General features: G+C 43.6%; 2 protein-coding genes across 2 annotated transcripts; both read right to left on the reverse strand.

The window, feature by feature from the left end:
• Positions 1-29,582: 29,582 nt before the first annotated feature.
• Positions 29,583-34,643, reverse strand: LOC118557443. Its single transcript, XM_036127470.1, has 3 exons — positions 32,773-34,643; positions 30,879-32,693; positions 29,583-29,608 (listed from the first exon to the last, which is right to left on the reverse strand). The coding sequence occupies exons 2-3, from the start codon at positions 32,683-32,685 to the stop codon at positions 29,583-29,585; spliced, it is 1,833 nt and encodes a 610-aa protein (XP_035983363.1). The 5' UTR covers positions 32,686-32,693; positions 32,773-34,643.
• A 1,854-nt stretch (positions 34,644-36,497) lies between these two features.
• gask1a (golgi associated kinase 1A) lies at positions 36,498-60,733 on the reverse strand. The gene is made up of 6 exons (XM_036128997.1): positions 59,864-60,733; positions 56,937-57,368; positions 55,139-55,165; positions 45,690-45,812; positions 40,772-40,875; positions 36,498-37,301 (listed from the first exon to the last, which is right to left on the reverse strand). The coding sequence occupies exons 1-6, from the start codon at positions 60,317-60,319 to the stop codon at positions 37,097-37,099; spliced, it is 1,347 nt and encodes a 448-aa protein (XP_035984890.1). The 5' UTR covers positions 60,320-60,733; the 3' UTR covers positions 36,498-37,096.
• Positions 60,734-60,948: the final 215 nt, after the last annotated feature.

The raw sequence follows: 60,948 nt of genomic DNA on the forward strand, positions 1-60,948 counted from the left end.
TCCTGTGGTAAGGTGCTACAAACCTGGAAGAGCCTATCTCTCAAAGACCTTCCATCTGTTAGTTGTTTTTGGACCGGTTATTAGGTTTGACGGCACAGCACGGCTTTCTCTCGGCCCCTGGGGCAGATAGGGACCCCAAATGACCAGGGCCTGCTCTACTCACACCCTAGAACCCGTGCGGTTTGATATCTCCAAGTTAAGTAGAATCTTTACTGGTGTCTCTTTGGGCCTGGTGGGGCTCCATGAAGCCTAAATCCTTGAGCTAGGGTTGGGATCTTTGGTCAGGCTCATCCCAGAGGGCTGATTTTCACAAATGTCATTCAGGGGGTGACAATGAGTGGATTCTGTGAGTTTGGTGTCGCTGGAGCGTTTCGTCTTGGCATGACAGGGGCAGGAAGGGGTGGAAAAATGAGCAAAAATGAAACTTTGACACCTCATAACTCTGAGACGTTTGGTTTAATCTGGCCCAAATTTGCTGTGCAGCTTCCTGTGGTAAGGTGCTACAAACCTGGAAGAGCCTATCTCTCAAAGACCTTCCATCTGTTAGTTGTTTTTGGACCGGTTATTAGGTTTGACGGCACAGCACGGCTTTCTCTCGGCCCCTGGGGCAGATAGGGACCCCAAATGACCAGGGCCTGCTCTACTCACACCCTAGAACCCGTGCGGTTTGATATCTCCAAGTTAAGTAGAATCTTTACTGGTGTCTCTTTGGGCCTGGTGGGGCTCCATGAAGCCTAAATCCTTGAGCTAGGGTTGGGATCTTTGGTCAGGCTCATCCCAGAGGGCTGATTTTCACAAATGTCATTCAGGGGGTGACAATGAGTGGATTCTGTGAGTTTGGTGTCGCTGGAGCGTTTCGTCTTGGCATGACAGGGGCAGGAAGGGGTGGAAAAATGAGCAAAAATGAAACTTTGACACCTCATAACTCTGAGACGTTTGGTTTAATCTGGCCCAAATTTGCTGTGCAGCTTCCTGTGGTAAGGTGCTACAAACCTGGAAGAGCCTATCTCTCAAAGACCTTCCATCTGTTAGTTGTTTTTGGACCGGTTATTAGGTTTGACGGCACAGCACGGCTTTCTCTCGGCCCCTGGGGCAGATAGGGACCCCAAATGACCAGGGCCTGCTCTACTCACACCCTAGAACCCGTGCGGTTTGATATCTCCAAGTTAAGTAGAATCTTTACTGGTGTCTCTTTGGGCCTGGTGGGGCTCCATGAAGCCTAAATCCTTGAGCTAGGGTTGGGATCTTTGGTCAGGCTCATCCCAGAGGGCTGATTTTCACAAATGTCATTCAGGGGGTGACAATGAGTGGATTCTGTGAGTTTGGTGTCGCTGGAGCGTTTCGTCTTGGCATGACAGGGGCAGGAAGGGGTGGAAAAATGAGCAAAAATGAAACTTTGACACCTCATAACTCTGAGACGTTTGGTTTAATCTGGCCCAAATTTGCTGTGCAGCTTCCTGTGGTAAGGTGCTACAAACCTGGAAGAGCCTATCTCTCAAAGACCTTCCATCTGTTAGTTGTTTTTGGACCGGTTATTAGGTTTGACGGCACAGCACGGCTTTCTCTCGGCCCCTGGGGCAGATAGGGACCCCAAATGACCAGGGCCTGCTCTACTCACACCCTAGAACCCGTGCGGTTTGATATCTCCAAGTTAAGTAGAATCTTTACTGGTGTCTCTTTGGGCCTGGTGGGGCTCCATGAAGCCTAAATCCTTGAGCTAGGGTTGGGATCTTTGGTCAGGCTCATCCCAGAGGGCTGATTTTCACAAATGTCATTCAGGGGGTGACAATGAGTGGATTCTGTGAGTTTGGTGTCGCTGGAGCGTTTCGTCTTGGCATGACAGGGGCAGGAAGGGGTGGAAAAATGAGCAAAAATGAAACTTTGACACCTCATAACTCTGAGACGTTTGGTTTAATCTGGCCCAAATTTGCTGTGCAGCTTCCTGTGGTAAGGTGCTACAAACCTGGAAGAGCCTATCTCTCAAAGACCTTCCATCTGTTAGTTGTTTTTGGACCGGTTATTAGGTTTGACGGCACAGCACGGCTTTCTCTCGGCCCCTGGGGCAGATAGGGACCCCAAATGACCAGGGCCTGCTCTACTCACACCCTAGAACCCGTGCGGTTTGATATCTCCAAGTTAAGTAGAATCTTTACTGGTGTCTCTTTGGGCCTGGTGGGGCTCCATGAAGCCTAAATCCTTGAGCTAGGGTTGGGATCTTTGGTCAGGCTCATCCCAGAGGGCTGATTTTCACAAATGTCATTCAGGGGGTGACAATGAGTGGATTCTGTGAGTTTGGTGTCGCTGGAGCGTTTCGTCTTGGCATGACAGGGGCAGGAAGGGGTGGAAAAATGAGCAAAAATGAAACTTTGACACCTCATAACTCTGAGACGTTTGGTTTAATCTGGCCCAAATTTGCTGTGCAGCTTCCTGTGGTAAGGTGCTACAAACCTGGAAGAGCCTATCTCTCAAAGACCTTCCATCTGTTAGTTGTTTTTGGACCGGTTATTAGGTTTGACGGCACAGCACGGCTTTCTCTCGGCCCCTGGGGCAGATAGGGACCCCAAATGACCAGGGCCTGCTCTACTCACACCCTAGAACCCGTGCGGTTTGATATCTCCAAGTTAAGTAGAATCTTTACTGGTGTCTCTTTGGGCCTGGTGGGGCTCCATGAAGCCTAAATCCTTGAGCTAGGGTTGGGATCTTTGGTCAGGCTCATCCCAGAGGGCTGATTTTCACAAATGTCATTCAGGGGGTGACAATGAGTGGATTCTGTGAGTTTGGTGTCGCTGGAGCGTTTCGTCTTGGCATGACAGGGGCAGGAAGGGGTGGAAAAATGAGCAAAAATGAAACTTTGACACCTCATAACTCTGAGACGTTTGGTTTAATCTGGCCCAAATTTGCTGTGCAGCTTCCTGTGGTAAGGTGCTACAAACCTGGAAGAGCCTATCTCTCAAAGACCTTCCATCTGTTAGTTGTTTTTGGACCGGTTATTAGGTTTGACGGCACAGCACGGCTTTCTCTCGGCCCCTGGGGCAGATAGGGACCCCAAATGACCAGGGCCTGCTCTACTCACACCCTAGAACCCGTGCGGTTTGATATCTCCAAGTTAAGTAGAATCTTTACTGGTGTCTCTTTGGGCCTGGTGGGGCTCCATGAAGCCTAAATCCTTGAGCTAGGGTTGGGATCTTTGGTCAGGCTCATCCCAGAGGGCTGATTTTCACAAATGTCATTCAGGGGGTGACAATGAGTGGATTCTGTGAGTTTGGTGTCGCTGGAGCGTTTCGTCTTGGCATGACAGGGGCAGGAAGGGGTGGAAAAATGAGCAAAAATGAAACTTTGACACCTCATAACTCTGAGACGTTTGGTTTAATCTGGCCCAAATTTGCTGTGCAGCTTCCTGTGGTAAGGTGCTACAAACCTGGAAGAGCCTATCTCTCAAAGACCTTCCATCTGTTAGTTGTTTTTGGACCGGTTATTAGGTTTGACGGCACAGCACGGCTTTCTCTCGGCCCCTGGGGCAGATAGGGACCCCAAATGACCAGGGCCTGCTCTACTCACACCCTAGAACCCGTGCGGTTTGATATCTCCAAGTTAAGTAGAATCTTTACTGGTGTCTCTTTGGGCCTGGTGGGGCTCCATGAAGCCTAAATCCTTGAGCTAGGGTTGGGATCTTTGGTCAGGCTCATCCCAGAGGGCTGATTTTCACAAATGTCATTCAGGGGGTGACAATGAGTGGATTCTGTGAGTTTGGTGTCGCTGGAGCGTTTCGTCTTGGCATGACAGGGGCAGGAAGGGGTGGAAAAATGAGCAAAAATGAAACTTTGACACCTCATAACTCTGAGACGTTTGGTTTAATCTGGCCCAAATTTGCTGTGCAGCTTCCTGTGGTAAGGTGCTACAAACCTGGAAGAGCCTATCTCTCAAAGACCTTCCATCTGTTAGTTGTTTTTGGACCGGTTATTAGGTTTGACGGCACAGCACGGCTTTCTCTCGGCCCCTGGGGCAGATAGGGACCCCAAATGACCAGGGCCTGCTCTACTCACACCCTAGAACCCGTGCGGTTTGATATCTCCAAGTTAAGTAGAATCTTTACTGGTGTCTCTTTGGGCCTGGTGGGGCTCCATGAAGCCTAAATCCTTGAGCTAGGGTTGGGATCTTTGGTCAGGCTCATCCCAGAGGGCTGATTTTCACAAATGTCATTCAGGGGGTGACAATGAGTGGATTCTGTGAGTTTGGTGTCGCTGGAGCGTTTCGTCTTGGCATGACAGGGGCAGGAAGGGGTGGAAAAATGAGCAAAAATGAAACTTTGACACCTCATAACTCTGAGACGTTTGGTTTAATCTGGCCCAAATTTGCTGTGCAGCTTCCTGTGGTAAGGTGCTACAAACCTGGAAGAGCCTATCTCTCAAAGACCTTCCATCTGTTAGTTGTTTTTGGACCGGTTATTAGGTTTGACGGCACAGCACGGCTTTCTCTCGGCCCCTGGGGCAGATAGGGACCCCAAATGACCAGGGCCTGCTCTACTCACACCCTAGAACCCGTGCGGTTTGATATCTCCAAGTTAAGTAGAATCTTTACTGGTGTCTCTTTGGGCCTGGTGGGGCTCCATGAAGCCTAAATCCTTGAGCTAGGGTTGGGATCTTTGGTCAGGCTCATCCCAGAGGGCTGATTTTCACAAATGTCATTCAGGGGGTGACAATGAGTGGATTCTGTGAGTTTGGTGTCGCTGGAGCGTTTCGTCTTGGCATGACAGGGGCAGGAAGGGGTGGAAAAATGAGCAAAAATGAAACTTTGACACCTCATAACTCTGAGACGTTTGGTTTAATCTGGCCCAAATTTGCTGTGCAGCTTCCTGTGGTAAGGTGCTACAAACCTGGAAGAGCCTATCTCTCAAAGACCTTCCATCTGTTAGTTGTTTTTGGACCGGTTATTAGGTTTGACGGCACAGCACGGCTTTCTCTCGGCCCCTGGGGCAGATAGGGACCCCAAATGACCAGGGCCTGCTCTACTCACACCCTAGAAACCCGTGCGGTTTGATATCTCCAAGTTAAGTAGAATCTTTACTGGTGTCTCTTTGGGCCTGGTGGGGCTCCATGAAGCCTAAATCCTTGAGCTAGGGTTGGGATCTTTGGTCAGGCTCATCCCAGAGGGCTGATTTTCACAAATGTCATTCAGGGGGTGACAATGAGTGGATTCTGTGAGTTTGGTGTCGCTGGAGCGTTTCGTCTTGGCATGACAGGGGCAGGAAGGGGTGGAAAAATGAGCAAAAATGAAACTTTGACACCTCATAACTCTGAGACGTTTGGTTTAATCTGGCCCAAATTTGCTGTGCAGCTTCCTGTGGTAAGGTGCTACAAACCTGGAAGAGCCTATCTCTCAAAGACCTTCCATCTGTTAGTTGTTTTTGGACCGGTTATTAGGTTTGACGGCACAGCACGGCTTTCTCTCGGCCCCTGGGGCAGATAGGGACCCCAAATGACCAGGGCCTGCTCTACTCACACCCTAGAACCCGTGCGGTTTGATATCTCCAAGTTAAGTAGAATCTTTACTGGTGTCTCTTTGGGCCTGGTGGGGCTCCATGAAGCCTAAATCCTTGAGCTAGGGTTGGGATCTTTGGTCAGGCTCATCCCAGAGGGCTGATTTTCACAAATGTCATTCAGGGGGTGACAATGAGTGGATTCTGTGAGTTTGGTGTCGCTGGAGCGTTTCGTCTTGGCATGACAGGGGCAGGAAGGGGTGGAAAAATGAGCAAAAATGAAACTTTGACACCTCATAACTCTGAGACGTTTGGTTTAATCTGGCCCAAATTTGCTGTGCAGCTTCCTGTGGTAAGGTGCTACAAACCTGGAAGAGCCTATCTCTCAAAGACCTTCCATCTGTTAGTTGTTTTTGGACCGGTTATTAGGTTTGACGGCACAGCACGGCTTTCTCTCGGCCCCTGGGGCAGATAGGGACCCCAAATGACCAGGGCCTGCTCTACTCACACCCTAGAACCCGTGCGGTTTGATATCTCCAAGTTAAGTAGAATCTTTACTGGTGTCTCTTTGGGCCTGGTGGGGCTCCATGAAGCCTAAATCCTTGAGCTAGGGTTGGGATCTTTGGTCAGGCTCATCCCAGAGGGCTGATTTTCACAAATGTCATTCAGGGGGTGACAATGAGTGGATTCTGTGAGTTTGGTGTCGCTGGAGCGTTTCGTCTTGGCATGACAGGGGCAGGAAGGGGTGGAAAAATGAGCAAAAATGAAACTTTGACACCTCATAACTCTGAGACGTTTGGTTTAATCTGGCCCAAATTTGCTGTGCAGCTTCCTGTGGTAAGGTGCTACAAACCTGGAAGAGCCTATCTCTCAAAGACCTTCCATCTGTTAGTTGTTTTTGGACCGGTTATTAGGTTTGACGGCACAGCACGGCTTTCTCTCGGCCCCTGGGGCAGATAGGGACCCCAAATGACCAGGGCCTGCTCTACTCACACCCTAGAACCCGTGCGGTTTGATATCTCCAAGTTAAGTAGAATCTTTACTGGTGTCTCTTTGGGCCTGGTGGGGCTCCATGAAGCCTAAATCCTTGAGCTAGGGTTGGGATCTTTGGTCAGGCTCATCCCAGAGGGCTGATTTTCACAAATGTCATTCAGGGGGTGACAATGAGTGGATTCTGTGAGTTTGGTGTCGCTGGAGCGTTTCGTCTTGGCATGACAGGGGCAGGAAGGGGTGGAAAAATGAGCAAAAATGAAACTTTGACACCTCATAACTCTGAGACGTTTGGTTTAATCTGGCCCAAATTTGCTGTGCAGCTTCCTGTGGTAAGGTGCTACAAACCTGGAAGAGCCTATCTCTCAAAGACCTTCCATCTGTTAGTTGTTTTTGGACCGGTTATTAGGTTTGACGGCACAGCACGGCTTTCTCTCGGCCCCTGGGGCAGATAGGGACCCCAAATGACCAGGGCCTGCTCTACTCACACCCTAGAAACCCGTGCGGTTTGATATCTCCAAGTTAAGTAGAATCTTTACTGGTGTCTCTTTGGGCCTGGTGGGGCTCCATGAAGCCTAAATCCTTGAGCTAGGGTTGGGATCTTTGGTCAGGCTCATCCCAGAGGGCTGATTTTCACAAATGTCATTCAGGGGGTGACAATGAGTGGATTCTGTGAGTTTGGTGTCGCTGGAGCGTTTCGTCTTGGCATGACAGGGGCAGGAAGGGGTGGAAAAATGAGCAAAAATGAAACTTTGACACCTCATAACTCTGAGACGTTTGGTTTAATCTGGCCCAAATTTGCTGTGCAGCTTCCTGTGGTAAGGTGCTACAAACCTGGAAGAGCCTATCTCTCAAAGACCTTCCATCTGTTAGTTGTTTTTGGACCGGTTATTAGGTTTGACGGCACAGCACGGCTTTCTCTCGGCCCCTGGGGCAGATAGGGACCCCAAATGACCAGGGCCTGCTCTACTCACACCCTAGAACCCGTGCGGTTTGATATCTCCAAGTTAAGTAGAATCTTTACTGGTGTCTCTTTGGGCCTGGTGGGGCTCCATGAAGCCTAAATCCTTGAGCTAGGGTTGGGATCTTTGGTCAGGCTCATCCCAGAGGGCTGATTTTCACAAATGTCATTCAGGGGGTGACAATGAGTGGATTCTGTGAGTTTGGTGTCGCTGGAGCGTTTCGTCTTGGCATGACAGGGGCAGGAAGGGGTGGAAAAATGAGCAAAAATGAAACTTTGACACCTCATAACTCTGAGACGTTTGGTTTAATCTGGCCCAAATTTGCTGTGCAGCTTCCTGTGGTAAGGTGCTACAAACCTGGAAGAGCCTATCTCTCAAAGACCTTCCATCTGTTAGTTGTTTTTGGACCGGTTATTAGGTTTGACGGCACAGCACGGCTTTCTCTCGGCCCCTGGGGCAGATAGGGACCCCAAATGACCAGGGCCTGCTCTACTCACACCCTAGAACCCGTGCGGTTTGATATCTCCAAGTTAAGTAGAATCTTTACTGGTGTCTCTTTGGGCCTGGTGGGGCTCCATGAAGCCTAAATCCTTGAGCTAGGGTTGGGATCTTTGGTCAGGCTCATCCCAGAGGGCTGATTTTCACAAATGTCATTCAGGGGGTGACAATGAGTGGATTCTGTGAGTTTGGTGTCGCTGGAGCGTTTCGTCTTGGCATGACAGGGGCAGGAAGGGGTGGAAAAATGAGCAAAAATGAAACTTTGACACCTCATAACTCTGAGACGTTTGGTTTAATCTGGCCCAAATTTGCTGTGCAGCTTCCTGTGGTAAGGTGCTACAAACCTGGAAGAGCCTATCTCTCAAAGACCTTCCATCTGTTAGTTGTTTTTGGACCGGTTATTAGGTTTGACGGCACAGCACGGCTTTCTCTCGGCCCCTGGGGCAGATAGGGACCCCAAATGACCAGGGCCTGCTCTACTCACACCCTAGAACCCGTGCGGTTTGATATCTCCAAGTTAAGTAGAATCTTTACTGGTGTCTCTTTGGGCCTGGTGGGGCTCCATGAAGCCTAAATCCTTGAGCTAGGGTTGGGATCTTTGGTCAGGCTCATCCCAGAGGGCTGATTTTCACAAATGTCATTCAGGGGGTGACAATGAGTGGATTCTGTGAGTTTGGTGTCGCTGGAGCGTTTCGTCTTGGCATGACAGGGGCAGGAAGGGGTGGAAAAATGAGCAAAAATGAAACTTTGACACCTCATAACTCTGAGACGTTTGGTTTAATCTGGCCCAAATTTGCTGTGCAGCTTCCTGTGGTAAGGTGCTACAAACCTGGAAGAGCCTATCTCTCAAAGACCTTCCATCTGTTAGTTGTTTTTGGACCGGTTATTAGGTTTGACGGCACAGCACGGCTTTCTCTCGGCCCCTGGGGCAGATAGGGACCCCAAATGACCAGGGCCTGCTCTACTCACACCCTAGAACCCGTGCGGTTTGATATCTCCAAGTTAAGTAGAATCTTTACTGGTGTCTCTTTGGGCCTGGTGGGGCTCCATGAAGCCTAAATCCTTGAGCTAGGGTTGGGATCTTTGGTCAGGCTCATCCCAGAGGGCTGATTTTCACAAATGTCATTCAGGGGGTGACAATGAGTGGATTCTGTGAGTTTGGTGTCGCTGGAGCGTTTCGTCTTGGCATGACAGGGGCAGGAAGGGGTGGAAAAATGAGCAAAAATGAAACTTTGACACCTCATAACTCTGAGACGTTTGGTTTAATCTGGCCCAAATTTGCTGTGCAGCTTCCTGTGGTAAGGTGCTACAAACCTGGAAGAGCCTATCTCTCAAAGACCTTCCATCTGTTAGTTGTTTTTGGACCGGTTATTAGGTTTGACGGCACAGCACGGCTTTCTCTCGGCCCCTGGGGCAGATAGGGACCCCAAATGACCAGGGCCTGCTCTACTCACACCCTAGAACCCGTGCGGTTTGATATCTCCAAGTTAAGTAGAATCTTTACTGGTGTCTCTTTGGGCCTGGTGGGGCTCCATGAAGCCTAAATCCTTGAGCTAGGGTTGGGATCTTTGGTCAGGCTCATCCCAGAGGGCTGATTTTCACAAATGTCATTCAGGGGGTGACAATGAGTGGATTCTGTGAGTTTGGTGTCGCTGGAGCGTTTCGTCTTGGCATGACAGGGGCAGGAAGGGGTGGAAAAATGAGCAAAAATGAAACTTTGACACCTCATAACTCTGAGACGTTTGGTTTAATCTGGCCCAAATTTGCTGTGCAGCTTCCTGTGGTAAGGTGCTACAAACCTGGAAGAGCCTATCTCTCAAAGACCTTCCATCTGTTAGTTGTTTTTGGACCGGTTATTAGGTTTGACGGCACAGCACGGCTTTCTCTCGGCCCCTGGGGCAGATAGGGACCCCAAATGACCAGGGCCTGCTCTACTCACACCCTAGAACCCGTGCGGTTTGATATCTCCAAGTTAAGTAGAATCTTTACTGGTGTCTCTTTGGGCCTGGTGGGGCTCCATGAAGCCTAAATCCTTGAGCTAGGGTTGGGATCTTTGGTCAGGCTCATCCCAGAGGGCTGATTTTCACAAATGTCATTCAGGGGGTGACAATGAGTGGATTCTGTGAGTTTGGTGTCGCTGGAGCGTTTCGTCTTGGCATGACAGGGGCAGGAAGGGGTGGAAAAATGAGCAAAAATGAAACTTTGACACCTCATAACTCTGAGACGTTTGGTTTAATCTGGCCCAAATTTGCTGTGCAGCTTCCTGTGGTAAGGTGCTACAAACCTGGAAGAGCCTATCTCTCAAAGACCTTCCATCTGTTAGTTGTTTTTGGACCGGTTATTAGGTTTGACGGCACAGCACGGCTTTCTCTCGGCCCCTGGGGCAGATAGGGACCCCAAATGACCAGGGCCTGCTCTACTCACACCCTAGAACCCGTGCGGTTTGATATCTCCAAGTTAAGTAGAATCTTTACTGGTGTCTCTTTGGGCCTGGTGGGGCTCCATGAAGCCTAAATCCTTGAGCTAGGGTTGGGATCTTTGGTCAGGCTCATCCCAGAGGGCTGATTTTCACAAATGTCATTCAGGGGGTGACAATGAGTGGATTCTGTGAGTTTGGTGTCGCTGGAGCGTTTCGTCTTGGCATGACAGGGGCAGGAAGGGGTGGAAAAATGAGCAAAAATGAAACTTTGACACCTCATAACTCTGAGACGTTTGGTTTAATCTGGCCCAAATTTGCTGTGCAGCTTCCTGTGGTAAGGTGCTACAAACCTGGAAGAGCCTATCTCTCAAAGACCTTCCATCTGTTAGTTGTTTTTGGACCGGTTATTAGGTTTGACGGCACAGCACGGCTTTCTCTCGGCCCCTGGGGCAGATAGGGACCCCAAATGACCAGGGCCTGCTCTACTCACACCCTAGAACCCGTGCGGTTTGATATCTCCAAGTTAAGTAGAATCTTTACTGGTGTCTCTTTGGGCCTGGTGGGGCTCCATGAAGCCTAAATCCTTGAGCTAGGGTTGGGATCTTTGGTCAGGCTCATCCCAGAGGGCTGATTTTCACAAATGTCATTCAGGGGGTGACAATGAGTGGATTCTGTGAGTTTGGTGTCGCTGGAGCGTTTCGTCTTGGCATGACAGGGGCAGGAAGGGGTGGAAAAATGAGCAAAAATGAAACTTTGACACCTCATAACTCTGAGACGTTTGGTTTAATCTGGCCCAAATTTGCTGTGCAGCTTCCTGTGGTAAGGTGCTACAAACCTGGAAGAGCCTATCTCTCAAAGACCTTCCATCTGTTAGTTGTTTTTGGACCGGTTATTAGGTTTGACGGCACAGCACGGCTTTCTCTCGGCCCCTGGGGCAGATAGGGACCCCAAATGACCAGGGCCTGCTCTACTCACACCCTAGAACCCGTGCGGTTTGATATCTCCAAGTTAAGTAGAATCTTTACTGGTGTCTCTTTGGGCCTGGTGGGGCTCCATGAAGCCTAAATCCTTGAGCTAGGGTTGGGATCTTTGGTCAGGCTCATCCCAGAGGGCTGATTTTCACAAATGTCATTCAGGGGGTGACAATGAGTGGATTCTGTGAGTTTGGTGTCGCTGGAGCGTTTCGTCTTGGCATGACAGGGGCAGGAAGGGGTGGAAAAATGAGCAAAAATGAAACTTTGACACCTCATAACTCTGAGACGTTTGGTTTAATCTGGCCCAAATTTGCTGTGCAGCTTCCTGTGGTAAGGTGCTACAAACCTGGAAGAGCCTATCTCTCAAAGACCTTCCATCTGTTAGTTGTTTTTGGACCGGTTATTAGGTTTGACGGCACAGCACGGCTTTCTCTCGGCCCCTGGGGCAGATAGGGACCCCAAATGACCAGGGCCTGCTCTACTCACACCCTAGAACCCGTGCGGTTTGATATCTCCAAGTTAAGTAGAATCTTTACTGGTGTCTCTTTGGGCCTGGTGGGGCTCCATGAAGCCTAAATCCTTGAGCTAGGGTTGGGATCTTTGGTCAGGCTCATCCCAGAGGGCTGATTTTCACAAATGTCATTCAGGGGGTGACAATGAGTGGATTCTGTGAGTTTGGTGTCGCTGGAGCGTTTCGTCTTGGCATGACAGGGGCAGGAAGGGGTGGAAAAATGAGCAAAAATGAAACTTTGACACCTCATAACTCTGAGACGTTTGGTTTAATCTGGCCCAAATTTGCTGTGCAGCTTCCTGTGGTAAGGTGCTACAAACCTGGAAGAGCCTATCTCTCAAAGACCTTCCATCTGTTAGTTGTTTTTGGACCGGTTATTAGGTTTGACGGCACAGCACGGCTTTCTCTCGGCCCCTGGGGCAGATAGGGACCCCAAATGACCAGGGCCTGCTCTACTCACACCCTAGAACCCGTGCGGTTTGATATCTCCAAGTTAAGTAGAATCTTTACTGGTGTCTCTTTGGGCCTGGTGGGGCTCCATGAAGCCTAAATCCTTGAGCTAGGGTTGGGATCTTTGGTCAGGCTCATCCCAGAGGGCTGATTTTCACAAATGTCATTCAGGGGGTGACAATGAGTGGATTCTGTGAGTTTGGTGTCGCTGGAGCGTTTCGTCTTGGCATGACAGGGGCAGGAAGGGGTGGAAAAATGAGCAAAAATGAAACTTTGACACCTCATAACTCTGAGACGTTTGGTTTAATCTGGCCCAAATTTGCTGTGCAGCTTCCTGTGGTAAGGTGCTACAAACCTGGAAGAGCCTATCTCTCAAAGACCTTCCATCTGTTAGTTGTTTTTGGACCGGTTATTAGGTTTGACGGCACAGCACGGCTTTCTCTCGGCCCCTGGGGCAGATAGGGACCCCAAATGACCAGGGCCTGCTCTACTCACACCCTAGAACCCGTGCGGTTTGATATCTCCAAGTTAAGTAGAATCTTTACTGGTGTCTCTTTGGGCCTGGTGGGGCTCCATGAAGCCTAAATCCTTGAGCTAGGGTTGGGATCTTTGGTCAGGCTCATCCCAGAGGGCTGATTTTCACAAATGTCATTCAGGGGGTGACAATGAGTGGATTCTGTGAGTTTGGTGTCGCTGGAGCGTTTCGTCTTGGCATGACAGGGGCAGGAAGGGGTGGAAAAATGAGCAAAAATGAAACTTTGACACCTCATAACTCTGAGACGTTTGGTTTAATCTGGCCCAAATTTGCTGTGCAGCTTCCTGTGGTAAGGTGCTACAAACCTGGAAGAGCCTATCTCTCAAAGACCTTCCATCTGTTAGTTGTTTTTGGACCGGTTATTAGGTTTGACGGCACAGCACGGCTTTCTCTCGGCCCCTGGGGCAGATAGGGACCCCAAATGACCAGGGCCTGCTCTACTCACACCCTAGAACCCGTGCGGTTTGATATCTCCAAGTTAAGTAGAATCTTTACTGGTGTCTCTTTGGGCCTGGTGGGGCTCCATGAAGCCTAAATCCTTGAGCTAGGGTTGGGATCTTTGGTCAGGCTCATCCCAGAGGGCTGATTTTCACAAATGTCATTCAGGGGGTGACAATGAGTGGATTCTGTGAGTTTGGTGTCGCTGGAGCGTTTCGTCTTGGCATGACAGGGGCAGGAAGGGGTGGAAAAATGAGCAAAAATGAAACTTTGACACCTCATAACTCTGAGACGTTTGGTTTAATCTGGCCCAAATTTGCTGTGCAGCTTCCTGTGGTAAGGTGCTACAAACCTGGAAGAGCCTATCTCTCAAAGACCTTCCATCTGTTAGTTGTTTTTGGACCGGTTATTAGGTTTGACGGCACAGCACGGCTTTCTCTCGGCCCCTGGGGCAGATAGGGACCCCAAATGACCAGGGCCTGCTCTACTCACACCCTAGAACCCGTGCGGTTTGATATCTCCAAGTTAAGTAGAATCTTTACTGGTGTCTCTTTGGGCCTGGTGGGGCTCCATGAAGCCTAAATCCTTGAGCTAGGGTTGGGATCTTTGGTCAGGCTCATCCCAGAGGGCTGATTTTCACAAATGTCATTCAGGGGGTGACAATGAGTGGATTCTGTGAGTTTGGTGTCGCTGGAGCGTTTCGTCTTGGCATGACAGGGGCAGGAAGGGGTGGAAAAATGAGCAAAAATGAAACTTTGACACCTCATAACTCTGAGACGTTTGGTTTAATCTGGCCCAAATTTGCTGTGCAGCTTCCTGTGGTAAGGTGCTACAAACCTGGAAGAGCCTATCTCTCAAAGACCTTCCATCTGTTAGTTGTTTTTGGACCGGTTATTAGGTTTGACGGCACAGCACGGCTTTCTCTCGGCCCCTGGGGCAGATAGGGACCCCAAATGACCAGGGCCTGCTCTACTCACACCCTAGAACCCGTGCGGTTTGATATCTCCAAGTTAAGTAGAATCTTTACTGGTGTCTCTTTGGGCCTGGTGGGGCTCCATGAAGCCTAAATCCTTGAGCTAGGGTTGGGATCTTTGGTCAGGCTCATCCCAGAGGGCTGATTTTCACAAATGTCATTCAGGGGGTGACAATGAGTGGATTCTGTGAGTTTGGTGTCGCTGGAGCGTTTCGTCTTGGCATGACAGGGGCAGGAAGGGGTGGAAAAATGAGCAAAAATGAAACTTTGACACCTCATAACTCTGAGACGTTTGGTTTAATCTGGCCCAAATTTGCTGTGCAGCTTCCTGTGGTAAGGTGCTACAAACCTGGAAGAGCCTATCTCTCAAAGACCTTCCATCTGTTAGTTGTTTTTGGACCGGTTATTAGGTTTGACGGCACAGCACGGCTTTCTCTCGGCCCCTGGGGCAGATAGGGACCCCAAATGACCAGGGCCTGCTCTACTCACACCCTAGAACCCGTGCGGTTTGATATCTCCAAGTTAAGTAGAATCTTTACTGGTGTCTCTTTGGGCCTGGTGGGGCTCCATGAAGCCTAAATCCTTGAGCTAGGGTTGGGATCTTTGGTCAGGCTCATCCCAGAGGGCTGATTTTCACAAATGTCATTCAGGGGGTGACAATGAGTGGATTCTGTGAGTTTGGTGTCGCTGGAGCGTTTCGTCTTGGCATGACAGGGGCAGGAAGGGGTGGAAAAATGAGCAAAAATGAAACTTTGACACCTCATAACTCTGAGACGTTTGGTTTAATCTGGCCCAAATTTGCTGTGCAGCTTCCTGTGGTAAGGTGCTACAAACCTGGAAGAGCCTATCTCTCAAAGACCTTCCATCTGTTAGTTGTTTTTGGACCGGTTATTAGGTTTGACGGCACAGCACGGCTTTCTCTCGGCCCCTGGGGCAGATAGGGACCCCAAATGACCAGGGCCTGCTCTACTCACACCCTAGAACCCGTGCGGTTTGATATCTCCAAGTTAAGTAGAATCTTTACTGGTGTCTCTTTGGGCCTGGTGGGGCTCCATGAAGCCTAAATCCTTGAGCTAGGGTTGGGATCTTTGGTCAGGCTCATCCCAGAGGGCTGATTTTCACAAATGTCATTCAGGGGGTGACAATGAGTGGATTCTGTGAGTTTGGTGTCGCTGGAGCGTTTCGTCTTGGCATGACAGGGGCAGGAAGGGGTGGAAAAATGAGCAAAAATGAAACTTTGACACCTCATAACTCTGAGACGTTTGGTTTAATCTGGCCCAAATTTGCTGTGCAGCTTCCTGTGGTAAGGTGCTACAAACCTGGAAGAGCCTATCTCTCAAAGACCTTCCATCTGTTAGTTGTTTTTGGACCGGTTATTAGGTTTGACGGCACAGCACGGCTTTCTCTCGGCCCCTGGGGCAGATAGGGACCCCAAATGACCAGGGCCTGCTCTACTCACACCCTAGAACCCGTGCGGTTTGATATCTCCAAGTTAAGTAGAATCTTTACTGGTGTCTCTTTGGGCCTGGTGGGGCTCCATGAAGCCTAAATCCTTGAGCTAGGGTTGGGATCTTTGGTCAGGCTCATCCCAGAGGGCTGATTTTCACAAATGTCATTCAGGGGGTGACAATGAGTGGATTCTGTGAGTTTGGTGTCGCTGGAGCGTTTCGTCTTGGCATGACAGGGGCAGGAAGGGGTGGAAAAATGAGCAAAAATGAAACTTTGACACCTCATAACTCTGAGACGTTTGGTTTAATCTGGCCCAAATTTGCTGTGCAGCTTCCTGTGGTAAGGTGCTACAAACCTGGAAGAGCCTATCTCTCAAAGACCTTCCATCTGTTAGTTGTTTTTGGACCGGTTATTAGGTTTGACGGCACAGCACGGCTTTCTCTCGGCCCCTGGGGCAGATAGGGACCCCAAATGACCAGGGCCTGCTCTACTCACACCCTAGAACCCGTGCGGTTTGATATCTCCAAGTTAAGTAGAATCTTTACTGGTGTCTCTTTGGGCCTGGTGGGGCTCCATGAAGCCTAAATCCTTGAGCTAGGGTTGGGATCTTTGGTCAGGCTCATCCCAGAGGGCTGATTTTCACAAATGTCATTCAGGGGGTGACAATGAGTGGATTCTGTGAGTTTGGTGTCGCTGGAGCGTTTCGTCTTGGCATGACAGGGGCAGGAAGGGGTGGAAAAATGAGCAAAAATGAAACTTTGACACCTCATAACTCTGAGACGTTTGGTTTAATCTGGCCCAAATTTGCTGTGCAGCTTCCTGTGGTAAGGTGCTACAAACCTGGAAGAGCCTATCTCTCAAAGACCTTCCATCTGTTAGTTGTTTTTGGACCGGTTATTAGGTTTGACGGCACAGCACGGCTTTCTCTCGGCCCCTGGGGCAGATAGGGACCCCAAATGACCAGGGCCTGCTCTACTCACACCCTAGAACCCGTGCGGTTTGATATCTCCAAGTTAAGTAGAATCTTTACTGGTGTCTCTTTGGGCCTGGTGGGGCTCCATGAAGCCTAAATCCTTGAGCTAGGGTTGGGATCTTTGGTCAGGCTCATCCCAGAGGGCTGATTTTCACAAATGTCATTCAGGTGGTGACTATGAGTGGATTCTGTGAGTTTGGTGTCGCTGGAGCGTTTCGTCTTGGCATGACAGGGGCAGGAAGGGGTGGAAAAATGAGCAAAAATGAAACTTTGACACCTCATAACTCTGAGACGTTTGGTTTGATCTGGCCCAAATTTGCTGTGCAGCTTCCTGTGGTAATGTGCTACAAACCTGGAAGAGCCTATCTCTCAAAGACCTTCCATCTGTTAGTTGTTTTTGGACCGGTTATTAGGTTTGACGGCACAGCACGGCTTTCTCTCGGCCCCTGGGGCAGATAGGGACCCCTGTTTCTGACTCTGTCATGAGTCAGAAACAGAGGACCCTGAATTCAGCCAGACAAGCAAAGGTTGAAATAAAAAGGTGATTTATTAACAAAGCAAAAACCAAAAGAGGGCACCAAGCCAAAAGCAAGGAGGCAGTGTCCAAAAAACTTAAACAGTCCACAGCCAACACCCTAAATAAACTGGTCAAGAGTCAGGCTGGTCCATTAACAAAAAGAGCAGAACAGGTCAAATAATCCAGGTAAAAACTAACAGAATCAGGTTGGGTACAGGCAGACAGGCAAAACAGGATCAGACTTACCCCAGGCAGGAAAAAACACAAACACAATGATCGGGCAGAGTGCAAAGGACAGAAGCAGGCATAAGTAGGGGAGTGAGCAGGTGAATGGAATCAAACTAATTAGACTAGGAGGAGCTGATCAGGGAAGTGGCTGGAGGTGGAACTGAACTACTGACATGTGAAAACAGGTTAAACTAAAAAACAGTTCAAGAACCAATCTAGAACACACAATAAATGATAAGGCCCAACCTAAGATGGAACCAAGACTGAAACAGGACACAAGCTAAAATAGAAAAGAACCCAAAAACAGAAACTAAACTAAGGCGGGAACTCAAACTATGACAGCATCGACTACTTTCAGGCTGGAAAGACAATTTTACCCGGTATAACAAAAGTGTTGCTATCCTCTCTCTGCAGGGCATTTATATGAAGAGAAAATAACACGGTTAATAACAAACATCCCTGTGGTTCACCCATATTGACAGTGATTTTATTATACACTGCAGACCTTCTGGGGTCGGGCCATCAAAAAGTCTCTGAACCAGTGGATCAACCCCCTGCAGAAAGCCCCGCCATTGTGATCTGATCTCTTTACCCTCAAACCTCTGCTTTTATGCCTAAACACCACACATAAGCTGCAGATAACTTCCAGATGCACCCTACACTTCCCTTCTCCTTGGGCTCTTTATTGGGTGCCTGACAAGAGGTTGTTTATGAGCATTATATATACTAATATCCTGCAGCTACTCTGAGTAATAAGCATTAATTTTAAAGGAGAGCCTTATTCCCTTCCCCAAGCATTCTCAAACACAACACATAATTTTAGTTCACAAGTTAAGCTAAAAAGACCTTACCTCGGTTGCCATCACACATATAATTATATGACATTACTTTGTGATTAAACAAATCATTTCACACTTTATCATGTTTTATCATATTACATTACATTGATCAGACAACTGTTTAACTTTGTTGATATGCCACTAAACAAAAGTCATTCATAACAAATACCATTTGTGTAATTTAGTATAACATTTTCAAACTTACACACTAAACTATAATTTTCTGAGCAAAACTTTAATCAATTTATTTGTAGAGAATAATAATAATAATAATGAACAAACATTGACATTAGGGCTGGACGATAATTCAATAACAATATATATCAATCGAGAAACGTATATCAATGACAGTAAAAAGTTCAGTAGAATAACAGTTTTCCTTCCTTATGCATTCTAGCCAGGTAGGTTAATATTACGGTTGTTACATCCTCCCAACCAATCACAAACGCAGATCCAGGAATGCTCTCTCACCAAACTCTGCCCCCAAGCCCCGCGCCCTTCAAAGAGTTCAGAGAGTATGTGTTCTTTTTTCTTTTTTACCCTCTTTCACTAGGGAAAGACGTTACGTTATTGGTAGGCCACCGCTTCCAGTGATGATTGTACAGTTGCAGCACGACAAAGACTACCTTCACACTTAATTTAAACGCAGAGACTGCAGCTCTGGAGCGCGGTTGCTCTTTTCTCCAAACTTTGGAATGTCGAGATTAAAGTCGCCACGAAATATCAACTTTATTCTCAAAATGGCGAGTTTAATCTCGTCATGGCAAAAATATTTTTTCTCTTCATGTGTGGCCCTAATACTCCATCGTAGTTTTCCTTTATAATTGCTGGAGCGTTTTATTTTTTTATTTTTTTGTTAGTCTGATGTGCTTCAGTTCTTCATAAGGCTCCATCAAAAGATGTTGCTTGTTTGGTTTAAAGATTGGCACACACATTTCATTCATTGTAGCATCAGTGAATCTGTGATCAACCTCGTGGTCTTGTGTAGACAGCCGGAGACGGCTGAATTACCTGGACTACTTACACCTGGCTTGATATAGTCGCGTTTCCTGAGCGATCGGTGGAAGCACATTGATGTGTGTGATAACAGCATTATAAAAAGACAACTGCACAGTCAAATAGCCATGGTATATATTGTATAATATGTATATACTTTATAATATGTATATAATGTAAAACAGAATCAAAATGAGGAGGTACCCCATGAGATAATGCACAAGTCTTACCTGTTTGAACAACATTTTTATATTTCATCTTCACCTGCTGAGGTGCGCTCCCCCCCCCCCACCCCCCCGTGAGATTTCACCTAAATAAAATACATTAATACGCTACCATCCCCTATTAATGTTTCGTGGTTACAAAAGACTACATATAAATTTACCCATGAACTCGGGCAGCAAACTTCTCCCATGGTTAAATGATGCCCTCCACCACCACCCCCATCCTGATGTTGTGGTTCACCTCCCGGGTCTGGAGGCTGGATACCCCTCTGGGGTGCCGGTACCTGGACCTGGGAGTATAGGATGTGTTGGGTGAGTGCTAGTGTGTGTACCGCGTCCCTTTTTAGTGGGTAAGAGTGCATGCATGTGGGGGCACTATGGTGGTAACTTGAATAAGACTGTGTACCTGGTTATCTGTTTTTCTTTTTGCCAGGTTGGGTTTTGGACTGCCCCCTCTCCTGGGACATCTCAGGTCTCCACTAAGTGTGGAGCCCATTTACCCCGTCCTGCTCCCCTACGTTGGCTGGCGCCTGACCCGCTGGTGCGTTGGTGGTCCTCGATGTCCGGGGCTGGGTGCTCGACTCACTCCTGCCGGCTGCTATGCAGGGCCTTGGCCCCGCCGGTGGGCGGGGTGCCCCTGGGCCTTAGGTCTCTGGGCCCATGGCTGAATCTGCTCCGGCATAGCTGGCTGCAAGCGAAGCCCACGGGCTCGTCATTGCAGCTCCCGGGGGCTTCATCACTGTGGCTGTTGAGGCGTCTGAGGTTCTGGTTTCCCCAGTGTCTGGCTTGGGGTTCTGATGGCAGCTTTTTGGCTCCTTACAACCACTATTGAGCATTTTTCTTATGGAAAAACCTTACATACAAAAGTGCACTCTTGCAAACACTAACAGGTGCTTGGATTCAGGTGCTTACAGATTCACTTCTATACATACAGGAATCCCCCCCTATTATCATCTTCAGCTGACACTTTATACATGTCACTGTTTTTCAGTGATGGTATCGAGGCGTTGGTTGTTTGTACCTTTAATACTCTATGGGTTTGTTTTGCTGTTCTTTTTATATCTCTCTCTGTAGGTGTAGAAGGAAACTCCAAGGATGTTATCTTGTTCTCTCCTTTTCCTCTCCTCAATTTTTGTCACCTTTTCTCCCTTTAATATTTTGTCTCATCTTTTTCTTTTCGTTTTCTTCTCTTCTACCTTCCCGTTTTTATGTCCATTGAATGTGGAACAGTCCCAGAATAAAATCAAATTAAGCTAAAGAAAAATGTGTTCATACAGCATCCCTATATACTGGTGTAAGCCTCAGGAAAGAAAAGGCTCAATTACTTTGTTGTGGTTGATCATCTTAGTGGTTCTCTGTAAGTTGAAACATTGCCACATATAAGGCAGTTTAGCTGAAAAGCAGTTTATAATTAAACAACTTCTTATGTACATGTATTTGACAGTAGCACAAATTGATAAAAATATTCTCATCTCAGATGACATCAGACAGCTGACACTGCAGACTGCCAGCTCCTTCACGTGAAAACTGAACTATATGGTTGTCTGCAAGTTGTCTTTTTACACTTTGATAAACGTATGCCATAACAGTCCTGGGAAGTTTCACTGGTTCTAAGCTTATTTACAAAGGCATACATGTCATACAAGTCATTCATTTTTCAATTCTCCCCTCTGTCTGTCCTAAAGAGGTAGGGGTAAACATCCACAGGTCAGCAGTCCATCGCAGGGTCAAAGACCAACAACCACACACACACACACACACAAACACACACAAACACACACACACACACACACACACACTCATTCACACACAATTTAGAGATACCAAGTAGCTTTACATGCTGTTGGACTATGCATGAAAACCAGAGAATGCTGAGAAAATCCACACCTACGTGCGGAGAACATGCAACAGTCAGGACCTGTTGGATGTAACGTTCCATCCAACAGTGTAAACAGCTGCTAACCACTGAAACATGTGGATGCTTTATTCTATCTAAATAGAGAAATTAAATTAATCATGCCATAAAACTAATTACATCCCTTTGACTGACTGACAGTAAAAATTAAAAAGATGCACAAAATAAAAATTCTATGAATTCAGAAAACAAATTAAATTAGGGTTAGTTTGTTATAAGCATTTAAGAATTAGAATTAACAATCTTAATACTTAATAACTGTAAATCAATATAGTTGAACCTGTGTTATGATTTGAGTAAGGACCTCTAGACAGCAAACACTTTACACAAAATAAGCACAAAACACAACATCCCCCCCCCCCACACACACACACAATCTTCCCGACAAACTTAAGAATACCACGTTTATCAGGATGGCTCTTAAGACAATCTTATGAGGTATTCCTACTGTGGGTGAAGTCAGGACCAAGCCGACATCAAGCCGATATTTACCATGTTAGATTGTCTTGGCGTGTGTGGTGTTCCACCAAGGACAAATGAGTTAATGAATGTGAATACCTAGCCAGTCAGAAAGTGAGGTGACGGGAATGGACAAAAACTCCACAACGACTCATCCCTATATTATAGGGCAGCAAACAGATAGAAAAAGGGTTTCCAGAAACGCCATCCTCCCAATGAATTTGAAGCGTTTTTTCTCAAGCAGTCAGGGTAGCGATGCTGCATTCCTTGCCTTGATTGGCCAGACCAATTATATCAGACCTGACTGTGGATTTCTGGAGGAATAACAAACTCAGAAATGAAGATAAGAACATGAACTTTCATGTGTTCGGATCTCATCCTTGCTGGTGTAGCTGTACGGAGTGTTACATGTGGGGGGCATAAAGGACAAGTAGTACAAGTCTAGATGATAAATTAGGAGTCAATCTGACATTTATCCATCCATCCATTTTCTTACTCTCTTTATCCCTCATGGGGTCGCAAGGGGTGTTGGTGCCTATCTCCAGCTGTCAATGGGCAAGAGGCAGGGTACACCCTGGACAGGTCAGCAGTCTATCGCAGGACAATACAAAGACAAACAGGACAAACAACCATTCACTCACACCTAAGGAGAATTTAGAGAGACCAATTAACCTAACAGTCATGTTTTTGGACTGTGGGAGGAAACCAGATTACCCGGAGAGAACACACACATGCACAGGGAGAACATGCAAACTCCATGCAGAAAGACCCAGGGTTGGGGTTGAACCCAGAACCTTCTTGCTGCAAAGCAACAGGGCTACCCACTATGCAGCCCATTGGACATTTAAAATAAGTTTATTTTCTGCCATATTTAGCTTTCTTTAAAACTGACTTTAGGTTGAGGGTCAACATAACAAACAAAACAACCCTTGAACAAAATAAAACATAACTAACTACAGGAAAACTAAATATACAGTACAAACCTAGAAATAACCTACCTAACATACGCTTAAACAGGAGAAAGCTGGAAGTCAACAAAAAGGCAGATCTCCACTACAAAGCCAATCTGACCAAGGATTTACATTGCTACAAGGGAGTTAGAAAAGGACATTTTTTTCCTTCACAAACAGACATGGCGTTTGGCAGCGAAAAGGCCCAAAAGACCCAGAAGTGCAGCTTCAAAGTCATTCTATATGTCAGTGCTAACTTAACACCTTGGAAGCAGCACCCACAGGAGGAGGATCCAAAAGCAAAGCATAGGACGTGACTTCATACTAAAGCATCCATACTGGGGAGGTAACAAGCTTGTTTCCTTTAGACAAGTCTCCCAGGTTGACACACATACCAGTCTGCCCCTGTTGCAAACATTTCCCAGACTAATAAATAAATGAACCACATTCTACACCAGGTAAATCAACCCTACTAGCACAAAAGGCACAGACACGTAAACTCCTTGTGTGCATTCCATCCTGCTGTTTGAGGTGAGCTTTGTGTCAGGTGGCCTTCAGATGCTGTTGGACAAACATCCGTTTCTCACCTCTGATTGGCCTCTTCACAGGCTCAGTGCAAAAGTATAATGGAGGTCAAATCTTCACTGAACCTTTGAAAACACATATTGATGACGTGAGGTTTCTGCAGAAAGGTTGCATTCATACAATGCTGCTGCTGTAACCCCTCCACCACAGTCCTCTTGGAGTTTTTCTCTTTTTTTCTAACAGACAACTGGGTGCTGGGAGGTTAATCTGCTGGAGTTTGAAGTCAGGGTTTTGCCTCATCGACTCTCACCTCTCATCACTTTCTCCACCCACTATTCGTTCTCTCAGACACACACACACACACACACACACACACACACACACACACACACACACACACACACACACACACACACACACACACACACACACACACACATATGTGCTTTGAACTGTGACTAAAGCCTCCTTGTGTCTCAGTATTTTCCTTTGATCTGTGTTAAAGGTTAGGGTAACTTCAGGGGATTTAGCAGAACATGGGAAGTTGGTGCTGGAAACTTTTAGCCAGTAGCTGGGTTTGCACTGTAAAAGCATAAGGGAACAAACATGCCTGCTGCTTCTAAACAAAGCCCCGGTAATATGAATGGAAAACCCCTTTTACAGCCTTATTCTGCCCACATTAACCTCGTAAATAAACTCCTTGATTGCTTCACAGATGCCAAATATTGGTATGACTCTGTTGTTGGTTTTACTGGGTGGGACTTGGTGACTTTCATTTTCAGAAACACATCCATAATGCTGTAGATCCTAGTGTGTGTTTCATCACCTTAGAAACATATCAAAAGTCACATTATCTCTTTAATGCACTCTTTGCTGGAATATCCTCAGGGTCGTTAAATTAGTTTCAGCTGATATAACTCACTGCTGCTTGGCTTTAACCGAAACTAGAAGGTTTGAACACATTATTTATCTTAAAATCTTCACGCCAGCTTCCAGTTCAGTAGAGAATTGATTTTAAAATCCTGCTGACTTTTTCAAGGATTTAAATGATTTGGCCCCTTCATATGTTCCTGAAGTGCTTCAAGAATATTTTCCGGAAAGGCCTTTAAGATAAACGTCATGCTCAGAATCATCTCAAGATCAGAAAAAAAGATTGTATCTTTTGGTCTTCTTGGTCCAGTTTTCCCACAAGACCTTGGGTCAGTTGACACACTAGGTTGCTTTTAAAGCAAATCCAGGCACAAACCTCATTTCTCCACATTTTAGACCGGCTCCTCTCCTGGTGAACTAACTGTCTTTTTTGTTCCGGGAGACAGACACCCTGTTTAGGGTTAAAACTTTCCTTTTTGACAAAGCTTCTAGTAAGGCTTATGGCCCCCTGAGCTGTCTCTGTAGTTATGTTGCTAAAGGCTTAAGCTACTCTCCATGTGGCAAAGATTTTTTTTCCCACAAACATGGAATTTAACTACAGTCCTGTCTATTAGGGTTTAATCCTGTTTCTTTCCTAGACATAGCTATTGGCTGAGCTTTCACGGCGAATAACCGTACATGCTCTTCTCTCATTCTTTTTCTAGACCTGAAAACTGGTTTGGAGTTTAGCTGTGGATCTCTCCTAAATGAACCCCCTAAAGGAGCTAGTATTGGCATTACTCTTTTAATTTTCTCTCACATAAAAAGTGCTTCTGCATCACAGCTTCTGTTCTTTTTGTGTCTCTGTTCTGTCTGCCAGTGAGTGGTGGCAGATGAGCCTGGTTCTGGTTCTGCTGGCAGTTTCTTCCTGTTAAAGGAGAAGTCCGGTCAAAATCAGAATTCAAACTGCTGAAAGTACTTTAAATATAAAACTACTACATACTGTGCAAAAAATTATACGTTTTTTTTAATTATGAATAATTTTCATTTAATCATGTTTATGTGGAGGAATCCATCTTGGTCAAGAATAGTACTGTCACCTCCCATTTTTTGACGTCACTCAGCGGACCCGCAGTTGAGCAAGTTTCAACGCTCTGTTTATCACACGCACTATTTTCCAAGATGGCGACGACTGGTGTTCTGTACGAAGCAGAGAGTGATGAAGTACTTAGTGACAGTGATGAGAGTTCCGTGGAGCTTTCATCATCTGATAGCGATATGGATTTGTTTTAGAAGAGTTTCTTGACAGAAACCGGACTTTTGACGGAATCCAGCGTACCTATTTCCAGTGCAAACTCAGTCGGGTCCTACAGTATATATGTATACACGCATGTGTGTGTGTGTGTGTGTGTGTGTGTGTGTGTGTGCGCGCTCCGCCGCAGCACGGCTTTTCCAGCGCTGCAGCGGAGCGCGCACACACACAGCGGAGGAGAGATCGCTGAAGTGACTTAAGTTATATATTTTCCCTCTAGTAAATAGGGCAGGTGGTCATTATTGTATTATTGTATCCCTCCGCCCCTCTGCTCGGTGACCATCCCCGCAAATTCTAAATAAAAAATTCTAAAATAAAAAATAACTTACTGAAAATCCTCGCTCTCATGTCATGTTCAAAACATTCTTCTTCAAAATGGTTGCTGCATATGACGTGTTTTCTCTCTGGCCAGAAGTTAGATGGCAAATCCGCTCTGTTCAAGTTGGCAATCCAGCACCGAGCCCGGTGGCTCATGATTTGGGAAGTTGAAATAAGCAATGTTTTTTTCTACTTTTACCAGTTGTGTTGGAACATCCGATGGCCATGCACGTGGGCATTGTTGCTTCAGCAATAGCTCTTGGGAATGTCAGCGGTGAAGTCCTCTGGAAATCCGAAAAAATTGTTGATGATCGCAGCTGTGTAGAACGGCTCCTATTGACTTTGCATGGAAAGCGGAGAGAAATGCTGTCGCCGCTTCCGCTTTTCCACGCCCCAGGATGTGATGTCAGACGGCCCTTACTGCCCAAATATGGGCAGTAATGTCAGCCCCCATACACAGTGATTCAGACCACAATTTATGTTTTTATTTTCTTATTGATTAAAGATAAGTTCATTAAATAACCACAAACGTATTAGTTTTAGTTATAGCTAATGATACCCTGATTTTTCCTTGTTGACCGGAGTTCCCCTTTAAAGGGGAGCTTTCCTCTCCACTTGTGCTAAATGCATGCTCAGCATGAGGTATAGCGGCAACATTAACACCACAATGCCAGCGATTGTCTGCCTGCCGCTCATCCAGGAGGAGAGATTAATGTAAGTCAGTGACTCAATGCAATCTGCTGAGTTTCCAGAGTTAGAAAACCTTTTAACCATTTCAATATCAAACTGAACTTGACTGCATTGGTTTATAACCAGGATCAGTTTGAAATGTATGGAACCGACTTGAATCAGTCTGTATGATTCAACTTAATTGACTTTATTTTGTAAAGTGCCTCAAGACGTCATGTAATGAGAGCTGGCGCTGTAAAGATAAACTGAATTGAATTTAAATAAGGAAATGAAGAAGTAGAGAAGCTGTTGGACCAACCTTAGGCCAACCCATCTGTTAAATGTAGTGTCTTCATATGTAATGGAGAGGACTTCTTTTACTTCTCTGTCAAACCACATGGCTTCCATGTTCAAAATTTCAACATTACTGTCCAGAAATAGGTTCTCCTTGTCACTGAGCCTGAACTGACTCACTGACTGGTTTGTGTTTTGCATGCCTTTGTATAGTTATAGACCCAAAATCAACTGCATACAGCACATCACCCAGCTTTTGTTTGGCTGTTGTTTCCTCTGGATAAAGTATCTGTGTAACAGCGTTATAAGCCTTGAAAGGCATTGGAATGTGCTAGAGCTGGACGATAATTCAATAACAATATATATCTATCGACAGTGTCCGAAATTAACTTCCCGATTCACCGGCCAAGTTGGCCGGTAGATGTAAAAATCAACCGGCCAGGCATATTTTCTACCGGCCAAAATATTAATACTGACCAGACCTTAGCTTTTATAAAAATTAAGTGTGAGAATATGTTAATTTTCGGGGGCATGGCTGACTGGACCCTGGAAGAGAAATCTTTGTTTCCTGACTTTGATAAGAAAATATTGTAGTTGACTATAAAAGACACAATCTGAATTATCAGATTCACGTCCAGGCAATAAAAACACTACAGATTATCATTATTCTATCTGTGTTGGTCTAATTTGAGAATGAGGTGGAGTTTCATTAAGCCTATACATCCAAACATTTTGCCTCAGCTGCAACACTTAAAGCACGCAGGGGTTCATGCTGCGTTTTTATGCATGATCCAGCTGCTGGATTTTACCCTGGTGCGCTGCACGCGAGGGATAAACAGTGGGGAAAATGCATGAATGAAGACCCTAAAGGGCTCCTTTAGGGAGGAGAGAAGGAATAATGGGTCTGAGCTGAAGCCCCTGATGTTACAAGTTCCTTAAAATGACCCTTAAAAGTGCTTACCTAAATTACATGTAATGTAATTTTGTGCACCTGAATTCAAGTGCAAGGCACCATGCCCACCAAAGCATCGCTGGTTCTGTGTAGTTAAAAATAAAACAGCATGAAAAACAGTTACTGACTCTCCTATTGACTTTAACTGGGACATTTTGGTACGGGTGGAAGGACATTAAACGTAGTGATTCACGTTTTGAAGGCTGGCCGCTGATAAAAAGCACCTGTCTCCAAGAGGGCGGGGGAGAGGGGCGCAGTAAGAGCGGCAAAGAACAGAAACACAGCGCACGTAAAAAAACATGCAGAAAAAGTAAGAACGAAACCTATAAACAGACTGTAGCGGCAACTTTGCAGCCACCGCTTCAGAGTAGGAGTATAGGTCAGATCCCAACGCGCGTCTTAGAAAAATAGAGGCATTTATTTGTCTTTAACTTGCATACAAACAAAAACGCTCCCGCATCACGCGGTTGAAAAACTGTTTGTCACTTCCACTCTACCTGTCCGGTAGGTGACGGCACCTATATTACGTCAATCGATCAGCTTGTCAACGTCACGCCCACCATACAGGAAGAGCAGCAAATTGGCACATCAGAATGAAAACATAAACATGTTTCCAACTAAAGATACAAAAATAAATCAGTAGAATTAGAATGCAAATGTGTTCATAATAAATTCAGAAAAACAAAAGAGATGCAAACGGCTCCAACATTCCGGCCCCTAATTGGTCATACTATGGCAATTCAACACATACATTCACAAGGAGCCGTGCATTTCAAAGAGCATTCAATACCGTCCATGCATTCAAATAAAGTCTTTCACATTCTTTTTCTTTTTTGTCCTTTTTTTCACATTAAGTTCCTTTAGGTATTACTAAATCAGAAAATTGTTTTCTGGAAAAAAGTAGTCCTTTCAAAAGAAAAATCAAGGGATTTCCAAAAAAAAAATTCAAGAATTAAGTTCATTTTAGTCCATAAGACAACATACAGTAAGCATAGTCATAGACTGTTCTTAGTCATATTTTCAGATATTCAATAGCGGTTAATTTTTTCCGCATATACAGCCATTCACTCAATCAATACATTTACATATTACATTGAAAACATGAAAGCTTAATTCAATAAACCATTCTATGGTCAGTAAAGTGTATGAGGGTACTGGTCAGTAATGTCAGTCAGTCTGTCAGTCAGGCCATGTCTCTGAGAAGGCAAAGCTTTGTGATTGGCCTTTCTAGAACACCAGTCTTAGTCTTGACTTTAACACGACGTACAAATCCTTTTGCATCAGATAAAGTTTCTATTACACGTCCCATCGGCCAGGAATTTCGGGGTGACGTGTCATCAATGATGAGAACGATGTCATCAGATTTCAGATTTCTTTTTACCTCGTTCCATCTTTGTCTCACCTGCATCAGTGAGAGGTATTCACATGTCCATCTCTTCCAGAAGAGATCTGAGAGAAACTGAACCTGCTTCCATCTTCTCCTAGCATAGCAGTCCTGCTTGTTAAAGAGCCCAGGTGGAAGGATGGGCTTTGCTTTAAGCAGTAGTAGATGGTTCGGAGTAAGAGGTTCAGGATCTGTCGGATCTCCAGATGTTACCGTTATTGGACGTGCATTGAGAATAGCCTCCACTTCACAGAGGGTGGTTTGAAGACATTCGTCGTCCAAGGTCTGTTCTTTGATCACAGAGTAGAGTGCTTTCTTGATGATCCGTATGAGGCGCTCCCACACACCTCCGTGATGAGAGCCGTAAGGTGGGTTGAATGTCCATTTGATTCCTTCTGTACGCACATGATTCTGTATTTTACTATGGTCCAGCTGAGCCAGAGCTTCTCTCAGTTCCCGCTCTGTTCCCACGAAATTGGTTCCATTGTCAGACAGAATCTCTTTTACTTGGCCTCGTCTGCAGACAAATCTGCGGATGACCGAAATACAGGAATCTGTATCAAGGGAGTAGGCCATCTCTAAGTGTACAGCTCTGCTGGCAAGACATGTAAACAGGGCGCCGTACCTCTTCACTCGTCTACGGCCACTCTTAACTTCTATGGGCCCAAAGTAGTCCAAGCCCGTGTGAGTAAAGGGGGGCAGATCTGGTGTTACTCGCACCGAGGGCAAGTCCGCCATTTTCTGCTTCATAGCTGCTCCATGCCATCGTTTGCAGAGTGTGCAGTCACGGGTTATTCTCCTTGCTGCCGAATTGGCTTTTGGGATCCAGTATTTTGTTCTTAGTTTCGAGAGCATTTGATTCTTTCCACAGTGTCCTACTAATTTGTGAGTGTGGCGCAAAAGTAATGTCGACAGGTGGCTGTCATTAGGCAAAATGGCCGGGTGCTTGATCTCTTCAGGCATAGCCAGTCTGCTCAGCCTGCCACCGACTCTCAGAATTCCATCCTGAAGAACGGGATCCAACTTGTAGAGTCGACTGCTTCTCTTCACAGCTTGGCCCTTCTGTAAAGCATATACTTCATCTCCAAAAGAGTGATGTTGAATGAAAGACGTAAGAGCCTCCTCAGCAGCGGTGAGATCTTCTGCTGACAACTGTCGGTCTGCAGGATCTGGTTTTATTGACAGGTTCAATGTGACACTTGTCTTCCTCTTTTGGATCAGATGCTTCTTGAACTTCAGTAGCCAGGCTGCAGATCTGAGGAGTTTGTTCCATTCTGAGAAGTAGTCTATGAAGCGAATTAGAGGACTCTTATAGGCTACTGCGGCAAGAGTTATGGCAGCTTGCTTTACCTCTGGGTCACTGTTAGACAGCTCTAGAGGGTCCATGATGAGCTTCGGCCAGGCAACTTCGGATTCAAACAGAAAGTCTGGGGCTTCTATCCAACTTGTGCCTTTTAGAAAGGTCTCTGCCCACATTCCTCTGGATGCTTTGTCTGCTGGATTAAGATCAGTTCTAATGTGACGCCATTGTGACTTCTGTGTCAGGTCTCTAATGACCGTTACTCTGTTAGCCACAAAGGTCTTGAATCTCTGTGTGTCACTCATGATGTATTTGAGAACAGATGTGCTATCGGTCCAAAACACAGAGTCTATCATCTCAAACTCTAGTTCATTCGTCAGCATTCGATCTATCCGAGCAGCTAGAACTGCTGATGTCAGCTCCAGTCTGGGAATAGTCACTACCTTTAAAGGAGCCACTCTTGCTTTTCCCATTACAAAGGCAATGTGAGGAGGTCCACATCTCCTGGTCAGTCGTAGGTAACTTACTGTCCCATAGCCACCCTCACTAGCATCGCAAAAATGGTGCAGTTGAGCACTTGTGACTTCAAAGCCAGCTGGTTTGTAGCATCTTCCGATTCTGAAGCTGGAAATCAACTGAAGTTCTCTCAGCCACTCCTTCCATTTAGATGCATGAGCTGTTGGGATTTCTTCGTCCCATCCGCAATTCATCTTGCATAACTCTTGGAGGATTTTTTTTCCAGACAGCATAACTGGTGATAAGAATCCCAGGGGATCGTAAACTGAATTAAGCACAGACAGAATTCCTCTTCTATTATGTGGTTGTTCTTTCAAAGTGATATTAAAGAAGAATGTGTCAGATTCAATATCCCATCGCATGCCAAGAGCACGTTCTGCAGGAAGTTTGTCTCTCTCCAAGTCAATGTTCTTAATCTCTTTGGCCCGTTCCTCTGAGGGTAGTGAGGCTAGGACAGCACGGCTGTTACTAGTCCATTTGGTAAGCTTAAATCCACCTGTAGCACATACTGCCTTCAGGTCCTGGACCAGAGTGATGGCTTTGCTTACATCTGGAACTGATTTGAGACAATCATCCACATAAAAGTTGTGTCTGATGGTGGCAAGAACGGAAGTGTCTGCTTTATTCTTATTATCCTCAGCTGTCTGTCGGAGTGCAAAGTTTGCGCAGCTCGGGGAGGAAACTGCTCCGAACAAATGTACAACCATTCTGAATTCTCTGAGTGGTTGGTTAGTGTTACCATCTGGCCACCATAAGAATCTCAGAAAGTCCACATCATTTTCAGGAATTCTGACTTGGTGGAACATTCCCTCTATGTCCCCCATCACTGCCACTGATTCCTGTCGGAAACGAAGGAGTACACCCAATAAGGTGTTCGTAAGGTCTGGGCCTTGCAGTAACTCAGAGTTCAAAGAAGTACCTTGAAATGAAGATGTACAGTCAAAGACCACACGGATAGATTTTTTCTGTTTGTGATAGACCCCATGGTGTGGGATGTACCAAAGTCTTCCATCCATCCTGAGGAGCTGTTCTTCAGGTACCATTTCTGCAAACCCTTTCTTGAAAACATCATTCATGAAGTTGACATAATCATTTTTAAACGACTGGTCTTTCTCTAGTCTTTTCTTGAGGCCTAGAGCTCTTTGTTCAGCCATTTTCCTATTGTTCGGCAGGTGAAGGTCATCTCTGCGGAACGGCAGTCGTAATTCATAGTGACCTTCTTTCTTTGTGATGGATTCATTCATTATTTGAAGGAATCTTTTATCTTCAACAGAGTGTTCTGCCTTCTCTTGGTGCGCCAATTCTGAGAAATCTTGGTTGTATTGTCGGACCAAGAGTTCTTCCAGACGAGCCACTGATATTCTGTTGGCTACTATCTGTGGTCGTCCATGTTGGTCTAAGGGTGGGCTAGTACCCAGAGGTCCGTTTACTATCCATCCCAGGTGTGTTAGGACAGCATACGGCCCCTTGTCTTGGCTGTTAATGACCTTCAGCGGTTCTAAGGCTTTGGGAACGTTCACTCCGATCAGCAGACTGACCTCGGCACTGATGGACTTCAACTGGACCGCTTGAAGGTAAGGCCATTGTTTGAGATCTTCCTCACATGTGATGTTCTCACTGTTAACAGGTATGGCGGGTTGTGTAAATACCTCTGGAAGTTCTATGAAGTCATCACCATCTAGGCTGCATACTTGGAGTCCACTCACATTGTAGGTCTGCACAGGCTTTTCTTGACCCATGGTTCGAAGTAAGATGTCCGTTTTCCTTCCTCTTATGGACAGTTTCTCCATGAGCGTCTCTGTACAGAATGTTGCGGAACTTCCTGAATCCAGAAAAGCATACGTTTCAACAATGTGAGTTCCTTTGGCTGTTTTTACCTTTACAGGCACGATAGGCAGTTTGTGGTCGATGGTACCGGCCCCTGTTCGGACTGTAGATGCCATGCCCAGGATGATTGAGTCTGTGCCACTGCTGGCATCTTTCTTGGCCACTGAAGAGACAGTCACATTTCCTACAGCGCCATCTGGAGGACTGTTTGCTATGTGCAAGATAGTGGGGTGCTTCTTACCACATGAGCGGCATATCAAACGGTTCTTGCATGATTTACTTAGATGGCCTTTAATCAAACACGCAAAGCAGAAACCATTTTTCTTCAGAAAATCAACTTTCTGTTGATGAAGGAGTTTTGTTATTTTCTGACAAGTTTCCAAAGCATGATTTCCTTTACAGTAGGTGCATGGTTTCAGAAATGCATCATTCATATCGGCAGTAGGGCCTTTAACTCCATTTTCCATTTTCACAGGATAAATTCTGTTAGCGTCAGCAACACAAACGACTGGGGAGACTGTGGTAGCAAAACTTTTCTTTGCGCCAGATTTTACATGTGGCAGATCTGCTACCACCCGTCTTGGTTGGCTGATTTTAGTGACGTCTTGAATGTCACCAAACACAGGGTCTTGCAATATTTTCACCTGCTTTTCGATGAACTTAACAAGATCACAGAATTTGGGTCTCTGCTGTGTTTGCTCCATGATGTCACATACAACAGATCTCCATCTTTCTCTGAGCTTGTATGGAAGTTTTGACACTATTAATTTCATGTTTGATGGTAAATCAAGTTCTGACATATACTGAAAAGATTGAGCAGCATTGTTGCAACTTCTTAAATACAGTCCATAACTATGCAGTGCTTTAGCATCATCTGGTCTAATTGTAGCCCAGGTCAAGGCCTTATTCATATAAGCTGATGCGATTTTAAACTCATTTCCAAAATGATGTTTCAGCAAACGCTTTGCTTCAATAAAACCAGCTGTAGCATCCAGATGTAAACAGCTTCTGACAAGTTCTTTTGGTTGGCCCGCTGTAAACTGTTCAAGAAAATACAGTCGGTCCTCATTACTGTCAGTCTTGTCTTCTATGTTGTGTCTGAATGCCTGCATGAAGAGCTGGAACTCTAAGGGGTCACCACTGAAAACAGGAACTTCTTTTTTAGGGAGTGATGTTTGAGATACAACAGAAACAAGCAGATTTGTCAAGTCTGACTGTCTTTGTATTGAAATATCTGAATGTTCAGACCGGTCCCTTCCAGGAGTGGATTCCTTTCTTGTTTGTACATCTGTTACAGTGACCTTAGATGAATTCGGTTTCATTTTTTGTTTTGCGGGTGCTGCTGCTGCTGCTGCTGCTACCGGTGGTGGTTCAGACACCTGATGTTCACGCAGGGTTTTCTGTAATGGGGTTTTAGGTACTGCTCCTAGTTCAGCAAAGTGAGGTGGAGACAGGATAGAGTCAATTTTGCTGCTTTCACTGGATTTAACTTCAACAGTTTTGGTCTTGTGTCTTTGTAAATATCCTTCCAGATACGCATTCATATCATCCTCTGTTTCACATTGTGGCTTTATTTCTTGGCTTGGCTCAAGTTCCTCTAACACCTTTAATTTACTGTGTGAAATAGCAAGATCTTCTTGTAATTGAAGTGTTTCCATTCTTGCTTGTAACTTTACTTTTTCCAGCTCTATTTCGTGCTTCTCCTCTAAAACTTTTGCTTTAGCCAATAAACCAGCTTTGTCAACTGCTAGCTGAATACGAATAGATGAGACTGTGGAGGATATTTTTGAAGTCTTTGATGCAGTCTTAGATACCCTGGACACACTGTCAGTCACATCAACAAGTGTCTGTGGATCTATGTTATGTTGTTTTAACCATTCATCAACATTAGCAAGGAATTCATTATATCTAGCCATTCTAGGTTCATACCAATCAAGATTTCTCACTCTCTTTCACATCATCAGACAACAAAGCTTGAGTAGACTCATGACAGAACTTAAAATCATTCAGTATTGTGTGGAACGCAGCCACTTCTTTTTTCACATCCTCAACATCAACATTCTCACACATTATAGCTTTGATCTCATTCATTTTGCGAGTGCATTGCCCAAGTTTACCACGCCGAGTTGCGCTGAGCGCTTTGAAAGACAGCTCGCTTTTATAGTCTTGCTCTTCCAAGCCTGTGGCCTCATTCTGGCTTTCTTCATCAGACATGATCTCAGTTTATTTAAGTCTTTCTTTTAAATTAGTTTCGTGTCTTACCAAAAACAACGTCAGTATTCAACAGTTCAGTTCCGTTTATTACGCGCATTCATTTAGTTTAATTTGCACGCATCCAAGCGCTTAAATTTAGTTATTTTTTATTTATTTTTTATTTTATTGCAGGCCCGTTTGTTTCCTTTTAGTTCAGCCAGCTATTCAAATAACGTCCACAAAACACAGTCTATTTGATCGTATTAGCATCATCCAACGACATTAAAAGTGTCCGTTTCCAATTAACACGTCGGCATTCAGTTCAGCAACAAGTAACGTTAGATGAGCGATTGCGCTGCTAACGTTATTGTCCATCCAAACGATATTCCAGTCTCTCGAAATGTTTGCTCACCTGGGTCGTAGAACAATAAGCCACCAGGTTACTCACAGAACAGTTGAGACGATGATTTCCAGGTAACGTTAATTCCACACACGTCTTGAAGTAATCCACCAGTCTTCAAGTAATCCACATTGGAAACGTTAATCCACAAACAGGCAATATCCGACACTTCGGGACACAGTTTTTCAACTTAATGTAGCGGCAACTTTGCAGCCACCGCTTCAGAGTAGGAGTATAGGTCAGATCCCAACGCGCGTCTTAGAAAAATAGAGGCATTTATTTGTCTTTAACTTGCATACAAACAAAAACGCTCCCGCATCACGCGGTTGAAAAACTGTTTGTCACTTCCACTCTACCTGTCCGGTAGGTGACGGCACCTATATTACGTCAATCGATCAGCTTGTCAACGTCACGCCCACCATACAGGAAGAGCAGCAAATTGGCACATCAGAATGAAAACATAAACATGTTTCCAACTAAAGATACAAAAATAAATCAGTAGAATTAGAATGCAAATGTGTTCATAATAAATTCAGAAAAACAAAAGAGATGCAAACGGCTCCAACACAGACTAATTGGCGTTTTAGACTGCATCTGTTTAGCAGATCTGTTTTCTGATCTAGCGTGCAGCCATGACTGGTTCTGAATGTGAAAGAAGCTGAACCAGCTCCGTAGAAGGCGGGTCTAGACTAAGCTCTGGATGGACAGAGCTGTGAACGGATCATCCGCAGCCCAGATGGGTTTTGTTATTTTTATGTTATTTGGTACAAACATTTATTCGCCATGTGGCAGCTAGCCCTCTGAAATTCACTCGCCAAACAGGAAATTTACTCGCATTTGGCGACTGGCGAGTGTTAATTTCGGACCCTGTCTATCGATTCGATGTATATCGCTGATAGAAAAAAAAGGATCAATAAAAAGTTCTCCTTCCTTCTGCATTCTAGACATGTAGGTTAATATTACAGTCATTACATCCTCTCAACCAATCAAACACAGACCCAGGTGCGCTCTGTCACCAAGCTCCGCCCCCTTCAAGAAGTTCAGAGAGACGTTGTGTTCTTTTTTTCTTTTTTATAAACTTATAGTTTTGATAAAAAAGTTGGTTGAATAAAGGGTTGAGTTTGAATTTAGTGTTTGTGAGTTCGCTAAGGTCGCTAAGTAACAGCATAAAATTACCAGGGCTGCACTTAAAATGTTTGTTTTGAATTTATTTTTATAACAACAAAGCGGTGTGACAGCTCACCTTTGGAAGCGTGTCACTCACACACAAAATAGCACCACATCTCTCCTTCTCCAGCGACACATGAATTTCAGCCATGTTCACTTAGAATTTTTTTTTCATCTTTTGCTTTGTGCACTGCTGTGCATCTTAACACCATGTGGGGACAGGCACTTTGAAAAAATAAGAGGCAAAAAATACGTTCACATTTGGCCCGTCTTCTTGGAAAGGCTGCCAGGATCTGGCGCAGAAGCTATTTTCTGACCGTTATTTGTAATCCTTCGATTAAAAGCTTATCTCATAGAAACAGACATCCAAAGCCAGCCACTGACTCCCTCCAGTCTTCAAATAAATAAATAAATAAATGCAAAAACTGTGACATCTGTGAGCTGAATGCAATGTTCTATTGAAGGACCCGCCTCGAGTCAGTTTCCCAGACCTCTGGGCTTTCAGAGTCAATATTTTTCCCCAGTGATCAACCTTAGGTCACACTGAGGATATGCCATCAAATCATCCTGCCATGGCTTCATTTTCCCATTTCCGTTTAGTCAGTCCAGCTGAGTCACAGGTCCCTCCTGAGGAGCAGCCGCTTGTCCCTAATGTGCTGGAGGAGATAGTGCCCCCTTTTCTCCACCAAGTGGACAAGAGGCCTGAGACCGGTGTGTCCTCCATAGCTATCCCAGAATTCTTTGTCTGTGTAGAGGGAGCGCAGGAGAAGATGTTCCAGACAGCCAGACTGGAGCACTGAGATAGCTTTCTCTGGAAACCTGGACAGAGACAACAGACAGTGAATGTAATGTGTTGTAGTGCTTTCACTGCAGCTCCATACTAGGATTAATGTGGATTCCTCACAGGGAGCAGTTTCTATTTGTACCTGAGTTTGTTTTAGGCTCTCCTGTCTGGGTCTCACTGAACTGTGAGGAGGTTCTCATGAACTTTGTTGTGTTTATCAGAAATAATTAAAAGTATAATTTTGACCGATATATTAAATTGCTTTATGGAGTTGTTGAGTAAAAGACATGTAAACTCCCGGGGTACACACACACACACACACACACACACACATATATATATATATATATATATATATATATATATATATATATATATATATATATATATATATACATATAACTAATGGGCCATAACTTTGTTTTTCTATTTTAAACTTGTAAACCCCCTCTGGAACTGTTTTATATAACTGCTTATTCCACCTATTAAACCATTTGCTTTTGCGGCTTGTATAAAACCTTTAAGAAAAGCTAAGTATGGGTCACTGAAGAATTAAAATGATAATATAAAAGAAATTGGATGCAAACTCACAAATAAAAGCAAAACAAAAACAGAAAAGATCGTATTAGATCATTTTCCCTTTGTGGACAATTTTTGGTGTTATATTCCCCTTATTTTGGGTTCCACCTGGGTCCTTTGGAAATAAAAATAATCTTGTAAAATTGCCATAGAAATATTTTGTGGGAACATGGCTTTTTAAATAAATGCCTATTATTTTTTTTAACAGTCTTTAGTTTTCTGTTAAAAGCTTGCACCCATATTCACAAAAAATCCTCAGACTAAAAGTACTTTTTAATGACATAATTAGGACAAATCTTAGAATTCTAATATTTTTCTTGTAATTCTACCTCTGTAGGACAAAACTGATTCACAAAGGACCTTAGACCTTAAGAGAGCACCTAGAGTGATACACTTTTAGGAGTAATGAGGACTTTAAATGAGCCTAAGAGTGTTTATGCATAGAAGGTGGTGGAAACAGAGGGAGCTGATTGGCTGATTCACCACCTGTGTGATGGAAATTAGCACATTAACTTTATTTAATTATCAATATGTGGAGAAGATAAAATGTATCATTCCCATAGAGGGAATTTCATTCTCCAGTAACGTAAATCTATTGTGGATAAATGAGAAAAATAATCAAGAATGATAAGTGGAGAAATGTCTAAACAATCTGGTACAGTGGAATTTTTAGATTGTTATTGCTCTCAATAATAAAAATTTTAGAAGAATTGGAAAAAGTTGCAGAAATGTATTCACAAACACACTCTAGAAGTACAATAATGTAAAGGCCATATACACAGAGGAACATTGTAAAAGAGGTGAGAAAGTATTTTCTGTGTTGTACATGATGATGCCAGTGGCCTAAATGGTTATTGAGAAGTTGCTTGTATGATGCCATCTCCTTGCTATTGATTGCTGCATGGGGCACTTCTCACTTTCCAGGCTGGTGTGTAAAAGCAGAGAAAAATACACTGATCCGTGGCAATGTGCTTCAAAGTCTGTGGACCAATTTACCTTTCAACAGTCCTCTATTCTCCTCCCAGACAGAGGCACTGCTCCTCTGTTCAGTTTGGTTTTTATTCCACCTTTTTCTGCATTTTATGTTGGTTGTTTTGCCAAATTCAACAGCTTTACACAAGCAGGCAATCCCAGTAATCTCAGTTATTTAGTATTACTGTAGGTTTTTGGCTTTGTCCTTTTATACATTTGAGCCAATCTTTAGATTACAGACAGATTAAAATTACTTATTCTATGCTTCTGGGGGAAAAAAAACATGGAGAGGAATTAGCATGAGGCTTTGAAGGAATTCAGTGTATAAGGTAATGTAGTTCAGCCTATGTGACCAATGGCGTGGGATATGGTTTGGCGTTTTTAATATCAGGATTTGTCACCATTTTCTTTCCATGATCGCCTCAATCTTTAGTTTTTCAATGCATTTTGCTGTTGTTTTGTGCTTTAGTATTTCATATTTATTCATATTCTCTTTCCTTTGTTCCCTTTGTCTTATTTATTTTATTTTCTCAGTTCAACTTCAGTTAAGCTGTGGACACATTGCATGACTTTTACATTCATCACAGATTTTAAAAGACTCCGTTTTCACACTAATGGACTGATTTCATTTTACAACTGAAAGACTGAGGATCAAAGTCTACAACATTCATCAGGCCAAGTGAAGGCGTCAACGCTCATGGAAACTCTGGTGAGGGCGACCATTCAATGGACCAAACAAACCAATAGGTGGCAGTAATGGAAGATATTCTCAGATGTTAGACGGGTCATTTCTGTTACCCTCTCCCATGAAAACAAAGAGACGCAATTTAAAATATGTTGCCTTTAATGGAGAAGTGAATATGATTTGGATATTGCTGACTGTATTCTTTATTATACTCATTTTGGGAGTTTGTAACATTTAATTGAGGCTGTGAGTTTGTAGAGTTTGCAACTGCTTTAAATGTTTGTTGTAATCGATGGTAAAATCAGGCAGAAAAACACGTGGTCTTCTCTCACAGCTCCACCCAGTTTCTAATCAACCACCAATTCTTGTTCAGTGATCAACTCTCCTGCTTGAAGTCAGTCAGCTCCTGTTTTTCCCACCTGCTTGTTTCCCTGTGTACCTCTGATGATTAGTTAATTTGGATTTCCTCGGGACTTGTGTTTTTGTAATTTCTGGATTTCATTAACGTAAAACTATTTGTTTTTTCAATCCTTCAGTTGTTTGTGTCCTGCTCCTCTCCATTTCATGAGTCCAAGATGACTAGTTCCTTTTAGAACTGATTTTAAAACCCAAACAACAGTAAGAACAAACACAAACTCAGACCTCAGTGGGCATTTTGGTGGTGTTGATTCTAAAGCTGCTCAACAAAAAGATGAATGGTTAAATGTTTTTTTTTTAATATATTAGTTCCCATCAGCGTTGCAGCTAGTATGAAGAGAATATCAAGATAAAAGTTATAACAGCAAATAATGCAAAATCGGAGAGCAGTAGGAAAATGTAGATTGTATCTAGATAGCTCAGGATAGCCTAAGCCACTCTAACTATAAGTTTGTCTAAAAGGAAAGTTTTATGCCTCGTTTTAAAAGTATACAGGGTGTCTGCCTCACAGACTACAACGGAGTTGGTTCCACAGGAACCTGATAAGTAAAATATCTGCCTCCCATTCTACTTTTAGAGACTCTAGGAACCACCAGTAGACCTGCAGTCTGAGAACGAAGTGCTCTGTTAGGAACATACGTATGTCCAAGTCTAAAAAGGATATCGGAGGTGTGTTCGATGTGTTTTGTTGGATTACTGATCTGAACTAGAGATTTCTACATAAGAATTCCTTTATTGTCCCGCAGTAGGGAAATTCAGCCGTGACAGTGTCAAACACAGACAGTTATGAGAATTATTAGAAATGAGAGAAGAAAAAAAGAACAATATTCAGCAGCTGCACTGTGCACTCACTCATCGATGCCTTCAAGCAGCCTGAAGTTGAGGTTGTCACTGGATTGCTGTGGTCTGCCCGAGTTATCTATGAACACAAGTCTGGAAGGATTGGTCTTCCTCACCTGAGCATACAGACACAGTAAAACATCAGTTAAACAGCTGACAGTGTTCACTGTGCAAAGATGTAGAATTGGGATGTTATATAAATATATAACATAGGTACCAATTGCACAAAGGCAGCAGCTGGTTCCCAACTTTTAGATCAAAAAACCTCCCTGCAGTCAGCCAAATGTACAAAATATTAAATTTTTTTTATATACCTTTTTAAACCACCAGGCGTAACATAGAAATTTGAAAGCAAAAATCTTGTCCCACCCACCTTCACCGTGGAGGCAACTAAGCTTGTCACACAAAAATCTATTTGTGTAATTGTGATCTCTTTAGTTCTACAGTTAACATCAAAAGATAGGAAAGTTAAAATGAACAGTATCACAATCAGCTTTTTAAGTGTTATAAGATTGGTGGATATCTCTCTCAAATTAGATACATTAGAAAACCTTTTATGACATTGCAGCTGCACACTGCAGGTACGTGGCTCAGACCTGTAACCAATCTTCAACAGAGTTGTTTTCCAGCAACATGCCAACAGGTGATTCTCATGACTTGTAGAAATACCATGGTAGGTTTTTGAACTAATCCAGCTGTTAAGTCTTTCAGTGGGCTCATCAATCAACATATGACCAACAAAGGGGGAAAAAAGTTTTGAAGCTGAGATCTCTCTAAAAAAAATTGTATCTTTGATCTTGACACCACCAGTACCATAGTGGTGTATCAATTGTCAGGGCTATGCTGGTAGTATACTCCTTCCATACATACTGGCGTAGCTTTTGAGCAATTCTGGACATCATTCCTAAGTGCTTTAATAGAAGGCAACTGGGCTTTAGAACCAGGGCATCCTCAGTTGCACCCTTTATATGGAGCTATCTGAAGCCAGAGCACTGAGCATCACCTGGCCACTGGTACAGATTTGTGGAAGACATACTGGTCAGAATCCAAGCCAAATAAGTGGAAGCCTTTACTGACAGATCAACTCAGTGGACAACAGCTACTTCAGGAGGAGGATGGCAAAAACTAACCTTGGCTTGTGTGTTCACAAACACATGAGAATCCATCTTGTACCGCTCCGGCTTAGCCCGTTTGTGTCAGAACCAAACACAGTTCGGTCAAATCACGTTGCAGTACGGAGGTTTGAGGCGGGACATCCGGTGTGACGAAAGCAAGAGCTGCTGAGCCCACAGTCAAACCAAAATAAACATGGCAGTGCAGGAGGACCCACACATAGCTCACCCTGTGCTGTGAAACCTCTGCAGATGGTCCGATCAAAAAAAAGTTACACATCACCTCTCTGCTGCGTGAGCTCCATTGGCTACCCCCTAGCCACGCTCATCAAATTCAAATCACTGATGACAATCAACAAAGTGTTTGATAGAATGGCTCCCATCCACTCTTATGTTATGCCCAGTCACTGCAGTCATCAAGGGGTTGTCAGCCAGCAGTGCATACAACATGCTCAAGACATTCCGTACTCTTTTCATCCGTATTTTTGGTAATGATGAAGGGACCTATCAAGTGCTACCAGAACAGGGCTCTATAAGATGGAAAAACTTCTGAGAGCAGCTTCTACCTGAGCACCTGCACTGTACTTTCATACCCCCTCTACAACAGTATTGCTTTCTGCACTTCCCTTTTTTCCTACATAGAATTTCTAAACCGTCACCTTTGACAGAACCTAACTAATGGTCTTCCTTCTGCTTAATTCATTGAAGGATTTGATATTTACTGTACCATTGCATCATCATTTGTAAGCCATTTTATATATAAAAAAACATCTGCCAATTGCAAAAAGATAAACCTTATTGCCAGTCTATCTAAAATCCTTGAAGATGTCACCCAGGAGGCCAGAGAAAAACCCAGAGTTCTGCAGGCCTCACTGCCTCAGTTAAAGTCCGACTTCATGACTGAGCAATAAGAAAAAGAGACCGGCGGTGGCTTCGCGGGGCCTGGCCCCCCGGGGGGCGGCCGGGGCCCCTGCCGCGAGGGCGGGGCGCCCCTGGGGCCTCTGGCCCCCAGGGCCCATGGCCAGGACCACTTCAGCGCGGCCGGCTGCCGGTGGAGCCCACGGGGTCGTCTCTCCTCTTTCCTCGGGGGAGGGGGGGGGGAAGGCTATAATTTATTTATTTACTTTCTTTTACTTTCTTTTTTAGGTATCACATTACACATGTCAGCTTAAATAATAATACATATGATTTAGCAATGGTATCAAGGTGTTACACGATTGTATCTGTTGCTTTATGTCTGTTGGTTGTGCTGTTCTTTTTGTGTCTCTTTCCAGGTGATGGAGCAGACAGAGGACGTTTTATCATTCTCTTCCTTTTATCTCTTCTTTCTTTCACCTCTTCTTTCTCTTTTTTTCTCTTCTTGTTTTTCTTTTACTCTCCCACTAAAAAAAAAAAAAAAAAAAAAAAAAAGAACAAGTCGCTTTGAAGCCACCCGCCGCCATATTGGTACTCCCTATTCCCCCCCAGTAACTAGGGAATATGTGCGGTACAGCATCAAACAACGATGATTTTCACATGTTCGGGTGGGTTGGGGGGTTTAAGTCTTTTAAAATGTCAAATGCCATATACTTTTATGCTGTGTCTGTTTATTAGCCTTTAAATCTGACATAGATTTACAATAGAGTTACATTAATTAACCAATTTAAGCACTCCAAAGAGCTTCAGTTTCTAAACTAGAAAAATCACATACATTTGCAAAATACACACTCAAGTGTACATGTATACATTACATATACAGCGTGTGTATGCACACACATTTCTGCATAATAATAATACTAATAGTATAATATACAAATGTGTATATATATATATATATATATATATATATATATATATATATATATATATATATATATATATATATATATATATATATATATATATATATAATATATGTGTGTGTGTAAATAACGTGCAAAATATTTCAGCACATAACTTCCTAGTAGTTGATAGTGTTAGTACATCCACTGACTGTAGAATTACCTGTGAAACGTTTTCACACAGCCAGAAAACTGCTTGTTGTTGCAACCAAATCCTATGGGGTTCTGTGAGAGTAGGGAGCAGCAAGATGGCCAGTGACTTCAGTTTTTCGGGCAAATCAGCAATCCAGTAAATAAATAGAGATCAGTGAGATAAACATATAAAGTAGACTAGACTCCGCATATGCTGCCGAGTTGCAGGAATTGTGGCCCCCATTTGTGCAGGAAATTATTGTTCAAATCGACGGATTGTTGATGTCAAGGATCGGGGATAACTTTTCACAGGATAACTAAGATTTTTTTATTTATGTAAAATTTCAGTTATCCCCTAATATTTTTTAAATGAACTGATAAAAATAATGCTACTGTGGAGGTAAACGAAATATTGCTGTTATAACATTTACTATCAAATTATTTTCAGATACTGTTTTTTTCGCCATATCAAATACACAATACCTCTGATGTTGCATATACTGCACAATATACAGATAGTAAAACATCTGACAGCAATAGTTTTCAAAGCTGACTCACGATTTTAGAAACCTTCATGCAGAGTGGTTGTTGAAGTAAGGTTGTAAGAAATTCAAAGCTGAGACATAAAGTACAAAACAAGTCCAGGATTCCCTTGAAAAGGAGATTCTTCATCGCAATGGGACTTTCCTGGTCAAATAATGGTTAAATACAAACGAGTATATGTATAAGAAAATAAGATTCCTTTGAATATTTTTTTGTGTATACAATCCCAAATCTCCTATTTTTGTTTTGAAGGTTTCCCAAAGATGAAAATGTGGGGAAGAAATGGGAAGTCTCTTTAAGCAGAGTGGGTTTCACTTAGAGTGATTCATCGATGCTCTGGAGTGAGTATTTTAAAGAGGATGATTTTAATAGGAGAGGTCAGATTGTCCAACTGAAAGATGGAGTAATTCCATCGTCTTTATAATGTCTATGGCTACATATGGACATATAAGAGTAGACCCCACATTGACTGTTTGGGTGCATAAACTATGGCCTCTCTCTTGGAGCAGTCATCCTGCAAAAAGCCCAAGGATGCCAGAGAGGCGAATCCTACTGTCTTCTCAGGATTTCTTATTGATTTGTTGGTAAAATGACACATAATCGTGTCATGTTGTCACTTTGCTTTATTTTTAATCCTTTACTTAAAAAAAACAATAAAATGAAAAGGTAAAAAAAAAAGAAAAAGAGACTGGGCAAAACTGGTCTACATGGAAAACTTCCAAGATCAGAACCACAGATCCCTCTCATATTTACCAGAGATTTTGATGACCCCTAACTCTTCTTTGAAGAATCTTCTGTAGAATGATGAGAAAATCCTTTACTTTTCTGTGTCCCGTGGTGAAGAATAAACACAGCATTCAGGAACCAGAATATCTTGCCAACAGTATGACATGGTGGCATGATTGTTTAGCACTGCTTTAGGACATGGACAACTTGAAGTAATTAATAGATCCACTCTAGCACTAAATCTTGAAAAATATCTGGCCATGGATTTTTGACCTTCGGCATTAGTCTGAGGCTTATACTGAAATATTGTAAATATGAATAAAACTGAAAGTATAGGCAGCCATTGCAGCGGTACAACTGACAAGAGTAGCGCTTTTACTTTTACTTTTTGTCCCCTTATACCAGGACAAAAAGAATACAAAATATTTAAATCTAGGGTGTTTTTTAATTCTACACAGGCTACATACTGGTTAAATCCATTTTAACATTTTATATTTCAACATTCCCATTTCCATTGATGATCTGACCACAGCAGGAAAAATCATTTCACTTTCAAACTGTACGAGTGAAACACAGATGTATTAATGCTGTACTCACCAGAATATGAACCAGTTGCAGGTCCTTGCTGTTGCCACATTTGCTGTGCAGCTGGTTCTCCACACAGAGTTCTGTTGGATCAGGTGTAAACCCACAGCAGTTCCTGTCCAGACGGTCGTTCACCTGCAAACAAGGTAAATGACCACAAGACAGATCTATAGTGTGGCCAAAATGAAAGAAAATTGTTTTTAAACACATTGGGGGCAGAAACACAGATCAATTTTCTACTGGCAAGGCAAGTTATATAGCACTTTTCAGTAAGAGAAAGTGCTGAGCTGCTCAACTTCTTCACCTTAGCTTGAACAGGCATGCCTTAAAAATTACAATGACAAAGTGAGTAAAGATCACACACAGAGAATACCACATACACACCAGTCAGCAATGTTGGTGAATAGTGCTTAAAAATTAACATGTAGCCATTCTAAAGATGCCGACAAACATGTTTTAACGTAATAGTTGGCTCAAAGCATAAATAAACAAGTTCAGTTTGGCCTTTACTGACACTAAACATTACTGCACTTGAAACAGATTAACTCAAACCCCAGCAGCTACACTTTTTCCCTCAATTTAAAACCGGGGTGTAAACTCCAGTTCTCAAGGTCCAACAACTTTTAGATGTGTCCCTGGTCCAACACACCTAAATTACATGGGTGAATTAGCTCCTCAGCATTCAGTCAAGTGCTAATGACCTGGTTGTTTGACTCAGAGCCATGTGGTTTCATCAGTGGTGTTAAAGAGTGAGAATGATGGAGTGAGACGTAGAGGCAACCCTGATTAGAAGTACTTTCAGCTGGGACTGCACTGATTAACTCTTTCTAAAGATTCTTGTCAATATTTAATATGAGAGTTTTGTGTGCATCAGCAGATTTGTGCAAGGCATGGGTCACACTACTATGGTGCACATGAGTAAAGGAAGGCAGATCTCTATGTGGTAAAGCCCCTCTGCTGTTTCTTCTGACTTTGCTGCCAGTTTTCACTCCCACACTGCACCCCAATCATCCTGAATTTACTCCAGCAGACTTGTGAAGACGGTACTAATATTGACTTACAGAGCCGCTCAACCCCAGCGAGCATCATGGGGAGACATTATGTGGGGCAGTCAGAGTCAGTACAACAGCATAGAACAGACTGTAAATTGAATCCACAGAGGCTACTCCAGTCACAATATTAATTCAAGTAATTTAAACTTTTTTACCTTCATTTTCACTTCTGATCTTCATCCTTTATCCTAGAAGTTGGCAATTTTTTAGGTATCTGTGGATGGAATTCTAAACAATAATAACTGAGTTCTCAGAGTTACTGAATAAGGAGACGGCGGTGATGAAGTTCCAGCATTTTTATTGAGAAACAGAGCGGAGATCACATAGATGGAAAGTAATCGCACCCCACGGTCCCGCTGCAATCTGCGTCTGCCCTGTCTCTGCCTGTCTTCATTCTAGCTTCCCTTCTAAATACCTCACAGCAGGCCCGCAGTTAGGCAAAACAGAGCCAGTCTGTCCTAGACCATCAGTATTCTGCATAGTAACACACAAGCATTGACCTTGCAATCAGCAAACAGTGGATCTCATACACAGACATCATGTCTCCTGGCCCTCTATGTCCGACTGCGCGAGGCCATGGTGAATTCAGAATAATACTGCATTAACACTCCACCCTTTTGATCACAGAGAGATCTGTGTGATCACACAAAACAAGTTGACCCATCACATGACTATGTGAACAAAACACAAAGGAACCATTTCAGTAAACTCATAATGTGGGACCCCAAAAGGTTCCGTTGTTGGAACCGGGCAGTGCTGGAACTTTTAGTAATGATCAACATGAATGCTTTATAGAGTTTGAACACACAAGATCAAAGGTTTAGCGTTTATCTACAATTTGGATTAAATAATTGAGCTAGGCCTGGTTTAGGTTCCTACGCGCACATTATTTTAATTTATTAGACTAGGTAAGCTAAACCTGTATACTAATTAAGGCCAAATCCGTCTACTCTCTCCCCACCCTGACAACCCTCATACTCGTTCCTCCACTCACAACTTCAATGGATAACCATCCACCACCCTCAAACTTACAAAACCTGTAGCCGAAGCAAGAGAGGTTCAGTGTGGGCGGGAAAACCCCAGAAAACGTTACCCACAGGGGTAGTAAAAACTGGTGAGACCCCCAGAGAGATCTGCTCTCGGCCAATCTGAGCCAGAACACCCCATATTGAATCTAAAATGTATTATTACCCAGTATTTAAGGATCTGTGATAACAATCAGATCCTGGTTCTCTCTGTATCTACATCAAAACATTGCATAAACCGTTTGTCTTGGTGTGTGTCCGAAGCTGACAGTTTCCATTCCTTATCATAAAACTACATTGATCAACATAATGCAACTTCAATCTGAAAAACTCACATGGATAGAAAAGGCAATTAGAATAATTTTATTGATACAATACTTTAAGACTTTGGTGCTCAGACCTTGGCAGGAAACATTCACGCTGAATTATACTTTAATATGCATAAGCAGGTGTATGAGAATAGGGATGTTTTCCCCCAGGCCTGAAACTGGTGGTGGAGTGGAGATAGACGAAGTTTGTTCAGTCCATTTGATGATCTATTTGAGCTAGATGTCATGAACTGTTCATGATGAGCAAGCATGAAGCGACTATAGAGAGGAAAATCTCCCCTTTGGGAAGAAACCTCTGGCAGAACCAGGCTCAACATGGCAGTCCTCTGCCGGACCGTTCAAAGGAGTGACTGGGAAATCCGTAAGAGTCCGGAGGAATTACACTCTGATAGGGACGAGGTTGAAGGAGGACCGTAGGAAAGACAGGCGGAGCTTGCTACGATGGTGAAGAAGGGGATGGAGGTGGGTTGAATCCAGTCATCAGAGTCCAAACCAGACACGGCGCAGCCACCGCTTGCCCGCTGTGCAGAAGGCCGAGACGAGGATGTGGAGTTCTTTTAAGATGAACCCAGGATGCTGATTGGCTTTGAGGAGAACCAGTTCAAAGCTGATAGGCTTGCGACGAAGGCGGGTGAGTCTCTGATTGGATGGGAGGTAGGCAATAGAGTTTCTTCAGACTGAAATCCCGCTTAAGCTCCACATTACAGTGTAGATGTCATAACATAAAGCTTCAACAATTTCCCTCAATGTGGCAATTTATTGTTTTGATATATTTTAAGTTTATGAAATGAAATGGTGGTTTTGAAAACATACACCTCTTTTTTTTACTATCCAGCCACAGAAATCCACTGAAAAAGTTACTCCACTCTGCATATTCTCAGGAGTAGGGGTCTTCAACACCAGTCCGTTGTCCCGGAACATTTAGACGTGTCCCCCGGTCCAACACACCTGAATCAAGTGGCAGAATTACCTCCTGAGTATGCAATCAAGTTAATCAGAGTCCTGCCAATGACTTGATTATATGACTCAGGTTTGTTGAAACACAGACACATATAAAAGTTGCAGAACACCTGACCTCAAGGACTGGAATTGAAGTCCCTGTTCTACGGCATGCATAACATAAAGAGAACATACAGTTGTAGAAGACGTACTCAGGTGCCAGAATGAAGTTTACACTATCCAGCTGTTGATACATTGGAGGTAAATATTGTTCACCAGTTCCACTGGCATCAAAACAACCACACACCAAAATCCTACAATCACCATGTTCTATGGTTTTTACAGTGTTCTTAACAAATATCTAAATTTCTCTGTGTTGTAAGCAAGACAGAGACCCCCCACACACACACACACACACTTTTAAAGGTGCTCTATTCATCCCAATGACCACAAGTCATTGCAGAAAGTTGTCCAAATATTTCTGAATGAGTCATATTAATTAATTAATTATCCAGCTTTGATCTAAGTCATAAGCATGTGTGTATTGATAGCAGTTACAGCTTTTGCTAGGGGGTACATGCTATGTGAACTCAGTGACACCCTTTCCTATGCCTTGCCATTGCTCTCATGTTGCTAGGCAACCAACTGCATTCAGAGAGTCCCTTGCAGTGTTGGAGACATGTTATAACATTTATCTATGGTATCTGTTCTTGCTCGACATTTTTTTCGTCTCACAGTAAAGTAAACATATTTTCAAATTAACTTCAAAGAGTTCAGAATCAGTTCCTTTGGGGTTGATAAAGCATTTTTCTTTTTGGGCACAATATTTTCTTCTCTGCCTTTCTGATAAGTTCAGTCTTCTTTGATTCAGAACTTAATTTTAAATTAGCTTGTTTTTTGTTGCTAATCTAGTGTAAAACACTGTCTACGTGTTCTTGCCGCTGTCATGCCCAAATTTCCCCATTGTAGTACAGTAAAGGTATTTCTTATCTTATCTTGAAATGACCCATTATTGCAGAAGATCAATTGAAGGATCTGCAAAGTACTAAAAAAATAATGCTAAGTCAGAACCAGTGGTGGGCACAGTGCTATTTTGCAAACAGTTAATTGCAGAGCTAACTCTTTGTTCATCGCATTATCGTTATTGCGAAATTCAGAAACTGTTTGCAGAATGCTTAGCATCTACTTTATTGGGTTTTGATACCCTTAAGTACGATAACAATATTCAAGATATTCATTCGCTGTTTACGTCACTTTCCTTGCTCTCACCACACAATACACATCCACAGAGATTTCTCCACACAACAGTAGCAGTCCTGCTTCAACAACAAAATAAAATAAATAAATTAATAGCTGTGCTGTTTTCTTCTTACTTTCCTTCTTCTTGTTATAATGTGGTCTTTATGTGGTCACCTCCCATCGCTCAAAAACAGAGATGCTGGTATTTGTGTTTTTAATTTTTCTTTTCTGTAAACAGTGCGCTGCTATGTGACCCTAACCCTGTAAGTTGTAGTGTAACTGAGCTTTCTGGGTGTGCTACTGGCACCACGCCGGAAGGAGACTGGGGTCAGAGCTGGGCTTTTCGGTTGCCGTGTGGCTCTGTGAGACTCTTTTGTTTTTCAAACCCTTCTATACAAAATACCGGCCTGGCACTTGTTTACTGCCTACACTATGGCAGTCCTTGAGGGACATTCAACGAGCATGTTATGGGTAGGAAAACATTTTTCTACACAGCAATGATGAAACCGATTTTTTTTCATGTTTTTCGTTTCATAAATAGCGCACATTAAACATAATGTTGATATAACTTATGTTAAAACAACAAGTAGCCCAGAAGGTCATCATTTTTTAATGCATGTTTTTTAAAAGAAGAGTCTGATTGCAGAAGGGAAAAGGAACCTCCACAAACGCTCACACTGTGTTTCATGCTTCCATTAGTGTTGCCATATCCGCCTATTATAAGTAACTTTGGGCTTTTTAATTTATACTGTTTACAAGGTAGATTGTCTGTTGGGCTTGTTTGTTTTCATAGAGCTGGTGGCTTGTTTTTCTCGCAAGAGCTTTAAGACACACCGATTTTTTTAGATGCATCTGCCTGAGCACAGAGGGATAGAGTATTCATGTCAACTGCCGGTATAAAAGTTAAAATCTAAAAGTCTTTTATTCTTTTTCAGCTACCCTCTTACATGCAGCCCTGTGCACGTTCGTCATGCACCATATGCATGCAGCAACATTTGTCTAAAAAACATTGACTGAATGACAGCCATTGGTTATCGATTAACGGCTAGCATTAGCTTATTCAAATTTCCTTGTTCATGTTTAATGGCAGTGAAGCTAATATTTTTGTTTGCGGAATATTGGTTTGCAAAGCTAACTTTTTGTGGCCCACCACTGGCCAGAACAAAAAAGAACAGAGCATTTTACTTTTTACCTATAAAGTCTCTTTAGACTACATTTGTTGTGAACTGGGGCTATATACATAAACTGAATTGAACTGAACACAAGAAAAAATTGTGAACCATACATGTAACTCATTGAGGGACATAAACCAAAAAATAATTCCCCTTTCATCAGAGCATAGGAGGTGCTGAGGGAGCAGGTAGGAACAAGTGTTCAGAAGAACAGGGCAGATCAGTTGGAGGCTAGTAGAGTTTGGCCGGTTTACAGGGATTGACTTCTGGCAGCAAGGGGGAGAATCTGCCTCATGGGTTTTTCATATTCAGCCCCACACACACTGTAGATGAGTGTTAGTTACACAGTCGATCTTAGAAGAAAGCAGCTCCAAATTACTGCTGCAGGCTGTGAAAGCAGAGGCTCCATCATGCCTCTGCAGATCAACATGTCAGGGGGAGCTGAAGAAAACTTTCAAAACAAAGTGAGACACCAGACAGCATACCTGCATCAAAACTGAATAAAAAGGAATCTATTCTCAGTGTATGATAACTTCTACTAAGCATTTCAACTTTATTCCAATATGATAACCCTGGCAGAGACCAGTGGCCTACTTTCAAAATGTGGCACACAAACATGTTCTCTGTGTTAGCCCCCAAACTGGAATAATCTACTAATACATATAAGAGCTGCTCATTACCTCAAGACTTTTGAGTTGCATTTAAAGACCCATCTCTACTTCTAGGCTTTTGAACTAAATAGAGCTTAACTATTTTAATGTTAACATTCATTTTATTTTTAAACCAATGAAATATTGTATTAATGTCTTGTCTATGTGTTTGTCTTTTTCTTTTGAACTACTATCACTTTGGTGCAACTTGTTTCCTGTAAAGTGCTGTACAATGACCACAAAGACAATTTTATCAATTTCTGACAACCATGGGCTGCATGATGGTGCAGTCAGTAGCATGTTAAATTGCAACAAAAAGGTCCTCGGTTCAACTCCCTGCAAATGCCTATCTGGATAGAGTTGGCCTGTTCCCCCTCTGCAAGGGTGGGTTCGCTTCAAATGCTTTCTCCCACAGTCCTATACAGGCATGTTAGGTTGTTTGGTCTGTCTAAATCGCCCTTAGGTATGACTTTGTGTGTGCATGGTTGTTTGTTGTGTTTTGCCCTGCAGTGAACCAGCAATCTCTCTCCCTCCTAACTGGACAAATTATCAGATAAGTATTCACTTATCAATTAAAATGGGAGATGTAGACTTTGGTATCTCAACTTTTGACCTGTTTACCTTATGTTGTACTATGTACTTATGCCTGAGTTCAGAAATATACACCGGACACAGTCTACTTTTATCTACATTCTAAGCTTCCAGGTACCTGCTTTTTTCATTCAAGCTTTTCTCTTTATTTAGGACATAGAAATGCATAAAAATCCATCCATCCATTGTCTATACCTACTTATCCTTGCTGGGTCACGGGGCGCTGGTACCTATCTCTAATGGTCAATGGGCAAGAGGCTGGGTAGACCTTGAATAGGCTGTGTATTTACAGACATTTACTTCCCCATCCCCGCTTAATGTTCCTCATTAAGGGATTGCCAATGGTTCAGGGTATGTTAAATGTTTAGTTTCCTTTTCAGGTTATTTGTATGTTTCTGTCTTGAATTACTGGTGTTCTGGGAACATGGTGTGCAAACTGTGGAAAGCTTTGTTAAAGTTTCAACAGAAAAACACAAATAAACATAGGTTAGTTACTGTTAAGGCATTAAAGCTGGGAGAAAGGGGTAATTTCTTGTGAGATTTATGTAAATGACAGAATAGATATACACACAGCACAATGACCTAACAAACTTGAGACTCCAACACACACACACACACACACACACACACACACACACACACACACACACACACACACACACACACACACACACACACACACACACACACACACACACACACACACAGATTCGTTATAACTTGGGCTGCATCACAGCAGGCAAAACCATGTTCTTTTAGCCAAAGTTAAACACCCTTATTTAGCATAATTACATTAACCTTAATGATGACATAAAATGTGTATTGTGTCATGGCATGGGGGTGTGCACAGAATAACTATCTAGAGCTGTTAGTTGAATGAACAACTCTGGTGCAGGCAACAGTTACGTACACAGAATAACAGTTTAACAGGTTTATTGAGAGACAATTGAGATAATGTAGGTCTTCTGGTCTCCTGGTTTGGATCTAACTGAACACATAAGAGGAGAGGTTAGTGGTCATTGTCTAAACTGTAGATGATGAAGCAATGATGCTAAAAACAGAATGTGGTCTTTCTGTTGTCAGAGGAAGAGTGCCTAGGAGTGGGTGTAGGGTATAGGATCAGCATCGGAGGGTAAACAGGCAGGAAAACGTGAGGTAAAAGGCTGAGTGCAAGACGCGATTGTTTTCCAAAGGTTGGTCCAACGAGCAGAATCTAACAGTGGTGAACACACTGAACTAATAATAAACTACTACAAACACAAATCGTGTTTGTATGAGAGTTCCTCCCTCATTTCAAACCTGCAACACGTTCCAACAAACAAAGTAGCAAAGTGACTACTTTGCTTCTCACAGTAACTAGGGTACAACAGTAGTTAACATTTTAGGTTTCATTTTGACCCATCTTTCTTATAACTATGTCTGAAGGCGTGCAACCGTAAAGAACTCCATGCAAAGCAGGCCAGGTCAGTCACACCTTGTGTGTGGAATCTGGTTCTACTTTGTTCTGTTGAAAATGCATGGACATCGATGGAAATCGGGAGAGGCAGAGAGAACTGCCTGGCAGAGTGATCTTTTTTTTCATCAGTGAATGCATCATCCCTGAACGCTACCAGGTAATGGTGACAACAGTTAAAGGTAGCAGAGAGGTGAAATAGCCTGTTTTAACGTAAACTTTATTTCCTGCGACATGTTTAGACACGTCCTATTCATTCATCCAAAAGAGAGAGTAACATTTAGCAGATAACAGTGAAGTGGAACATATTCCAGCTAAGTCGCTCTGTTTTATCCTGAGGAGCTTTCAGCCTCTGTCTGTCACGGGAACATACTGGACTGGAAAAATATGGTAAAAATCTTGGTTCTGTAGGAAATACATGTGGTAAAGCTGTAAACGTCAACTCCGTGATCACTTTGCCAGAACTGATCTGCCATAACATAATGACACAACCCATTACCGTGATAGAAACCCTGCATCCTAGTATTCATTTCTGCAGGACCAATGAGTTTATAGGCATGTTTCAGGATCATGTTTTGAACTGTCCAGGGTGTTGTCTGTGTTCCCACTGTAAGAGCAATTTACATAAAACATGCTGACTGACGCTGAGCAGTTCCTCCTTCTTTTTATTACTTTTATTAAGAAATGCATCTCAAGGCTGATCATGGGACTGAAAGGGACTTTAGAAATACCATCAGGTTTGACTCGCTGTCCTATGCAAATGTGCTGATCACTGCAATTCTATTAAGTGTTGGTTACACAAGCACACGACTGTCACACCAGGTTGCATAAAACTAGACTTGTCAGCATATGACCCGGACATAATAATCCATGCTATAATCATAACTCGACTAGACTTTTGCAACACACTTTCTGTTGGAATCAGTCAGGCCTCTCTTTCACGCCTTCAACGTGTTTAGAGTGCTGCTGCTCAGTGTTTAACCCGTACACACAAACACAAGCATATCTCACCTGTTTAGTCTTCTCTCCAATGGCTTCCTGTGTGCCAAAGAATTGTTTTTCTGTAAATTTGATCAAGGTACAGAAAAACATATAACTAGCAAAAAAAAGATATACTGCAGCTTCTTAGCTAATTTCCATCTGCAGTCCCTGTGGCACATAATAAGGAAAATTCAAGCTAAACAATATGCTCGTGCTGAGAGAATGAGAATAGTTCATTTAAGATTATTTCGATGAAATACCATCTATAATCCACAGTTAAAAACATACATACAGTGGTAATCATAAAACACATAATCATTAATCTAGATGAAAAAACATCTTAAGAAGAGTTAATCATATTGTAGTTGGTTTCTTAAAATACATTATTTTGTTTCCTTGTATAATCCTATTTATTTTTTTTATTCAGTACCGAGTTGGTTCCAGTCTTTTATGGACTTTTAAGAACAAGCAGATTCTCCAAAGGCCGTTTGCTTTCCCATCTGGTGTTGGACCTTCAGATCTTTCCCTCAGCTGAAAGATGCACAATCCAAGAACCCTAAAAACTACTAAATGACCAAACATCTTAGGATTGTGACACCTTGGTTCCAAAATGATGAAACAAGTTGGCCTTAAACATCACACTTGCTTTTTCTGTTGCTGTTTTTAAAAACTCACTTATTTTCTGTGGGTTTATACACAACATGAGTTGGTTTCTTGTGGTTTCATTTTTTTTACAACTTTGTAGAACATTTTATTCAGCTTTTACTGTTTTTTGGTCTGTTTTTTATGTGTGCCATTGTTGCTCTGACCTAGTACTGCACAGCAGATGTTAAAAACATTTTTAATATAAAATTTATTTAGAGCTTCTGCGGGAGACATAAAATTTAAAACAAGGACGGTAAACTATGAAGTATCTGGTTTCAAGAGGGACTCCAGCCTATCACCAAGTTTGGGTTAACCCTTCAATAAGCTGAAAACACTTCAATTTAATGAGGTGTTTTCAGGTTTTTTCAAAGATAACAATGTATTTGTGCATGTGGTGAATTACAGCGCTTTGCAAAACTGCTGAGACACCATGAACTTCTCACATTTTTAATGCTCCAAACAAGAACTGAGTTTCTTCCTGCCACTCTTCCGTAAAGGTCAGAGGTGTGCAGTGCATGTCTAATAGTTGCCCTGTGGACAGATTGTTCCACCTGACCTGTGGATCTCTGCAGCTCCTCCAGAGTTATCACAACCTCCTTGACTGCTTCTCTGATCAATCCTCCCCTTTCCCAGCCTGTCAGTTCAGGTGCACTGCCATGTCTTGGTAAGTCTGCAGATGGCCTATCCTCTCCCTATGTTCAGATGATTGATTGAACAGAACTCTGGGAGTTGTTCAAAGGTTGAGAAATTGTTTTAGAACCCCACCCTGCTTTAAACTGCACCAGAACGTTCTCCCTGGCCTGTCCGCAGGGTTCCTTGATCTTCATGACACTGGCTGTTCTCTAATGTTCTGTAACAAACCCCTGAGACCCGAAACAGAACAGCACACAACTGGACTCCATTAAAGAGGTGACTTCTGAAGGGGGCTGAATGTAAACATAGGCCACATTTAGCAGATTATTAACTAAAAGATTTAAGAACCATGTGCTGTTTATGTTCCCCATCACAGTGATGCACTGATTTGGGTTGGTCTGTCACACAAAATCCCAATACAACACGTTAAAGTTAGTGGTTGTGACACGACCAAATGTGCAAAAGTTTAGCAGGTATGAATACTCTTACAAAGCGCTGTAACTAGCAGAAGAAGAAAAAGAATACTAAAAAAAGAAGACTCTTCTCTTACTTGTAATAAGAAGTCAAACAGAGCCAGTCGCCCCCACTCTGCGTGCAGAACTCCCACACACGGCTCTGTACTCAGGCCTGTTTGGTTCCCACATCTGGCCCGTAACAGCTTCTGGTACTGGACCCAGCCTAGAGGCACGGAGTTCTGGTCACTGTCTCTGTCATCAAGATGCTGAATGTCAGGATCCCACCAAACCACAGGTCTCGGGTTGCCGTCAATGTATCTATAGGGCAGAATGTTATTGTGGAACGTTCTGAGAACCGCTGGCAGGCTTCTGTTGAGTCCGAGGACTCTGTCCAGGTGGAACGCAAACACTTCAAACCAGTCTTCAGGGCGTTTGATCAAGGAGCAGAGCCCACGCTGGCAGCGCTCGCTGTGAGTAGTGTTATGTCCGGCTCCATGCTGCTGTGAATCCTTCAGCTGTGGGATGTTCTGTGACAGACCAACACATAAATTCACACTTTAGTTGGGTTTCTACTGAGAACATAGACATACACTCATATAATGACGTCATATGTCGTAGTCAATCAAAACTGTAATCTATTTATTCCAGGTTGGCATATTTTCTCCTAGGGCTGGACGATATAGAAAAGAAGCATATCGATAAAATAGATATGTTGATTGATATAGATAATTATCAACAAATTCTCACGTTTTTCTAAAGCATAACACCGGGACACAGTTGGCCCATGGTGGAAGAGGGGGGTCCCAGAACTGTTCTCTTCAAATATCAAATTATGGGCCAGAATTTTATTTTATCTTTTCAAAATAGGCATATTTGTGAAGAAAAACGTTGGCCTAAAACTCAAGTTATTTCCTTATTTTCCTGCCTATCTGTCCTGAGTTCAGTCAGTGAGTTTATGTCATCATATCTGTTCATTCCGCATGTTTCCTGCTAGGCTAGGTTCCGCTCTCCTCCTGGCTCTCCCTGTCAGGTCCTTGCTCTCTCTCCCTCAGCTTAATTACCATTACACCTTTCACATACACTAATTGTTCCATCTGCCTTTCCCTCGGTCTCCTCCTCTATTTATTCAGCCAGCTCATCCACAGTCATTCTGTTCTGGTCTCCACCTTATTGTGTTTCTGATCCTTGTTTCACCTACCTGCTTCTACGTTCTGCTGTTTCATTATTAATAAACCACTTCTCACCTTAACATGCAGCTCCCTAACCTCTTGTCTGCACTTCGATTCATTTCCAATGCTCAACATTATGACAGGTTTTTTAATGGCATCTGGACACTGTTCTAACCAGGGGAATTTTAAAAAGTCCAAAATATGGAAAAGAGGCCTTCAAGCTAAACAGTAGTTAATCTACTAGCGACAGATTACCACGCATGGGGCCCTTCCTTGATTATTTTTGGCCCAGGAAAGGCTGTCAGTTGCCGTGACTTTGGGTAAAACTATATTTTTTATTTTGGATAAACTTATTTCTGGATCCAAACACACACTTTTCGTCTCCTTCTCACACTCTTTCCAAACGTGTTGCATCTTTTGCCAAAGAAGGAAAGCCTGGGATCACAGCAGAAAACAACTTTTGTTAAGGCTTCTCACTGAAGGGTGGGGTGTGGAATATTATTATTATATGGACTGCTTGGACGCAATATTTGGATTTGCTTATATCCCAAGTGCCATGTGTTGATACTCTGCCTGCCAGTAATATTTCTGGCCGGCAGGACAGACACACTGTGATATGAAAGCTCCTAACAAGTGATTAAAAAAAGGGTAGAGAAAATATGGGTGAGCCACAAATGATGGCGTCATCACAATATTTAACATTATTATAGCAATTCCAGGTTTTTCCAACGTGTTGCAGGCCTGGAGACAGGCTGTGACCACAGACTGGGCTGACTAACCATCACAACAGCTAGCTGTAAGACTTTTCAGCCACATTGGAGGTTTACTGAACACAAAGGCCTATTCAAATGAGATCTGAATCGAATGAAGTCCAACTGGATTTCTTTTGTTTTCTCATGGCTGTAAAAAGCCCCAAGAACAATATGCAGTTAGGGGTTCTCCAAGCACTGCGTACAGTATACTAATGATCTTATCAGATTGTGCTGCTTCCAAACATGGAAGATGTCTTTTTCATCTGCCTTTAAAGCACCTCTGTTTCATCAAGCGCTCGTAAAAGAAGTAAGCAGCGGGAGAGCACAGCTCAAGCTGTTGGAGAATACACAATCTCTCTCCATCATCCAGAGTCCTGGGTCTTCTCTGATGCTTTCTTAAGCTCAGCCCTCAGAGTTTCTACATGATTAAAGTCTGATGAAAACAACAGGCCAGGCTGTGTTAAAAAGGGCGTGTTCTGTTGTTCCAGCTGCTCCTGCACACACAAGCTCATCACATGCAGCGCCAAACAGGACGAGGGACAGCGCGCTGTCTGCAGACACGTTCCATTTTACATGTTTAGATATCAGCTCAAACATCCCGTTTAGTACATCATAACTCGCTTTTCAGAACTGCAAAAAAGCCTAACGTATAGTGACAAACCATGTAGAGTGCAATATAACAGTATTTCCCCACTCACACATTTCTTCTGTGCTTTTCTCTACGGGAATAACGTTTCATATCAAACACATGTTAATATCAAACAAAGATAACGTGAATAAATACTAATTCACTTTTTCACACAGGGTATCTGTAAGATAGATTTTTTTACCCCCCCCCCCCCAAACGCAGGACTATTGTGATGAAAGCATGTTTCATTTGAACCAAAAACCAAAATTGCTATAGCCGCCGTTCAACCCAAAGAGGGCAGCACTAAGACGGTTTTGAGACAAATATGGCAGAACTAAACAAGTTCACATGCAAATGCACGGCAACATCAAAGTACGCCCGGTTTATACAGTTTATCTGCAAAAAAAAAGTAGATTTTGGGGTGAGCTACACTCTGTTCCCCTCAATGTGATACCAAAAAGATTGAGAAATACCTGGTGGTGTGAAGGAGGATCTAATGCCACCTGGAGGACCTGTCCATGTGCAGGCACCCTGGTCTTACTGACAACTTCCCCACCAGTCAGGAGCTGCATCTTCTCTATGTCATCCCTGCTGAGCCAGGGAAGATGCTGCAGGTCTCCGCCTACCCTGACCCTTCTTTGGTCATCGTCTGAAAAGTCGTGCTCTCCAAAGCTCTGACACCAGTTCCTGTCATCATCCTTACGAGAGGTGGCTTCGAGTTGGGACGGCGCCTTTCTGCCGTCCGGTGACACAGGATGCTCCTTGACTTCAGGAGCATCTTTGGAAAAATGATGGTCCTTTGTCAGATCACTTGAGGCTTTTTCCTCCTTCCCCACACTGACAGCTTTCCCAGGAGGCTTTGGGCTTTTGTGTCGTCCCAAAGTCCTGTGATGTTGGTTTTGCTTTGCACTTGTTTGGCTGCCTTTCATTTGTCTGTCTGCAGCCTGGTTCAAGTGTCTGCCTGCCTCTGTGCGTGCAGATCTCCTCCCTTTTTTTATGGCGTGTGCTGGAGAAGGCTTGCGTTCTCCTGTGGGAACAGCTCCTTTGTCACGCTCGTGTTTCTGTACAGTGTGCTTCACCCCAGCAGCGTGGCTGCTTGGCTCACTTCTCTGCTGCAGCTCTGTGTTGTTCCCTGTAAGGTCAGAAAGGGGAGAGCGCTGATGACTTGCTTCCAGGAATATGTCAGCCGTCCCTCTTCTTCTGGAAGCGATGCCTTGGCTTCTTTGTTTCTTTTTGTGAATGTCAGCATCACCTCTGGCTTTTACTCTGTTTTTAACATCTCTACCAGCATGCTGACGTAGCGCTGAGCGTGTGGATGTCTCTTTCCCAGAGCCGTGTCTCCATGTCCTGGTGCGGATGTGAGGATTCGGCTGCTGGAAGCCGCCAACCGCAGCGGGCTCTACAACCCTGGACCTGGGTTTGAATTCCTCTGCAGAGCTCAGGCCCCGGGATGACCGCCGGTCAATGTGAGCAGGCGGCAGAGGGAGAGGCAGAGTGACCGCCATCAAAATAACCATGAGGAAGAGGAGTAAGAGGGGAGAAAGGAGAAGAATCCATC

This window comes from Fundulus heteroclitus, chromosome 3 (genome assembly GCF_011125445.2).
Source record: "Fundulus heteroclitus isolate FHET01 chromosome 3, MU-UCD_Fhet_4.1, whole genome shotgun sequence".
In the NCBI taxonomy this organism is placed as follows: Eukaryota; Metazoa; Chordata; class Actinopteri; order Cyprinodontiformes; family Fundulidae; genus Fundulus; species Fundulus heteroclitus.

Excerpts from the sequence above, each read along its gene's own strand:
- gask1a (XM_036128997.1), bottom strand. The coding sequence starts at position 60,319 with ATGAAAGGCAGCCAAACAAGTGCAAAGCAAAACCAACATCACAGGACT. Across the intron at positions 57,369-59,863 it reads ATCCTCCTTCACACCACCAG|AACATCCCACAGCTGAAGGA; the intron begins GTATTTCTCAAT and ends GGTCTGTCACAG. Across the intron at positions 55,166-56,936 it reads TGTTTGACTTCTTATTACAA|GAAGCCATTGGAGAGAAGAC; the intron begins GTAAGAGAAGAG and ends TTTGGCACACAG.
- LOC118557443 (XM_036127470.1), bottom strand. The coding sequence starts at position 32,685 with ATGGAGAAACTGTCCATAAGAGGAAGGAAAACGGACATCTTACTTCGA. Across the intron at positions 29,609-30,878 it reads CCTACGACTGACCAGGAGAT|ATTTGTCTGCAGACGAGGCC; the intron begins GTGGACCTCCTC and ends GGTCATCCGCAG.